The 71,732-nt window shown below is 48.6% G+C and overlaps 1 protein-coding gene, 1 long non-coding RNA gene and 2 pseudogenes across 3 annotated transcripts; 1 reads left to right on the plus strand and 3 right to left on the minus strand.

The window, feature by feature from the left end:
* Nucleotides 1-8,750: 8,750 nt before the first annotated feature.
* On the minus strand, nt 8,751-26,990 carry LOC139229775 (zinc-binding protein A33-like; annotated as a pseudogene).
* A 9,026-nt stretch (nt 26,991-36,016) lies between these two features.
* LOC139229780 (uncharacterized) lies at nt 36,017-53,396 on the plus strand. Its single transcript, XR_011587796.1, has 3 exons — nt 36,017-36,209; nt 52,473-52,587; nt 52,807-53,396. It is a non-coding gene; the product is annotated as an uncharacterized lncRNA (long non-coding RNA).
* Nucleotides 40,488-54,487, minus strand: LOC139229779 (zinc-binding protein A33-like). 2 transcript variants are annotated; one of them, XM_070861364.1, is made up of 7 exons: nt 54,265-54,487; nt 52,612-52,675; nt 52,428-52,523; nt 50,874-51,107; nt 49,693-49,715; nt 49,478-49,593; nt 40,488-42,127 (listed from the first exon to the last, which is right to left on the minus strand). In XM_070861364.1, the coding sequence occupies exons 1-7, from the start codon at nt 54,462-54,464 to the stop codon at nt 41,577-41,579; spliced, it is 1,284 nt and encodes a 427-aa protein (XP_070717465.1). In that variant the 5' UTR covers nt 54,465-54,487; the 3' UTR covers nt 40,488-41,576. The 2 variants fall into 2 exon arrangements, with proteins under 2 accessions (XP_070717465.1, XP_070717466.1); XM_070861365.1 differs by lacking the exon at nt 54,265-54,487 and having other exon boundaries at nt 52,612-53,768.
* Nucleotides 53,800-54,000, minus strand: LOC139230792 (U2 spliceosomal RNA; annotated as a pseudogene).
* Nucleotides 54,488-71,732: the final 17,245 nt, after the last annotated feature.

Raw genomic sequence — 71,732 nt, forward strand, 5'->3', positions numbered from 1 at the left:
AGTCAAACCATGCTTCTGCCTTGGCCCTGATCCATGGCAAGCTGTTGACCACCAGGGCCCTGAGCCAGTGATTCCTGGGCTCCCCTGGTAGCTGCTCTCGGTCTAAGGCCCCTTTTTGTACACAGGCCACAGCCTGTCTGTGAATGTCTGCGGTGCCTCGCCGGTCCGCTGTAATCTTCGTTCTTCTCGGGAGAACGGGCTACCCTGGGTATGCCCCATGGCCCTCAGGATCTCCTCCTTTAGCCCCGCTGTGGTACCTTGCCCCAGCTTGGTGGCTGTGGACAAGGTCTGATATAGTTTCCCGTCAAGGGAAAACAGCAGCAGCCTGTGAACCCCGCCCTCACTACACCCGTTGATACCCCCAACCTGCTCTACTTCCGTGAAGTGAACGGAGGGGTCCCCGTCCTTCTTTAGCCTGGGCACGCTCGCTACCATGGCCTGCAGTTGTGGGGTTGATAGAGGGAGCAGGTAATCGCTCTGCGGCGGGCCCTGGTCACCGTTTGGTGCAGGCGGGCCGTATTTCTGCTGCCTCAGAGGACACACTGGTCCCGGTGGTGCTTCCGGCACCGGTCGAGCTTCCCTGTCCTGATCCCAATCCCCAGCTTCCTGGCCCTCCTTGTCCCAGTCTACCCGAGCTTCCCCCGGTGGGGCTAAACAAACCAAACCTCTGGCTTTGGACAAAGCTTGGGTCAAACTTGGGATTGTTTCCTCGCAGGGCCCGTGATTTCAATCCTCATACCCCCGACTTCTGGCTACCCGCCAGGCCATTTTAATATCTTTTAGCTGAGCCTCCAAGCTGTCAGCCCTCCTGTTAATCACACGTTCTCCTCCCGCAGAGCCTGCTCATTGAGCTTGGCCTCTGTAACCTGGCACTGCAGCTATTCCCCAGTGTTACGGGAGGTTTCTTCCTGCCCACGTCTTTCCTGCCTTTCCTCGCACAATGCCTCTAGAAGCCTGCTCCCTGCTATTCCCGTGTGTCCGACCTGTGCTCAGACTCCTGGAGCTCATTCTGCAGCTTTTCAAGCTGCTCCCTGAGCAGGTGAACTTGCTTCTGCAGACACAAGAGCCAAATCGCTTTCTCTTTGGGCTTCTTGTGATCCTTGCTCCCTGTGCACTCTGTGGGCCCACATTTCCCCAGCCGCCTACAGCAGCGGAGTGAGGGGCGGCACGCCGACTTTTTGGGGCAAAAAAGCGCCAAAAATGTATCTCTAATTTGGCCGTTCCCTTATCGTCGGGTTCCATTGGCGCGGTGCTGCAGAGCCTGCGGGGGGGTCGGAGCTTCGGCCGCGCTTGCTCAGCACAGCCAGCAGGGGGCCGGGGCTTGGGCCCAGCATCTTGTGGAGTGCCGGCAGGGGGGCGCATGTCCGTTTGAGCATGCGCGCATGCGCAATTCAGCTTGCGCGCAAGCAGTGAAGCAGGAAGCTTGGCAATCGGCCAATTAAAGGGAGAGCGTCCTCAGTACAATTGGTAATGGACCATATATAAAGATAAGGTCTAAATAATGATTTTTGTGTGGCTGAGGGCGTGGAAAGTAGTGCTGGATAGGTGGAAGAAAGGTGAGAACTGTAGCTGAGTGTAAGTCCAATACACGAATGATGCAAGAGTGTGCAACAAGAACAAAGAATTTCCTCCATGAGGAAGTGGAGAAACTCGTGACTGTAATTGAGGAGAAATGGCTGGAGCTGGATATCAGCAAGTGTGGTCCCACAAAAGTTTCACCCAAGGAAATGAGAAGAAGATGGGACCTATTTACAGAAGAATACTCCGCAGGGGTGCATACCACAAGATCTGGAAGCCAGTGCAAAAAGAAATGGCAGGACGTTGGTCAAGCAGTGAGTGTAAGTAATATCTTCATCTTTAAATTGAATTGCAATTGAAAATGTGACCATCTGTATGTATCCCACCCATCAGAAGCGCACCATGTGTGAAAATTAATATTTTCATCTTTGTAGAATAAATTGGCCCACAACAAAAGTGAAAGACTTGAACAGGAGGAGGTCCGCCAAATCTGCACCAACTGTCACCCCTGGAACAGAGGGTTGCTGCCTTGCTGAGTCACACCGGCGGAAAAAGAATCAGCTCTGCACAAGCTGGACCCACACGCGAGGATAAGGGTGAGTCATTAAAATGCATAGTCGCCCTTCAAATCAACCTGCTGACTGGCCTGCTACGTGTCAGACTACTCATGCCAGCCATCCTGCCCCCTCCTGTGCTGCTAACCATTTGACTGTTCTGTTGTATTTTGCAGAAGAAGACACTCCTCAACATCCTGAAGATCCACCAGAAGATCCAGATGCATGCGCTCCAGACCAAGGCGGGTGGGGGGAGGAGGGGTCCATGGAAATGTTTTCACGGGAGGATGCAGACCGCGATATGGATCAGTCGATAGTACAGGGCATCACACTGCCAGAAACCTCCATGAGCTCCTCGGCGACATTCCATGGTTTCACACCCTCCGAGGTCGCGGGTCCCAGTGGCAGTGGTGAAATGCATGTTGGGACACCCAATGCCCCACCGTCCCAGCCTACGCCTCACACTGGAGGGGTGTCACTAGGCAGACCCACGGTGAGGGGAAGGAGAAGCCGACCAGTCTCTCCTGAGATGCAGCCCTCAGGAGAGGTTAATCAGGTTCTGTCATTGGGTGAGGAGACCAATGCCCTTTCAAGATCACTCGTGGCGGCCGTCACTGGGGTGCGTAATGAGGTAGTGACACTGTCGGGTGAAATTTCAGCACTGAGACGGGAAGTGAGGGCGGGCATTTCAGAGGGTGTGCAAACGATGGCAGATGCCATGAGGGAGCTAGCTTCTGCAATAAGGGCACAAAGGCCGGATACTTAAATGCCACTCCCAATACAATCCACGCACCAGCCACCGGTGAGACCCAAGCCGGGCCCCCAACACCGCCCCCCACCACTATCACCGACCCTATGAGGAAGTGCACTATCCCTGAGATGTGGGTGAGGGATGGGTGCAGCCTTTCTTTGCTGTTGTTGTTGTTGTCATTGAAGTGCACTGTAAAATATCCAATAAAAGATATTTTGCATTAAAACTGAATCATGTTCCATTAGGACCACACAACATTGAGGCACAACTGTAAAAAGTAAAAATCCCTCAACCCTGCAGTCATGCGTGCCTGCCACCCCGAGCCCTGGCGGGAGGGCTAGCCAGTGCGGTGTGCAGTCGGCAAGGTAGGACTGCTCTATTTTCTGTAGCTGATTTATCTCATTTATTTTTGATGATGTTGTGCAGCTGATGTTGTGAAGGTCTTTAGTGTTTTAGAATCCTCTAACTCATCTTCCCTGCGCCCCCCAATCCCCACCCTCCTATCTCTGGCTACCTGCACTCATTTCTATAATGTAGGTAAGGTTTTTCTGTGCCGACAAAAGTGGCCACATACACTGGCCTGTTAGTTTGGAGTAACTTTCAGCTGGCAAAATTTGCTTCTATGGCCAAAAGAGGCGCAAGTGGCTTGTCACACCCACTTTTGGAGAGCAAAAACTAAACTAGAAAAAAACCTAACTAACTGACTTACACTGGAGCAAGTTAAATGGGGAAATTTGCGATTTTTAAGTTACTCCAAAAAAAGCTACTTGCTCAAAAAAAAAACGGGTCAACTCCTGGAGAAATTGTCGTCCAGAGGCCCTAACCTAGGGAATCTCAGAGCGTAACATCTCCAGCACCCAGTGCCTAGACACATTAACTTTAGTAAACACGCAGGAGGAAATTCTCTCCCCCATTTTAGATCTCTTGCCCTCCAAACTGTCCGTAGCTAATCCCAACCTATCGTCCTGCCGCGGTCGCCAATATCTGTAAGTCGTTTGCTCGTGCATAACGAAACACACCTACTACAAGTTCTGGATGTTAGGGATTACTATGGACAGATCTGGCACAGACAACCTTTTTCAGGCTCAACCGTATAGTGTTTAATAAAGTTCAACTGCACCACTAGTAAAACAGTACACAGTGGTGTAATACAGTACAAAAGTACAACCCTGGTCTGTCCAACAAGCCCCTGCTGTGTCACGTTACCACGGCCTAACATATAATATACAGTACACAAGAAAAGAACCTTCTCAGACTAAACCCCTTTGGTTTGGCTGGGACATACAAAGCCCCTTCACACAGCTAAGTGGTCTTAAGGATATGTAGATGTGGACAATGCTCACCCCGATTGCCCGTGGACTTGCTTGCAGCTTCTTCCCGTACGACGTGGCTCCTGGTTCTGTACCGCCGATGCAGTATTCGAGCCCCAGTTTGAGTTGCGGTTAGTATTGGGGTGGAAGAGCAAGGCTCCGCTCTTTGTGATGTTCCGTCCTTCTGTCCCGTGGTGGATGCTCGTTTCTTGGTGAGGGCAATGAGGTGAGCGAAGTAGGAAGAGAGAGAACTCTCAAAACGCCTTCCTTTTATCCCCAAAAACCCTAGTCTCCTTTCACGGCTGGGCTGATCAATCCCTTGCCTTGGGCTCTGTTTGAGTGGCCTGCCCTTCGAGAGAATGTCCTTAATAGCAGGTGATGGGTTTTGATCTCCAAACTGATCTAGTTAACTGGCTCATTTCCATACAGACAATGGGCCAGCCATTCACCAGTTGGAAGTTGACTGCTCGGGACATTGTTTCCCAAAGAAGTCTGTTTAGACAGCAATCCCCCTTGATCGGCTGGAATCTTCTGTCCATCAAAGTTCACCTGGGCCACTCCCATCTTTACAAACAGGCTGCTGAACTTTCAGCAGAGATTTGTTCTTAAATCCAATATTTGTCATGAAAGTCCATGGGAACTGAACCGAATGTTACAATAATGAGGGGGCTCGACAAGGTGGATGCAGGGAGGATATTTCCATTCATAGGGGAAACTAAAACTCGGGGACATAGTCTTAGAATAAGGGGCCGCCCATTTAACACTGAGATGAGGAGAAATTTCTTCTCTGAGGGTTGTAAATCTATGGAATTCTCTGCCCCAGAGAGCTGTGGAGGCTGGGTCACTGAATATAATTTAGGCGAGAGAGACAGATTTTTGAGTGTTCAGGGAGGAAAGGGTTAGGGGGAGTGGGCAGGGAAGTGGAGCTGAGTCCATGATCTTATTGAATGGCAGAGCAGGCTTGAGGGACCAAATGGCCGACTCCTGCTCCTATTTCTTATGTAATACAACAGTGACGACACTTCAAACGTACTTCATTGGCTGTAAAGTGATTTGGGACATCCTGAGTTTGTGAAATGCGCTATAGAAATGCAAGTCTTTCTCTTTTTATTTCTTTCTTTCACTATTTCTTTAATTTTCTCTCTTTCGCGGAGCAACAATGAACCCTACCCCTTTCCCTTGACCATCCTTGTCATGTGTTCCCAGTGGGGTCCCGCTAGCTGACCACACAAAGTTCATCCCTACATTCCGGTACTTATCCCAGAAACTCTGTGTGGGGCTGGCTCCTGGCTGGGTTTCCCACACTGATACATGGAAATATCAGGCGGTTTCACATCACGAATGCGGTTTGGTTTCTGAGCCAAGTTTCGGAGCTGTGAAGACAAATCGCCCCAGCGCCACAAATTCAACCGGTTAAAATAAACTGAACTCAATTTTATCGATTTCTACAAAACAATTTTGTTTTCTTTCAACAGAAGGACCACTGATATATGTCCAAGTTGAGATGGTGTGTGACTTGGTGGGGAACTTGGGGGTGGTGTTGCTCCCCCATGCACCTGCTGCTCTTGTCCTTCTCGGTGGTGGGGGTCAGGGGTCAGGGAGGTTCTGTTAAAAGGCTTGGCAAGTTGCTGCCTGTGGTGGAGGGAGTGGGTGTTTAAGGTGGGGGAGGGAGTGGGTGTTTAAGGTGGGGGAGGGAGTGGGTGTTTAAGGTGGGGGAGGGAGTGGGTGTTTAAGGTGTTGAATGGGCTGCTGATCCAGCTGACTGCTTTGTCTTCTATGATGTTTGAATATTTATATACGTGTAAATTATATTTAAGATTCCTGTTCAAATAAAGTCACTTTTCAAACGCACCCATTGTCATTTGAGAACATATTATTCCTGTGACCATAAACGCTGTTGCCTCCAATTACAAGGGATAGAACTGGTGGTACTGTTGGTTACAGAGGAAACAATTATTTATTTAACTTAAGTGTATGAAATTTTGCTTTTCATTGTGTGATTGACACTTACAACTTGCAGCAATTGAAACCTCGTGTTCAGGGAGTTACAATATCTTTGGGAATGTTAAAGGACCCCACTTTTGACCCATCAGTGGATAACAGGACACCTTCATTGCGTATTACAGTAAATGGGACATTTTCACCAGTAGGTATTTTCTCAAAACATGACCAACAATATTGAAACAATGTAAAGGTGTGTGTGAACTTCCATGGTTGGAGATTGGGAAGCTGTGCAATAGCAGGTCAACATCTTGGCAGAACCACTCTGCCGGCTGGTGACCAAATGAGTCCCTTCAGCACCTGGTTATATCTGTGGAGACGACCAAAGACACCAATAATCAACACGGCACGCTGTCTGTCATCTGCTGGCAGCCTCTCACTTTACCGGGCTGACACACCCCTTAACCCATGCTTTTCTGTTTCTGTCCGTGCACATCGGGTACAATCTACAAGAACAATCTGATCAACAAATGTAACAAGATCTGGTTAGGATAAAAGTGCATAGGGACATCGGAACAGGAAGAGGACATACAGTCTCTCGAGCCTGTTCCATCATTCACTTTGACCATGGCTGATCTGTATCGTAACTCCATTTATCTGGTTTGGTTCCATATCCCTTCAGACCCTCACCTAACAAAAATCTGTCAAAGTCAGTTATGACATTTTCATTAACAACCAGACTCAACAGCTTTTTGGGGAAGAGAGTTCCATATTTCCACTACCCTCTGTGTGAAGAGGTGCTTCCTGACATCACCCCTGAACAGCCTGACTCTAATTTTAATGTTATGCCTCTTGTTCTGGAATCCCCCACCAGAGGAAATAATTTCACTCTTATCTACTGTATAAAATACTTTAATCATCTTAAACATCTCAATGATATCAGCCCTTAATCTTCTATACTCAGTGAAATACAAGCCAAGTCCATGCAACCTGTTCCCATTATTTAACCGTTTTAGCCCAAGTATAATTCTGGTCAATCTGTACTGCACCCTCTCCAAGGCCAACATATCCTTCCTGAGATGTGGGGCCCAGAACTGAGCGCAGTGCTCCAGATGTGGCCTGACCAGAGCCTTATACAACTGGACCATGACTTCACCTTTTAAGGCAAGTAACAGAAATAAATAAAGTACACTGCCCAAGAATTTCCGCTTTGAACGCAATCAGCAATCCGGGCCCAAATTGCGTCTGTTTTGAGAAGTTTTATTTCTCAAGTTCCCGCTAAAACTCATTTGCATATATTGGAACAAACCAGCGCAACAGACGGAAAGTCCAGGCCCCAAAATGGACAAAGGACGTAGAAAACTAAAGCAGCGAGAGCCTTGAGGCAAAGGGGTGAAAATGGCAGAGATGGGAAACAGGAAACATCCGGACAGAAAGGGTGAATTTAAAACACACTTTTAAACTAAAACACAAGTTGGTAAAGTACAGCGGAACAGAGAAGGGACAGAACAGGTGAAGAGGGAGGGCACAGCCTACCTCCCCCAGCACTGTGGTCTGACCAAGGATTCCCCCAACTCAAACACCAACCTGTCTCCCCCTTCCCTGGACACCGACAGAACCCGCTCCCCGCCCCTCTCCGAATATCTCGAGATATCTGGTCCCTGATCGATTTATACAGCTCTCTGACGGGCATTTTCCGTACTTTGCCCGTGGATCCCAAATACCAGTTTTGCTCTATTTATTGCCCCACCCAAGAACAAGGCCCAATTATTGGGAGACAGTAAATGAAAGTGCAGTTAAATGAAAGGTGTTGCACACAGTGATGAGTTGTGCGCCCAGCGTCATTCTGTCCAAAGTAAACTAACAAAGTGAGTGCGCTTGGTTGTTAGTGAACCATTAACCTTTTTCTCTCCACTTTCCATATTTGCATCTCAGCACTTTGTGAGCAGGAAGGAGTTGCCTACAGGCAGGAAGAACAAGAAATATACCACAAATAACAGCATTCCTCACCACCTCACACACTTCACCTTTTTTGTATTGGTTCACACCTTGAGCACAACATATTCCCAAGTGTACAGAGTCTGAGTGAGTATACAGAGAAAAACATAGAAGTTACAACATGGACACAGGCCATTTGATAAAACCGTCCATGTCAGCATTTACCCTCCACCAAAACCAGTAATTCTATTCACATTTAACTGTCCTGTTCCCATATCGCACTCGGTAACGATCGGAGGGTCGGGGGATCGAGGGGGAGGAGGGGAGTCGGTAACGATCGGAGGGTCGGGGGATCGACGGGGGTGGGGGGGGGGGGGGCGGTGTCAGTAACGATTGGAGGGTTGGAGGATCAAGGGTGGGGGGGGGTGGCGATAACGATCGGGGTGCGGAGGAGGAGATTGGGGTCGTGAATGATCGGGAGTCGGAGTTACGTATTGGGGGCTGGAAGAGCGGGTGGGCTGTGGTCAGGAATGACCGGGGACCAGAGGGGAAGCATGGCTCCGGAGCAGCAGATCGGGGGGCGGAGGAGCGGCTTGCGAGCAGGAGCGAGTGTTGGGGGGGGGGGATTTGGAATATCCAGGAGGAGCAGGAGGGCTGGGCGGAGGCAGGCGACATTGGAGGATGGGAGTAATCTGGGGAGGGGGATAGGAGGCCTCGAGTGGGGGGGGGGGGGGGGGGGGGGGGGGGAGTGTCTCCGATCGCGGGGAGGGGGAGGGGGTGAGGCAGGGACACTGGATCCAGGAGGTAAGTGTAAAGGTGCTTACCTCCTGGATCCAGCAGTACTCACCTTCCATTGGCTGGTGGGTTTCACCAGGCCTGAAAAACCCAACCAGCTGCAGTTAAATTTAAAATGGAGGTTAAATCTGAGGCACGCCAGCCTCATTATAATATTTAAATGATGACCCGCCTCCTGGGAGCGGGATTGGCTGCCCGGCCCCGTCCCGCCTCTGTTAATACCGGAAGTGTTGGAGGTGGGTTCTGGTCAGGATTCAGATTTTAACACTTTAACTTCCCACCCGACCACAACCCACCCGTTTTTGGGGTTAAAATTCCCCCCATCGTCACTCGGTTGTACCCGCCCTGACCTCAGGTGACATTGGGACCATCCGCACCACCTGTGACTGAGACCGACGACCATCAGTTTGCAGCTGGCAGGAGGCAGGTAGGTGGTATGAAATTATGGGATGGACAGGTTAGTGACCTTTGACTCCGCAGATTGTCAGTGGGGGGGAGTTTTTCCCGCTGTCACTCTGTCCTGGACAGAAGAAGGGAAAGAGTGTCTCAGTGAAAGTGTGGGTGAAGGTGTGGAGATGGGACATGTTGTCCGCATTGTAAAATGACACCTGTCCCCCCTCATAGTCCAGGAACACCCCGATCTTCCGGGGATCCCCACTCGGGGTGAGGTGGGTATCAGAGGGTGAGGTGAAGGCAACATAGCCAATTCCGGGATCCAGCCACACAGTCCAGTATCCGGCCTCAGGTCTCAGGCTGATTCCCCCTTTCCTGTCGACAGACTCTCGGGCCACTCCCACACCCCACCGTGTCTTGTTCCCCACCTCCACCTCCCAGTAGTGTCTCCCTGATGTGAATCCCTCCGATCCCAGGACAAAGGCCCAGCGATCAAATCTCTCCGGCGTGTCAGGGAGCTCCTGCCGTTTGTCTCCGTGTCTCACACTGGTCCGGTCCTCAGACACGATGAGCCAGGGATGGGCTGTGTTCGGATCCAGAGTCAAAGAGGCTGGAGCTGGGGGAAAGTTACAATAACACAGTGAGCGGTTTAGTTTGTTGCTGTGATTTATTCAAACACTTTCCCTTTTTAAAGTGACAATTCGGGGGATTCCCGGGAACTGCGGTGTGTTTAAAGGGCTCCAGGTTCTGTTATTGGAATCTGCTCTGACCCGGGGGTTTACACTCCTGGGGTCACTCTGACCTCTGCTGACCACTGCGATCTGACCAGGAACTCTGCGGCCCCCGGTCCCCTGCTGTTCTCATCGGCTGCAGAGTGACCCAGGGACCTTCAGAAACACACAGTGGATCGGCACCAGAGGCTACGGCGGGGCTTCCGAACGGAAGAGGGGGAAAGGTACAGGCACCGGAAGGGAAGAGAGAAGGGAAGGGGAAAAGGGGAAAAGAAGCAAAAGTGGGGGAACTGCTGCAGAGGGGAAGAGAGAACCCAGAGGAGGAGGGAAATTATATTAAAAAACAGCATCATTAAATCACAATAGACTCAACACACAATCCGGCAAAACTAAACTGATGGACATAAAAGGACAGGTGGAAGCGGCATTTCTACAGGAGACCCTCCTCTTCGCCCTCAGAACACACCACGTTTATGAGTGAGTGGGTGGGACAAATGCTGGCCACCTTCTCAGCCAAGAGCAGAGGACAGTCACACTAATCACCAGCAACCTCCCCATTACTCTGGAGATACACATTCCTGGAGAAGGAGGCCGCTCCATCCTAATGAAATTTGATGAACAGGAGAACCCAAAGTGATGCTTCAGTTCAGTGTCCCGAATGAGGAGTCCCCGCATCAGCATTCTTCACACTCGCCCCACCTATGGACAGCACAGGAACCAGGAGTGGAGACCCAAACTGTGCTCTTCACTCCAAACAGGACAAGCTCCCAGCGGACACAGGACACGAGGACCAGCAGCCGGAGCAATCCGAGATGAGTGTGGTGTCCTGGGCCTAGAGGATGTATGGTGGGCCCACACCCCAAAGAGAAGGAATTCACCTTCTTCTTGAACCCACACAAGACACACTCCAGGATCGGCTACTCCTCCCTGAAGCATCCCGTCTATCCCGCCTAACCTGTTGTGATAGGAGGTAAACAGGACTTGCACCAATTATCCTCCATTCAGTCCTCAGAGCCTCAAACCTTCCCTCCTACATGACTCAGAGTTCCTGCCTACCTCTAGGCGAAGCTCATCTCCTCACATATACCCTGAGGTGGAAAATGCAGACTGAACTATTGCACACGGTCACTCTGTGCCCTAATCTCAGACAGTGAGCTCTAACCTGGAAAATCCACACCAACTGTCAGCCACCCTACCAAGATTAACATCCCATAATCCCGGAGCTTTCTCCCCTCCGACTGAACCTCCCACACCCTGTACTGGAGACACAGAACCAGATACTCTGAAATTCATCACAATCATGTCAATACATAAGAAAAGTAAGGTTATCCCCACATGGTCACCATACACACTCCTTAATGCTGACTATAAAATATTGGCCAAGGTCCTGACCTCTAGACGAGACACGGACATCAGTGATCATTTAATCTGGGGTCTGGGAGCCGGTTTAGGCTCCTCTCATCTGGGTTTATAAATCAGGGAAAGGAATATAAGAGTTTTACCAGGGTTAATGGCGTCTATCATTTCTCTCCACGCTGTGTACTGTAAAGGGCCGTTGAACTTTCCGATCGACAGCTTGTCATCTGCTAATGATAGTTTATAATAATCCTCACCAGTCCTGTAAATATTAAACAGTTGATGTTATAAATTGACCATAAACACTTTGCTGAGTTATTTTACTAAATTGTGCAGAGTTTCAGTAAACAGTTTGTCCTACCTCCTCTTCTGACACGTTTCCTCCTGAAATCAATAAAACACAAATCTGAGTTGACGGAGATTGACCGTCTATATCCGGACAGCAGAAATTACACCCACATTGTTACAAGATGTTGATAATTCCCAATTCTCACTGCCGGGACCACACAGATAGAAAGACAATATATTTGAAAACTGGACAGCAGAAATTTCACCAAAAATTATTAAAATCATCTGGTAAAAAGAGGATGCAGTTGGTAAAAGTGATTTAGTTGTCAGGTTGTGGAGGTCGGGAGGTGTGTCGTTGAGTCGGGAGTCCGTGAGTTCGGCGAGAGGCCTATAAAGGCCGCGAGGTGCGTCACTGAGTCGAGAGTCCGTGAGTTCGACGAGAGGCCTATAAAGGCCGCTAGGTCGGGAGGTGCGTCACTGAGTCGGGAGTCCGGCGAGAGGCCATAAAGGCGGAGCTTGTGCAGCTACAGGGAGAAGGCAAAAAAGTAGAAGGAAATAGAAAGGTGACGTCACAGCCAAGGGGGTAAGTGATTGGTAAGTCGTTTTTCTTTTTTCTTTTCTTTCTCAGTGAGTAACTTTTAGCATTGTTGTTGCCAATTTAAGTGTATCTAAGGGTTAAGTCATTGCAGGAGAGCTCGGACACATGTTATGCTCCTCCTGTACTATGTGGGAAATCAGGAATGCCTCCGGTGTCCCTGACGACTACGTGTGCAGGAAGTGTATCCACCTCCTCCTGTACTATGTGGGAAATCAGGAATGCCTCCGGTGTCCCTGACGACTACGTGTGCAGGAAGTGTATCCACCACCAGCTCCTGACGAACCGCATTGCGGCACTGGAGCTGCGAGTGGATTCACTCTGGAGCATGCATGATGCTGAGAATGACGTGAGTAGCACGTTTAGTGAGTTGGTCTTCCTGCAGGTAAAGGGTACACAGCCAGATAGGGAACGGAAGACCAACAGTAAGAGCAGTGCAAGGAAGGTAGTGCAGGGGTCCCCTGTGGTCATCCCCCTGCAAAGCAGATACACCGCTTTGAGTACTGGTGAGGGGGATGACTCATCAGGGGGGAGCAGCAGCAGCCAAGTTCATGGAACCGTGGCTAGCTCTGCTGCACAGGAGGGCAGGAAAAAGAGTTGGAGAGCAATAGTGATCGGGGATTCAATTGTAAGGGGAACAGATAGGCGTTTCTGCGGCCGCAACTGAGACTCCAGGATGGTACGTTGCCTCCCTGGTGCAAGGTTCAAGGATGTCTCGGAGCAGGTGCAGGACATTCTGAAAAGCCAGTTGTCGTGGTGCATAAAGGTACCAATGACATAGGTAAAAAACGGGATGAGGTCCTGCGATGCGAGTTTAGGGAGCTTGGAGCTAAATTAAAAAGTAGGACCTCAAAAGTAGTAATCTCAGGATTGCTACCTGTGCCACGTGCTGGTCAGAGTAGGAATCGCAGGATAGCTCAGATGAATACGTGGCTTGAGGAGTAGTGCAGAAGGGAGGGATTCTAATTCCTGGGACATTGGAACCGGTTCTGGGGGAGGTGGGACCAGTACAAACCGGACAGTCTGCACCTGGGCAGGACCGGAACTAATATCCTAGGGGGAGTGTTTGCTAGTGCTGTTGGGGAGGAGTTAAACTAATATGGCAGGGGGATGGGAACCTATGCAGGGAGACAGAGGGAAATAAAAAGGAGGCAGAAGCAAAATATAGAAAGGAGAATAGTAAAAGTACAGGGCAGAGAAACCCAAAGCAAAAAACAAAAAGGGCCACATTACAGCAAACTTCTAAAGGGGCAAAGTGTGTTAAAAAAAACAAGCCTGAAGGCGAGGAGTATTCGGAATAAGGTGGATGAATTAACTGCGCAGATAGCAGCTAATGGATTCGATGTGATTGGCATCACGGAGACATGGCTCCAGGGTGACCAAGGCTGGGAACTCAACATCCAAGGCTATTCAGCATTTAGGAAGGATAGACAGAAAGGAAAAGGAGGCAGGGTGGCATTGCTGGTTAAAGAGGAAATCAATGCAATTGTAAGGAAGGACATTAGCCTGGATGATGTGGAATCGGTATGGGTGGAGCTGCGGAATTCCAAAGGGCAGAAAACACTAGTGGGTGTTGTGTATAGACCACCAAATAGTAGTAGTGAGGTTGGGGACAGCATCGAACAAGAAATAAGGGATGTGTGCAATAAAGGTACAGCAGTAATCATGGGCGACTTTTATCTACACATTGATTGGGCTACCTAACTGGTGGCAATGCGGTGGAGGAGGATTTCCTGGAGTGTATGAGGGATGGTTTTCTGGACCAATATGTCGAGGAACCAACCAGGGAGCCGGCCATACTAGACTGGGTATTGTGTAATGAGAAGGGACTAATAAGCAATCTTGTTGTGTGAGGCCCCTTGGGGAAAAATGACCATAATATGGTAGAATTCCTTATTAAGATGGAGAGTGACAAAGTTAATTCAGCGTGAATTGGCTAGAATAGATTGGCAAACGATACTCAAAGGGTTGATGGTGGATGAGCAATGGCAAATATTTAAAGATCACATGGATGAACTTCAGCAAATGTACATCCCTGTCTGGAGTAAAAATAAAACTGGGAAAGTGGCTCAACCATGGCCAACAAAGGAAATTAAGGACATTGTTAAAGCCAAGAAAGAGGTATATAAATTGGCTAGAAAAAGCAACAAACCTGAGAACTAGGAGAAATTTAGAATTCAACAGAGGAGGACTAAGGGTTTAATTAAGAGGGGGAAAATAGAGTACGAGAGGAAGCTTGCAGAGAATATAAAAACTGACTGCAAAAGCTTCTATAGATATGTGAAAAGAAAAAGATTGGTAAATACAAACGTAGGTCCCTTGCAGTCGGATTCAGGTGAAATTATAATGGGGAATAAAGAAATGGCAGACCAATTGAACCAATACTTTGGTTCTGTCTTCACGAAGGAAGATAGAAATAACCTTCTTAAGTTATTCGGGGACAGTAGGTCTAGTGAGAAGGAGGAACTGAAGGATATCCTTATTATGTGGGAAATTGTGTTCTGGAAATTGATGGGATTGAAGGCCGATAAATCCCCGGGGCCTGATAGTCTGCATCCCAGAGTGCTTAAGGAAGTGGCCCAAGAAATAGTGGATGCATTGGTGATCATTTTCCAACAGTCTATCGACTCTGGATCAGTTCCCATGGACTGGAGGGTAGCTAATGTAACACCACTTTTTTTAAAAAGGAGGGAGCGAGAAAACGGGTAATTATAGACCGGTTAGCTTGACATCAGTAGTGGGGAAAATGTTGGAATCAATCATGAAGGACGAAATAGCAGCGCATTTCGAAAGCAGTGACAGGATCGGACCAAGTCAGCATGGATTTATGAAAGGGAAATCAACTTGACGAATGTTCTGGAATTTTTTGAGGATGTAACTAGTAGAGTGGACAAGGGAGAACCAGTGGATGTGGTGTATTTGGACTTTCAGAAGGCTTTTGACAAGGTACCACACAAGAGATTGTTGTGCAAAATCAAAGCACATGGTATTCGGTGTAATATACTGACGTGGATAGGGAATTGGTTGGCAGACAGGAAGCAGAGAGTTGGGATAAACGGGTCCTTTTCAGAATGGCAGGCAGTTACTTGTGGAGTGCCGCAGGGCTCAGTGCTGGGACCCCAGCTCTTTACAATATACATTAACGATTTGGACGAAGGAATAGAGTGTAATATCTCCAAGTTTGCAGATGACACTAAGCTGGGTGGCGGTGTGAGCTGTGAGGACGCCGCTAAGAGGCTGCAGGGTGACTTGGACAGGTTTGGTGAGTGGGCAAATGCATGGCAGATGCCGTATAATTTGGATAAATGTGAGGTTATCCATTTTGGGGGCAAAAACACGAAGGCAAAATATTATCTGAATGGCGGCAGATTAGGAAAAGGGGAGGTGCAACGAACCTGGGTGTCATGGTTCATCAGTCACTGAAAGTGGGCACGCAGGTACAGCAGGCGATAAAGAAGGCAAATGGTATGTTGGCCTTCATAGCTAGGGGATTTGAATATAGAAGCAGGGAGGTCTTACTGCAGTTGTACAGGGCTTTCGTGAGGCCTCACTTGGAATAGTGTGTTCAGTTTTGGTCTCCTAGTCTGAGGAAGGACGTTCTTGCTATTGAGGTAGTGCAGCGAAGGTTCACCAGACTGATTCCAGGGATGGCTGGGCTGTCATATGGATCAACTGGGCTTTTATTCACTGGAGTTTAAAAGGATGAGAGGGGATCTCATAGAAACATATGAGATTCTGACGGGACTCGACAGGTTAGATTCGGGAAGAATGTTCCCGAAATTGGGGAAGTCCAGAACCACGGGACATAGTCTTTGGATAAGGGGTAAGCCATTTAGGACTGAGATGAGGAGAAACTTCTTCACTCAGAGAATTGTTAACCTGTGGAATTGCCTGCCGCAGAGAGTTGTTGATGCCAGTTCAGTGGATATATTCCAGAGGGAGTTAGATATGGCTCTTACGGTTAAGGGGATCAAGAGGTATGGAGAGAAAGCAGGAAAGGGGCAATGAAGGAATGATCAGCCATGATCTTATTGAATGGTGGTGCAGGCTCGAAGGGCTGAATGGCCTACTCCTGCACCTATTTTTCTATGTTTCTAACTGAACACCAGTCTCACTCAGAGACACAGTGACTCTCACAGCCACTGTACCAGACACACCCACACACTCACACAATGTAACTGGACCAGGAATGTAATGTGAGCTCCAGGAGAATATTACCCTCTTGGGGACACAGAAATAATTACAGGCGAAGTATAAGATCAGGGCAACTCGGAACCCGGATCCTGAAGACAGTGTGGGAGCTGGTTAGTTCAGTCACAATAGCAGATCCACCCCGGAATAGACAAAACAATCGGTTGAAATTAGTTTAGAATTTTTCAGCAAATGCTGCATTTATGTCAACACTGTCGGTTATTTTACAACTAACCCACAATATAATCCTCACCTTCAGAAATGTCAGCCCGTCTTGTTGCTCCATCTGTTTCTGCAACTTTGAAAGCTGCTCCTCAATAGAATTTAAATTCTCTTGAATTTCTCGAAGGTTTTTCTCCATTGTATCTACAATCCTCTCCTCTTCTCCCCTGAGATCTCTGATTAAACGCTGCTCTTTTTCAGTGAGAATCTGGTGCATTTTAGCGAACTCGGATGAGATGTGGGTCTGCAGACTGCTCGACTGTTCCTACCAAATGAAATGTGAAAAATAATCATGTATCGCGATAGAGGGAACAAAACTCACCGAGATCCCAGAAAATCAGCACAGGGAGACCTTACCCTAGCTTCGGAAATCTGCCGTTTCTGTTTCCGTTCCGTTTCTAGAACCGCCGATATCTTCTCTGTGAGAGATTTTAAAGAGGATTTCAGCTGATCCTGGGATTGGGAGAAAATCACAGAATGAAAGGGCCGGAGTGTGAAAATGTAATAAAATAATCAGGTAATAAAATCTGTTCCATTTTACCTTGTAGATTTCAACAGCTTCTTTAATCGACATGAAGCGGTGGTCTCTGTGTTTCCATGCATCTATGCAAGTGTAACAGATCAGTTTCTTGTCAGTTTCACAAAACAGCTTCAGTTCTTCCTGATGTTCCTCACAGTGAGGTTTATTTTCCTTCTCTCTCGGATTCAGGGTTAATTTTCAAGCTTTCTCCGACAGACTGGCTAAGGCCCGACTGGTCCGGAGGTTTATTTCCGGAAACTCCTCTCCACATTCCGGGCAGGAGTTTGTCTCCTTCTTTTCCCAACACCGTGTGATACAGGAGCGGCAGAAGTTGTGTCCACACTTCAGTGAAACCGGATCGGTGAAGAATTCAAGACAAATGGGACAAGATACCTCCTCAGTCCAACTCTCGGGCTGCTGCTTGGAAACCATGTTAACACTCAGCACTTCCTGATTCAACCCACTTTCAGTCTCAATATTGCTGAGCTCCAGCTGGATCCTGTCACTAGGTGGCGCTGCTGGACAATATTTCTCAACCAAGGATTTTTGTAGGATTGCTGAAAAAGATTTTGTTGCGGGAAAACCACACATTTGCTTTCTGTACAGTGAAGGGCCGTATTAAACAAACCGATTTACTCTGTGCATCAGTTTAATGTTGTATGGAGCCAGGAAACACGCTCTAAAGGTGTAGAAATAATTGCTCTAATCTCAAATGTTTTGCAGGTGATGTGAATATGTCAGAAACTGTGATAATTATCTTGGATTTGTTAAACTATTTAATTGCACCATCCTCCATACATTGATGTGCTTTTTATTACAGTTTATTGATTTAATGTGAGGTTTTGGGGGATGTGCCGTTATGTTGCTCCACATGTTGGCCCGGATTTGAAGTTTGGAGCCACCTCTGGTCATATTTCAGGCCCGGACAATCTGAAAGCACAGCAGGAGGTCATTCGGCCCAACATGTCGGTGTTGTGCTGTAGGAGATTCCAGGGCTAGGGACAGACAATAAATGCTGACCTTGTCAGTGATGCCCACATCGAAAGAATGGATAAAAAACAAATATCTGTGGTTAGAATTATTGTCTCGACTGGTAGACAAAATTCCTTAAAATGCATCCCTGTTACTCCTTACCCTCCCATCTGGAGCACGATGCTCAATTCTGGGCATCACCTCAGGAAGGATCTTTTGGCCCAGAAATCCCAGCCTCCCCAGGTCCGTAGGAGTGTGTACGGACCCGGGAAGGCATCGCAAAAGCCAGTTTTCAACGCACAATGCACTGAAAACTGCCTTTTCCGATCTGTCGAGCTCCAGCTTGTTCGATCCTCCGCATCTCGGGAGCGAGGACATTCGCATGGGCAAGATTGCGGTATGTGCACATATCTTGCCCAGCAAATGTCCTGAAAACTCTCACGCCTGATAAAAGCAGGAGCATAGCCTACTTTTACAGGTGTAAGAGTTTTAAAACACACAAAAACATAATAAAATTTAAAAAACACATTTTATTGTTAAAAACCCTGCCCACTATGATAAATTTATTTTAAACCATAATTAAAAAAACATTAGAAGATCAGAATTTTTCTTTCTAAGACATTTTTTAACTTTAATTTCAATTATTTTTAATTATGTGAGGTGTGTTTTTAATTTTTTTATTTTAGTATTTCGTGTTTGTTTTTTTTCTCATTAATAGCAATGAGAACTCGTCGATACGGAGTTCTCATTGCTATTAATGAGAAAGCTGTGGAATACTGTACCTGATTGGTTGAGCAGTGACACATGACTGCATCTTCTGTGTCCGAACCTCGAGGACGGGAGCGCACTTCGCAGTGTGGGAAGAGAAGGCCTCCCCAACGGAATCCCACGCTCCTCCGGGACCACCAGGTACTTTCGTAAAAATTCTCTGATCGGAGGCGTTCATCCGAAAGAAGCCTCCGACCGTAATTTCAGGGCCTAGATTTGGACGGGGTGCAGTGCAGATTTACCAGAATGATACCAGGGTTAAAAGGACTAAGTTATGAGGACAGGTTACACAGAAGGTCTTGTACTCCTTGAGTATAGAAGATTATGGGGTGAACTAATTGAGATGTTTAAGATGATTTAAGGATTTGATAGGGTCGATGGAGAGGAACTATTTCCTCTGGTGGGGGGCGGGGAGTCCAGAATAAATGGGAATAACCTTAAAATTAGAGCTAGGCTGTTCAGGGGTGATGTTAGGAAACACTTCTACATGTAAGGGTAGTGGAAATCTGGGACTTTCTCTCCCCAAAATACTATTGAGGCTGGGCACCAATTGAAAATATTCAAACTGAGATTGATAGATTTTTGTTGGGCAATGATATTAAGGGATATGGAACCACAGCCGGTAAATGGAGTTAAGGTACAGACCATCCAAGATCTAACTGAATGATGGAATAGGCTTGAATTACTGAATGGTCTCCTCCTGTTCCTATGTTACTAATTGGTGAATACCGTCTTCAACCCAAAATTGACTGATTGACGTAGCGTCTGTTTTTTATTTATACATTTATGGGATGTGGGCATTGCTGGCAAGCCAGCATTTATTGCACATCCCTAATTTCCCTAGAGAAGGTGCTAGTGAGCCACCTTCTTGAACTGCTGCAGTCCGTGTGGTGAAGGTGCTCCCACAGTGCTCCTGGGGAGGGAGTTCCAGGATTTTGACACAGCGATGATGAATGAATGGTGATATACTTCCAAGTCAGAATGGTGTGCGACTCTGATGGGAACTTGGAGGTGGTAGTGTTCCCATGCGCCTGCTGCCCTTGTCCTTTTCGGTGATAAAAGTCACGGGTTTGGGTGGTGCTGTCGGAAAAGCCTTGGCGAGTTGCTGCACTGCAACTTCTAGATGTTACACTTTGCAGGCACGGTGCACCAGTGGTGCAGGGTGTGAATGTTTAGGGTGGTGGATGGAGAGCCGATCAAACGGGCTGCTTTGTCCAGGATGGTTCTGGAGTGTTGTTGGAACTGCACTCATCCAGGCAAGTGGAGAGTATTCCATCAAACTCCTGACCTACCTGATAGACAGTGGAAAGGCTTTGGGGAGTCAGGAGGTGAGACACTCACCACAGAATCCCCAGCCTCTGACCTGCTCTCATAGGCTCATTATTTATGTGGCTGGTCCAGTTAGGTTTCTGGTCAATGGTGACCCCCAGGATGTTGATGGGGGCGGGGGGGATTTGATGATGGTAATGCCTTTCAATGTCCATCAGAGGTGTTTCGAATCGTTTGTTCGAGATAGACATTGCCTGGCACTTGTGTAATGCGAGTGTTACTTGCCACTTATCAGCCAAAGCCTGAATGCTGTCCAGATCTTGCTGCATATGGGCCCAGACTGCTTCATTATCTGAGCAGTTGCAAATGGAACTGAACACGGTGCAATCATCAGCAAAGATCACTACTGCTGAGAGATGGTCATTGATGAAGCAGCTGAAGATGTTCGAACCCAGGACACTGCCCTGAAGAATGCCTGCAGGGATGCTAATGTCACATATCAACGTCTGAATACTTTAGAATCTTTAGAGGAATATAGAAGGATAAGAGGTAAAATTAAAAAGGATATTAGGAATGCTAAGAGGGAGCACGAGAAATTCTTGGCCAGTAAAATTAAGGAAAACCCTAAGATGTTCTATAAATATATTAAGAGTAAGAGGGTAACTAAGGAAAGGGTAGGGCCTATGAGAGACCATGAGGGTAATCTTTGAGAGGAGGCGGAAGATATTGGTCGGGTTCCTAACGAATACTTTGCATCTGTTTTCATAAAGGAAAGCGGTAATGTAGATACTGCTATAGAGGAGGAGTGTGATATTCTGGATGAAATAAATATTGTGAGAGAGGAAGTATTAAGGGGTTTAGCAGCTTTGAAAGTAGATAAGTCCCCAGGCCCGGATGAAATGCATCCCAGGTTGTTGAGCGAAGTTAAAGAGGAAATAGCAGAGGCCTTGACCATCATTTTCCAGTCCTCTTTGGATCTGGACATCCGGAGGATTGGAGAACTGCTTAGGTAATACCCTTGTTTAAGAAGGGAAAAACGGATAGGCCAAGTAATTACAGGCCTGTCAGCCTAATGTCAGTGATGGGAAAGTTATTGCAAAAAATCCTGAAAGACAGGATAAATCTGCATTTGGATAGGCAAGAATTAATTAGGGACAGTCAGCACAGAGTGCTGGGTGTCATGTACATCAGCCATTGAAAGTGGGCATGCAGGTACAGCAGGCGATGAAGGCGGCAAATGGTATGTTGGCCTCCACAGCTAGGGGATTTGAGTATAGGAGCACGGATGTCTTACTGCAGTTGTACAGGGCCTCAGTGAGGCCTCACCTGGAATATTGTGTTCAGTTTTGGTCTCCTAATCTGAGGAAGGACGTTCTTGCTATTGAAGGAGTGCAGCGAAGGTTCACCAGACTGATTCCTGGGTTGGCAGGACTGACATATGAGGAGAGACTGGATCAACTGGGCCTTTATTCACTGGCGTTTAGAAGGATGAGAGGGGATCTCATAGAAACATATAAAATTCTGACGGGACTGGACAGGTTAGATGCAGGAAGAATGTTCCCGATGTTGGGGAAGTCGAGAACCAGGGGACATAGTCTAAGGATAAGGGGTAAGCTATTTAGGACTGAGATGAGGAGAAACTTCTTCACTCAGAGTTGTTAACCTGTGGAATTCCCTACCGCAGAGAGTTGTTGATGCCAGTTCATTGGATATATTCAAGAGGGAGTTAGATATGGCCCTTAAGGCTGAAGGGATCAAGGGGTATGGAGAGAAAGCAGGAAAGGAGTACTGAGGTGAATGATCAGCCATGATCTTATTGAATGGTGGTGCAGACTCGAAGGGCCAAATGGCCGACTCCTGCACCTATTTTCTATGTTTCTATTTGTTAAGGGAAGATCATGTTTGACTAACCTGATTGAATTTTTTGAGGAGGTAACCAAGAGGGTCGATGAGGGTCGTGCGTACTCTGTAGTATATATGGACTTTAGCAAGGCTTTTGATAAGGTCCCACATAGTAGACTGGTCATGAAGGTTAAAGCCCATGGTATCCAGGACAAACTGGCAAGTTGGATCCAAAATTGGCTTGGAGGGGGAAGCAAAGGGTAATGATTGATGGATGTTTTTGTGACTGGAAGGATGTTTCCAGTGGGGTTCCGCACAGCTCAGTTCTGGGTCCCTTGCTTTTTGTGGTATATATCAACGATTTAGATTTGAATATAGGGAATATGATTAAGAAGTTTGCAGGTGACACTAAAATTGGCTGTGTGGTTGATAGTGAAGAGGAAAGTCATGGGCTGCAGGAGAATATCAATCTACTGGTCAGGTGGGCAGAGCAGTGGCAAATGCAATTTAATTCTGGGAAGTGTGAGGTGATGCACTTTGGGAGGGCGAATAAGGAAAGAGTATACACATTAAGCGGTAGGCCATTTAATAGTGTAGATGAACAAAGGGACCTTGGAGTGCTTGTCCACAGATCGCTGAAAGTAGTAGGCCAGGTGAATAAGGTGGTTAAGAAGGCATACGGAATGCTTGCCTTTATTGGCCAAGGCATAGAATATAAGAGCAGGGAGGTTATGCTTCAATTGTATAATATTTTGGTTAGGCCACAGCTGGAGTACTGCGTGCAGTTCTGGTCGCCGTATTATAGGAAGGACGTGATTGCATTGGAGAGGTGCAGAGGAGATTTACTAGGATGCTGTCTGGAATGGAGAATCTTAGTTATGAGGACAGATTGGATAGGCTGGGTTTGTTCTCATTGGAACAGAGGAGATTGAGAGGAGACCTCATTGAGGTGTACAAAATATTGAGGGGCCTGAACATAGTGGATAGTAAGGGTCTATTTCCATTAGTGGAGGGGGCTATTACAATGGGGCATAGTTTTAAGGTGGTTGGTGGAAGGTTTAGCGGGGATTTGGGGGGTGGGGGCTTCTTTATGCAGAGGGTTGTGGGGATCTGGAACTCGCTGCCTGGAAGAGTGGTGGATGCAGAAACCCTCACCACTTTTAAGAGATGGTTGGATGGGCACTTACGGCACAGACACGATGGGCCGAAATGGCCTCCTTCAGCGCTGTAAATTTCTATGTTTCTATGATGTCCTGGGGCTGAGATGATTGACTTCCAACAACCACAACCATCTTCCATTGTGTGAGTATGATTCCAGCTAGTGGAGAGTTTACCTTGGGGTTCCCATTGACTTCAGTTTTACCTGGGCTCCTCGATAACACACTCAGTCAAATGCTGCCTTGACGCCAAGGGCTCTCTCACTTCCCCTCTGGGATTCTAGGTTTATATATTTAAGAACATCAGAAACAGGAGCAGGAGTAGGCCATTCGGCCCTTCGAGTCTGCTCCGCCATATAATAAGATCATGGTTGATCTTCTACCTCCATTCCACTTTCCCGCCCTATCGCCATGTCCTTTGGTTCCCTTATTGTCCAAAAATCTATCGATCTCAGTCTTGAATCTGGCCTGGGTAAACTGAAGCCAAAGACTGGCAGGCAGAAATGTAATGGAGCAATGGGCAGCCTTTAAAGTGGAGATGGTTCGAGTACAGTCTATATATAATCCCACAAGGGAAAGGAGGGTAACCAAAGCCGGTGCTCCCTGGATAACGAAGGAATTAAGAGATTAGGATGAAACATAAAAAGGGGGCGTATGACAGATGTCAGCTTGATAATAGAAGGGCAAATCAGGCTGTATCTAAAAAGTACAGAGAAGTGAAACAGGAAATAAGAGGGGCAAAGTGACAGTACGAGAATAGATTGGTGACTAACATAAAAGGGAATGTAAAGGTCTTCTGTCGGCATATTAACAGTAAAAGGGTTAGCAGAGGAGTGGTGGGGCTGATTAGGGACCAAAACAGAGATCTATTGGTGGAGGCAGAAGGCATGGCTGAGGTACTAAATGAGTACTTTGCATCAGTGTTCATCAAGGAAAAGGACTTTGCCCAATCTACTGTGAACAAGGAGGTTGGTGGGATTCTGGATCAGTTAAAAGTCAGTAAAGAGGAGGTACTAGGAAGGCTGGCAGTATTAAAGTGGATTAGTCTCCCGATCTGGATGGATGTATCCGGGGTTACTGAGGGAAGTAAGGGTAGAAATTACAAAGCTGCACATCTTTCAATTCTTCTTAGATACAGGGGTGGTGCCAAAGGACTGGAGGATTGCAAATGTTACACCGTGGTTCAAAAAAGGGGAGAAGACTAAACGTGGCAATTGCAGGCCAGTCAGTTTAATGTCGGTATAAAAGCAAAGTTCCCAGTTCTGTCGAAAGGCCATCGACCTGAAACATTAACTCTGTTTCTCTCTCCACAGATGCTGCCTGACCTGCTGAGTATTTCCAGCATTGTCTGTTTTTATTTCAGCTTAACGTTGGTGGTCAGGGAGCTTTACGAACCAACAATCTGAGGCAAATTGTGTTTGACTAACTTGATTGAGTTTTTTGATGAGATAACGGAGAGGGTGGATCAGGGCAGTGCAGTTGATGTGTGTATGGATTTTCAAAAGAAGTTTGATAAAGTACCACATATTAGATGTGTTAGAAAAATTGAAGCCCGTGGGTTACAAGGGGCAGTAACAGTGTGGATATAAAATTGCCTGAGGGATAGAAAACAGAGAGTTGTGGTGAATGGCTGTTTTTCGGACTGGATGGAGATATACAGTGGAGTTCCCCACGGTTCAGTACTGCACCACTGCTGTTCTTGATAGACATTAATGACTGATACTTGCGAGTACGGAGCACAATTTTGAAATGTGCAAATGACATAAAACTTGGAAATGTAGTAAAGTGAGGAAGATAGTAATAGACTTCAAAAGGACATTGACAGGTTGGTGGAATGGGGGGGACACATGGCAGATGAAATTCAACGGAGAAAAATGTGGTGATATATTTTTCTGGGAAGAATGAGGAGTGACAACGGCCCAGAAATCCCGGTTTCTCCTTCCCACGGGTGATCGACTGGATCCTAGAAAAAAGATGCGACTTACCAGAACCTGCTGCGCCCACGAGAGATCCCGGTCCTGAGGCCTCCACTGACTGCGTGTTGGAGCGCGTGCACGTCAGGACATGCGCAGGGCTGGAGCTGCAGTCACATGGCTCTGGGCAGCCAATCAAGGTAAAGTATGTTCTCATTCATAATAATGGGAACTCCGTAAGTTGGAGATTCCATTATTATGAATGAGAAACCCCCCAAACACACAAAACATTAATAAAAAAGAGAAAAAATACACTACATATTTAACATTAATTCAAAAAAACTTTTTTTAAATTCTGAAACATTATATAAATAGTTATTATTAAATTATGTAATTATTATTTAGGTATTAAGGTATTATTAAAAAAACTTTCAGAATTTAAAAAAGTTTTTCTAATTATGCTTTAAAATAAATTTACCGCACTTTAAAAAAATAAAATGAGTATTTTTAATCTTATTTTTTGTTTAAAGTGTGTTTTAAAACTCCTGTACCTGTAAAAGTAGGCTATGTGCCTGCTTTTATCAGGCACAAGAGTTTCCAGGACCACCACTGGACAAGATATGGGTAAATACCCCAATCTTGCCCTTGCCAATGTCCTGGATGTGGAGATGTGGAGGATCTGTCAGGCTCCAGCTCCAGCTTGACAGATCGGAAAAGCCGGTTTTCAGCACATGCGCATTGTGCGCTGAAAACCGGCTTTTGTGATGCCTTCCCCGGTCTGTACACACTCCGTACGGACCCGGGAAGCCGGGATCTCTGGGCCATTACATGCTAAATTGTACATTTGTAAAGGGGGTGCAAGGAGAGTGTGTCCTGGGGATGTTTGTGCACAAATCTTTGAAGGTGACACACCAGGTTATCTGAGAAGTTAATGAAGCACAGGTTGTACCTCCCTTGTCCGGGACTCCCTTATCCAGCACCACCCCTCGTCCGGCATGATTCTGGTGGCTGGGGGCACATGTACAGAACGCGGCCGACCTTCGCCCCGACTTTGGGGCCTGCCGACACTCAGCCCACCGACACTTCGGGCTCACACGGGGCACTGACCTCCTCCCCCCTCCCCTACCTCGGGCCGCCTCCCCCCACCTCCTCCGTCGGCGTGACCTCCCTTTATCCGGCAAAATCCCTTACACGGCACAGGCCAGGTCCCAAGGGAGCCGGATAAGGGAGGTTTAACCTGTATATGTGACCCCGGGTTTATAAATAGAGACATAGAATACACAAGCCAGGAAGTTATACGAAACCGATATAAAACACTAATTCTGCTCCAGCTGGAGAATTGTGTCCAATTCTGGGCACCACAATTTAGGAAAGAGGTGAAGACTTTGGAGAGGGTACAGAAGAGATTTACGAGAATGGTTCCCGGGATGAGGGATTACAGTTACACAGATAGACTAGAGAAGCTGGGGTTGTTCTCCTTAGAGCAGAGAAAGCTAAGAGGAGATTTGACGGAGGTGGTTAAATTTATGAAGGTTTAGATAGACCACTATCGCTTAACCCCCGATAACCAGGCTGGCCAGATACACCCAGGACCTCACATGTAGTGGTTGTCCGTGAAGTTCTCCTTGGTGGGGTTGGAGGGACGTCTCCGGGACCTCAGCTGCTGTCTCTCGTAGAGCTGCTGGCGGAGCTCGGAGATACGCTCTTCTTTCTGTGGGGCACGGAACCAGGAAAACAGGACGAGCGGTTAGAGCGAGATTGGGCGTGTGGTCAGTGCACGGGGACTTATTCCCACACGTTGGGCGAGTGGTTCAGGAAATCGCAGGCCCCGTGATTCTCCAGCCATTAAACTTCTGTCCTCCCCCGGGGATGTGAGCGGTTTGTGGAGCCGCCGAGCGGAGGAGCGCGGAGCCCCGCTGCAGAGAGACTGAAGGCGTCTGAAGGACGGTCTCGAGCGGAGCAGCAAAGACCAACGGCAAAAGCGCGAGAGAGAGCGGGAAAAGGGGAGGCTGTGATTGGCCCATCAGCTCGGGGGGCGGGGGAGAGGTGTGTGTCAAGGCTGTGATTGGAGGATGAGCGAGCGATGAGCGGGGCGGGGCGAGTGAAGGCGGTTGAGGAGCGCGCGTCATCTGAAAATCAAAGGCCAACGGCAAAATCGCGCGCGGCCGGAGGGAGGGAGCGCGCGCGGGGATCGGGAGGCTCTGATTGGAGGATCGGCGAGCGTCAGCGCTGGGCGGGGGAGAGAGAGCGGGAAAAGGGGAGTCTGTGATTGGCTGTTCACTCTGGCCCAGTGCAAGGTGCGGGTGAGGATGGTGTGAGGGAGGGAATTGTCCGGCATTTAGAGACAATATTCGCGGCCCGGGACTCCCACAGCTCAATATCCACTTTCACCCCCGTGTTGTTTGAAATAGATTAAATAACAAAGCCCTGCCTTTATATAGCGCCTTTCCCCCCTCAGGACATCCCAAAGCGCTTTACAGACAATGAGGTGCTTTTGAAGTGCAGTCACTGGGGAAGTGTATCCCAACACATTGTTTTATGGCAAACTCTTCTCTCAATGGAAAGACCCAGTGAAAGGAGCCGAGGACCAGTGTCTCGGGCACCGTGCGCTGAGGGTGGAAGCAATGGGAGAGAAGAGCTGGTAAATCTGGAAGTGGTGACTTGGTGATGCCAAGTTTGGATGGTGGGGCGAAGGGAAAACTGAGAGAGTTTAAGGTTTCCCCCAGTTTCAGGGTCCTGGGCGCAGGAACGAGTGTTGTTTGCAGACAGTGAGGAGGGAGAGGGCACCTCACGAACACTGGGGTAGGGTTTCTGCTTTGGGCCCAATCGGCAATCTGGGCACAAATTGCACTCAAACTGGTGCTCGGTACGGGTCTTTGAACTGTTTTTGCTTTGGACAGTATTTGGGGAAGAGCGGGATATATATGTGTGTCGTTAAGTTCTGTCCAATATCATGACACAACGGGGAGGATAATTCCAACACAGGTTCCTTAAGGGGCGGCACAAGGAATCTCCTGCTTAAAGGAGGAGTTAAACTAATATGGGAGGGGGATGGGAACCAATGCAGGGAGACAGAGGGAAACAAAATGGAGAAAAAAGCAAAAGACAGAAAGGAGATGAGGAAAAGTGGAGGGCAGAGAAACCCAAGGCAAAGAACAAAAAGGGCCACTGTACAGCAAAATTCTAAAAGGACAAAGGGTGTTAAAAAAACAAGCCTGAAGGCTTTGTGTCTTAATGCAAGGAGTATCCGTAATAAGGTGGATGAATTAACTGTGCACATAGATGTTAACAAATATGATGTGATTGGGATTACGGAGACGTGGCTCCAGGATGATCAGGGCTGGGAACTCAACATCCAGGGGTATTCAACATTCAGGAAGGATAGAATAAAAGGAAAAGGAGATGGGGTAGCATTGCTGGTTAAAGAGGAGATTAATGCAATAGTTAGGAAGAACATTAGCTTGGATGATGTGGAATCTATATCGGTAGAGCTGCAGAACACCAAAGGGCAAAAAACGTTAGTGGGAGTTGTGTACAGACCTCCAAACAGTAGTAGTGATGTTGGGGAGGGCATCAAACAGGAAATTAGGGGTGCATGCAATAAGGGTGCAGCAGTTATAATGGGTGACTTTAATATGCACATAGATTGGGCTAACCAAACTGGAAGCAATACAGTGGAGGAGGATTTCCTGGAGTGCATAAGGGATGGTTTTCTAGACCAATATGTCGAGGAACCAACTAGGGAGGAGGCCATCTTAGACTGGGTGTTGTGTAATGAGAGAGGATTAATTAGCAATCTCGTTGTGCGAGATTTGGAAAGGTGACATGATAAGTCCAAGTCAGCATGGATTTGTGAAAGGGAAATCATGCTTGACAAATCTTCTGGAATTTTTTGAGGATGTTTCCAGTAGAGTGGACAAGAACCAGTTGATGTGGTATATTTGGACTTTCAGAAGGCTTTCGACAAGGTCCCACACAAGAGATTAATGTGAAAAGTTAAAGCTCATGGGATTGGGGGTAGTGTGCTGACATGGATTGAGAACTGGTTGTTAGACAGGAGGCGCCTTGGGGAAGAGTGACCATAATATGGTGGAATTCTGCATTAGGATGGAGAATGAAATAGTTAATTCAGAGACCATGGTCCAGAACTTAAAGAAGGGTAACTTTGAAGGTATGAGGCGTGAATTGGCTAGGATAGATTGGCGAATGATACTTAAGGGGTTGACTGTGGATGGGCAATGGCAGACATTTAGAGACCGCATGGATGAACTACAACAATTGTACATTCCTGTCTGGTGTAAAAATAAAAAAGGGAAGGTGGCTCAACCGTGGCTATCAAGGGCAATCAGGGATAGTATTAAAGCCAAGGAAGTGGCATACAAATTGGCCAGAAATAGCAGCGAACCCGGAGACTGGGAGAAATTTAGAACTCAGCAGAGGAGGACAAAGGGTTTGATTAGGGCAGGGAAAATGGAGTACGAGAAGAAGCTTGCAGGGAACATTAAGACGGATTGCAAAAGTTTCTATAGATATGTAAAGAGAAAAAGGTTAGTAAAGACAAACGTAGGTCCCCTGCAGTCAGAATCAGGGAAGTCATAACGGGGAACAAAGAAATGGCGGACCAATTGAACAAGTACTTTGGTTCGGTATTCACTAAGGAGGACACTAACAACCTTCCGGATATAAAAGGGGTAATAAAAAATCCTTATTAGTCGGGAAATTGTGTTGGGGAAATTGATGGGATTGAAGGCCGATAAATCCCCAGGGCCTGATGGACTGCATCCCAGAGTACTTAAGGAGGTGGCCTTGGAAATAGCGGATGCATTGACAGTCATTTTCCAACATTCCATTGACTCTGGATCAGTTCCTATCGAGTGGAGGGTAGCCAATGCAACCCCACTTTTTAAAAAAGGAGGGAGAGAGAAAATAGGGAATTATAGACCGGTCAGCCTGACCTCGGTAGTGGGTAAGATGATGGAATCAATTATTAAGGATTTCATAGCAGCGCATTTGGAAAGAGGTGACATGATAGGTCCAAGTCAGCATGGATTTGTGAAAGGGAAATCATGCTTGACAAATCTTCTGGAATTTTTTGAGGATGTTTCCAATAGAGTGGACAAGGGAGAACCAGTTGATGTGGTATATTTGGACTTTCAGAAGGCTTTCGACAAGGTCCCACACATGAGATTAATGTGCAAAGTTAAAGCACATGGGATTGGGGGTAGTGTGCTGACATGGATTGAGAACTGGTTGTCAGACAGGAAGCAAAGAGTAGGAGTAAATGGGTACTTTTCAGAATGGCAGATGGTGACTAGTGGGGTACCACAAGGTTCTGTGCTGGGGCCCCAGCTGTTTACACTGTACATTAATGATTTAGACGAGGGGATTAAATGTAGTATCTCCAAATTTGCGGATGACACTAAGTTGGGTGGCAGTGTGAGCTGCGAGGAGAATGCTATGAGGCTGCAGAGCGACTTGGATAGGTTAGGTGAGAGGGCAAATGCATGGCAGATGAAGTATAATGTGGATAAATGTGAGGTTATCCACTTTGGTGGTAAAGAGAGACAGACTATTATCTGAATGGTGACAGATTAGGAAAAGGAGAGGTGCAACGAGACCTGGTACATTTTGGCCTGTATTTCGATCGTAATTGTCATGTATTTAACTGTCATTGTAACCCATGTATAAACTGACTAGTTGCACACTGTGAGAGCATTGACCATTAGGTGGTGAACTTGTGGGAGACACTCCTAACCTGGTCTTTCAGGTATAAAAGGGGAAGCTCCACCCACCTTCATCACTTCAGTGCTGGCGAATAAATGACTGGTCACAGAGTGACCTTCTCTCAAGCATGGGCCTTGTGTGCATTTATACTGTACAGTAAGGACTTATCATTGGCAACGAGAAACTGGGATTTAAACCACGCGAGCATGGCCACTAGCAGCACAAATGAGAGGTACTATGTTGGGGATGATTGGGACGATTTTATTGGGAGACTACAGCAAAGTTTCATCACTAAGGAATGCTTGGGACAGGAGTCGGCCGACAAACACCGGGCTCATCTCCTGATAGTTTGTGGATCCAGGACCTACTCCCTGATGAAGGATCTTCTAGTGCCAGAGAAGACGTTTGAAGAGCTCAGTAAGTTGATTGGGGAACACTTTACACCGGCGAGCAACATGCACATGGCGAGACACCGGTTTTATACGCACCGGCTACGAGAAGGGCAAAGCGTTCCAGACTTCATGGCAGATCTCCGGCGACTGGCGAGCCTATGTAAGTTTCCAGATGCATGCAGAGCGGCGATGTGAAACCTTTTCCTTGAGGGCATCGGGCACGCTGGGGTTTTCAGGAAGCTGATTGAGACCAAAGACTTGACCCTGGAAACGGCGGCAGCCTTGATGGCCCAGACTTTTATCTCCGGTGAGGAAGAGACCAGAATGATGTTTGACAAAAATCTGGGCTCAAATGAACAGGGAGTCAACATTGTTAAAGCGGCACACAGTTCTCCAGGCAGACAAGGGCAATTGGACATGCCCCAACATGTAGTCGAACCCAGAGGGGGAATTCAACAGAGACAATGGCTAGCTGAACGGCGATACACACCATCACAAGGGACAATGCGGCCAGTAACACCTGTTAATGGTGCACTTAAGGGCAGTCACAGAGACAGTCAGAGGAGGTCGACTGGTAATGGACCTTTTGTTTCCAACAACGGCTCATGTTGGAGGTGTGGAGGCAAACACCCAGCCAGAGTTTGCAGGTATCAGCAATATACCTGCAGAAATTGCAATGTCAGCGGTCACTTGACGCGTATGTGCAGGAAGCCTGCAGCCAGGCTGACATACGAGGAGGACGGGCCCGATGTAATCCTTACGAGGCCAAATGAACACTGGGGGAAATCAATGGAAGCTGAAGTTCAGCAAGTTCATGTGGAGCAAACATACAGTTCATACATCAGGACGACACCGATAATGATGAAAGTGCTCCTCAGTGACATCCCAGTATCAACGGAGCTAGACACGGGGGCCAGCCAGTCCCTGATGAGTATCAAACAGTTCGAAAAGTTGTGGGGCGTCCAAGGCCAGAAGGCCAAAATTATCGCCGATTGACGCACAGCTACGGACATACACAAAGGAGATCATTCCGGTGCTAGGTAGTCGTGACCCACAAAGATTCGGAGAACAGGCTGGATTGTCCCGAGGGACGGTCCCGCACTACTGGGGAGGAGTTGGTTTGCTGTCATGAACTGGAAATTGGGCGATGTCAATGCAATTTCTTCTGTGGAGCAAGTATCATGCTCACAGATCCTGGACAAATTTGACTCACAATTTCAACCCGGCATTGGCACTTTCATGGGGGCCAAGGTAGTGATTCACATAAACCCGGACGCCAGGCCAGTGCACCACAAGGCCAGAGCGGTGCCGTACGTGATGTGGGAAAAGATAGAAGGCAAATTGGACCGCCTGTTGAGGGAAGGCATCATCTCGCCAGTTGAATTTAGTGACTGGGCGAGCCCGATTGTGCCGGTGCTCAAGGCAGATGGGTCAGTCACGATATGTGGTGATTACAAGGCCATCATCAATCGGATGTCACTCCAGGACCAGTACCCGCTACCGAGAACAGAGAACCTCTTTGCGACGCTATCCGGTGGCAAACTTTCTTCAAAATTGGACCTGACCTCAGCTTACATGACCCAGGAGCTGGCGAGTGAGTTGAAGAAGCTGACCACCATCTTGAGTACAACAGCTGCCCATTCGGGATTCGTTCGGCCGCCGCGATCTTTCAACGAAATATGGAAAGCCTCCTCAAATCGATTCCAGGGACGTTGGTTTTTCAAGACAACATCCTCATCACGGGTCACGATACTGAAGAACACCTCCGTAACTTGGAGGAGGTTACTACGCAGACTGGACCAGGTAGGGCTGCGACTGAAAAAGGTGAAGTGCGTCTTCCTAGCTCCAGAGGTAGAATTCCTGGGGGTGAGGGTAGCAGCAGACGGGATCAGACCTATTGCCTCCAAGACGGAAGCGATCCGCAGAACACCCACACCCCATAACACGACGGAGCTGCGTTCGTTCCTGGGGTTCCTGAACTATTTTGATAACTTTCTTCCCAAATTGAGCACGCTGTTAGAGCCGCTACACATGCTCCTACGCAAAGGTCGTGAATGGGTCTGGGGGGACAGTCAGGAAAGGGCTTTTGATCGAGCACACAATTTGTTATGCTCCAACAATCTGTTAATGCTATATGACCCATGTAAGAAACTTGTTCTAACGTGCGATGCGTCGTCCTTTGGTGTCGGGTGTGTGGTGCAGCATGTTAATGCCAAGGGTCAGTTACAGCCGGTAGTTTATGCCTCCAGAAGTCTGTCCCAGGCAGAAAGGGGCTTCGGGATGGTAGAAAAGAAGGCGCTTGCATGTGTATATGCAGTAAAGAAAATGCACCAGTGCCTGTTTGGCACAAGCACTGAATTCCAGGACTTCATGGCAGGCAATGGAATTAACCATGTCAGAATGGCACCGTTCAAGCCGGCCTCAAACGGCCAGGCAGAACAAGCAGAGCAAATAATCAAACAGGGGATGCTCAGAATCCAAGGGGATTCCCTACAAATCCGCTTATCACGCCTCTTGTTTGCCTTCAGATCCTGACCACACTCGCTCACAGGGGTTCCACCCGCAGAGCTGCTAATGAAAAGGATGCTCAAAACCAGGTTATCCCTTATACACCCCATCATGAATGAAATTGTCGAGAGCAGGCGTCAGTCACAATGTGACTACCATGACAGGAATGCGAGGGCGCGAGGTATCGATGTCAATGACCCTGTCTTTGTCCTCAACTATGCTGCAGGGCCCAAATGGCTCGCAGGCACTGTGATTGCCAAAGAGGGGAATAGGATTCTGGTAGTTAAACTTACCAATGGACAAATCTGGCGCAAACACGTGGATCAAACAAAAAGGAGGTTCAGCAACCCCATAGAAGAAGCAGAGGAAGAACACGATGTAGAGTTCACTCCACCATAGGTGACCGAACACCGGAACCAAGTGGAGGAGAGCCCAGTCACTGTGGGCAGTCCGGACAGGCCTGAGGCACCGCAAACAGCAGACACTCAGGCCAGCGCCCAACAACCGGAGCCCCAACTCAGGCGCTCTACAAGGGAGCGTAAACCACCAGAGAGACTCAACCTGTGATCCCAATAAGACTTGGGGAGAGGTGATGTCATGTATTCAATTATCATTTTGTAATCCATGTATAAACTGACCTAAGTTGTACACCTTGAGAACATTGACCATAAGGGGGTGAACTTGTGGGAGACACTCATAACCTGGTCTTTCAGGTATAAAAGGGGAAGCTCCACCCACCTTCATCACTTCAGTGCTGGCGAATAAAGGACTGGTCACAGAGTGACCTTCTCTCAAGCATGTGTGCATTTATACTGTATAGTAAGGACTTATCAGTAATTATAATCATCTTCAACACAAAATGTATCTAGGATTTCACTAGGACCAGAGGAAATCATGAAGGGGTTTATGGTACTGCCACATTTCGACAAGCCCCCTTATTAGTATATTGTTGCCCTGGTCACCTTACAATAACTCTATCCAGCTGTTGCGTGTGGGCCTTTAACAACACACCCGTTATACGCCCGGCCCGATACTCAATTCCGTTGACGTCAATAGCACTCATTATTGGGCGTGTGGTATAACGGGCACCAAATTCAATTCCACCTGTTTTGTGTCCCCCCACAGTCCAATTTCATCCCTACGGTCTATTGAACAAAGGGTCAGAGCTGCAGCCGTCACAGTTCCGTTGCTCCTCTCTGCTTTCTTGGTCTGCACAGATCCGTTGTCTTATTATGGATAGCAACTCAACCCATTATCACCCGATTCATTTTTATTTCAGAATGTTATGACCGTCTTATCTGTGTCGTTCCGAAAGAGTCTTATTTGCTTCGAGTCCTACCGTACAAAGCACTACTTTAGAGCTCCGTAGTGGATTGGACGACCCGTATTGTTCTGTTATGTTGGAAAGTGAATGGTGATCATTTCTACCTTGTACATTGCACAAACCCATTAGGATTTGATATCTCAGGATGCATGAATGGCTTTAACACCCCGCTCACTATAATTGGTAAGTTCGTATTTATAATAAAATGTTTCTGTATATTCTGTTACACTACCCTGTAGTTTCTGCTGTAGTGATGTACTGATTAATAGCACACTGCTCGGCACGAGGGTTTGAATCGTGGGCGAAATAAAACGGGGCAGGATTTTCTCTGCCCACAATGTGTTAACGACGTTATAAACATCAGTGGAAAGATTTTCAACTGAAGTTGCAAAATGAGTGGTAGCCTCTCAGTGAAAAGGTCGTGGGTTCAAGTCCCACTCCAGGGACTTGAGCCCAATCTCTGGCCGACACTCCAGTACAGTACTGAGGGAGTGCTGCACTGTCGGAGGTGTCGTCTTTCAGCGTGAGACGTAAATCCGAGGCCCTGTCTGCCTCTCAGGTGGATGTAAAAGATTCCCGGTCTTTGATCGAACGGTCATCGACTTCAAATGATAACTTTGTTTCTCTCTCCACAGATGCTGCCTGACCTGCTGAGTATTTCCAATATTTTATCTTTTTTTCTTTCTTTCCTTCTCCCTTGCTCTCTCACTCTCTCTTTTTATGAACCCAACACCCTTTCCCTTGACCATCCTTGTCTTGTGTTCCCAGTGAGGTCCCGCCAGCTGACCACACAAAGTTCATCCCAATATTCCGGTACTTATCCCAGAAACTCTTTGTGTGGGGCTGGCTCCTGGCTCACCCTCCGGCAATGATACAGGACAATATCAGGCAGTTCTACCTCCAAATACGGTTTGGTATCTAAGCCAAGTTTCGGAGCTGTGAAGACAATTCGCTCGAACGCCACAAATTCAACCGGTTAAAATAAACAGAACCCAATTTTACTGGATTTGTACATTGTGTTATCCAGAAAGAACATTTCAGCATGTTGGTTTTAAATGTGTGTCCATCACTATTGGGAAACAATTTTACGTTTTCTTTTGAAGGAAGGAACACCGATGTATGTCCAAGTCGAGGTGGTGTGTGACTTGGAGGACGTGGTCTTCCCATGCACCTGCTGCTCTTGTCTTTCTCAGTAGTGGAGGTCGGGGGTCCAGAAGGTTCTGTTGAAGAAGCCTTGGTGAGTTGATGCCACCTGTGTGTGGGGTGGGATTGGGTGTCTAAGGTGGGGGAGGGAGTGGGTGTTTAAGGCGGGTGAGGGAGTGGGTGTTTAAGGTGGGGGAGGGAGTGGGTGTTTAAGGTGGGGGAGGGAGTGGGTCTTTAAGGGAGGGTAGTGGGTGTTTAAGGTGGAGGAGGGAGTGGGTGTTTAAGGGAAGCGAGTGGGTGTTTAAGGTGAGGGAGGGAGTGGGTGTTTAAGGTGAGGGAGGGAGTGGGTGTTTAAGGGAGGGGAGTGGGTGTTTAAGGGAGGGTAGTGGGTGTTTAAGGTGGAGGAGGGAGTGGGTGTTTAAGGGAAGCGAGTGGGTGTTTAAGGTGAGGGAGGGAGTGGGTGTTTAAGGGAGGGGAGTGGGTGTTTAAGGTGGGGGAGGGAGTGGGTGTTTAAGGTGGGTGAGGGAGTGGGTGTTTAAGGGAGGGTAGTGGGTGTTTAAGGTGGGGGAGGGAGTGGGAGTTTAAGGTGGGGGAGGGAGTGGGAGTTTAAGGTGGGGGAGGGAGTGGGTGTTTAAGGTGGGGGAGGGAGTGGGTGTTTAAGGTGGGGGAGGGAGTGGGTGTTTAAGGTGGGGGAGGGAGTGGGTGTTTAAGGTGTGGGAGGGACTGGGTGTTTAAGGTGGGGGAGGGAGTGGGTGTTTAAGGTGGGGGAGGGAGTGGGTGTTTAAGGTGGGGGGAGGGAGTGGGTGTTTAAGCTGTTGAATGGGCTGCTGATCAAGCGGACTGCTTTCTCTTCTATGGTGTTTGGATATTTATATATGTGTAAATTATAATAAAATTCCTGTCGAACTAAACTCACTTTTCAAACGCACCCATTGTCATTTGAGAACATATTCTTCCTGTGACCATAAATGCTGTTGCCTCCAATTACAAGGGATAGAACTGATGGTACTGTTGATTACAGAGGAATCAATTATTTAGTTAACCTAAGTGTATGAAATTTTGCTTTTCATTGTGTGATTGACACTTAGAACTCGCAGCAATTGAAACCTCGTGTTCAGGGAGTTACAATATCTTTGGGAATGTTAAAGGTCCCCCACTTTTGAGCTATCATTGGATATCAGGACACCTTCATTGCATATTACAGTAAATGGGACATTGTCACCAGTAGGTATTTTCTCAAAACATGACCACCAATGTTGAAACAATGTAAAGGTGTGTGTGAACTTCCATGGTTGGAGATTGTGAAGCTGTGCAATACCAGGTCAACATCTTGGAAGAACCACACTGCCGGCTGGTGACCAAATGAGTCCCTACAGCACCTGGTTATATCTGTGGAGACGACCAAAGACACCAATAGTCAACACGGCACGCTGTCTGTCATCTGCTGGCAGCCTCTCACTTTACCGGGCTGACACACCCCTTAACCCATGCTTTTCTGTTTCTGTCCATGCACATCGGGTACATAAGAACATAAGAATTAGGAACAGGAGTCGGCCATCTAGCCCCTCGAGCCTGCTCCGCCATTCAATAAGATCATGGCTGATCTGGTCGTGGACTCAGCTCCACTTACCCGCCCTCTCCCAGTAACCCTTAATTACCTTATTGGTTAAAAATCTATCTATCTTTGACTTGAAAACATTCAATGAGCTAGCCTCAACTGCTTCCTTGGGCAGAGAATTCCACAGATTCACAACCCTCTGGGAGAAGAAATTCTTTCTCAACTCGGTTTTAAATTGGCTCCTCCGTATTTTGAGGCTGTGCCCCCTAGTTCTAGTCTCCCCTACCAATGGAAACAACCTCTCTGCCTCTATCTTGTCTATCCCTTTCATGATTTTAAATGTTTCTAGAAGATGACCCCTCATCCTTCTGAACTCCAAGGAGTAAAGACCCAGTCTACTCAATCTATCCTCATAAGGTAACCCCCTCATTTCTGGAATCAGCCTAGTGAATCGTCTCTGTACCCCTTCCAAAGCTAGTATATCCTTCCTTAAGTAAGGTGACCAAAACTGCACGCAGTACTCCAGGTGCGGCCTCACCAATACCTTATACAGTTGCAGCAAGACCTCCCTGCTTTTGTACGCCATCCCTCTCCCAATGAAGGCCAACATTCCATTTGCCTTCCTGATTACCTGCTGCACCTGCAAACTAACCTTTTGGGATTCATGCACAAGGACCCCCAGGTCCCTCTGCACCACAGCATGTTGTAATTTCTCCCCATTCAAATAATATTCCCTTTTACTGTTTTTTTTCCCAAGGTGGATGACCTCACACTTTCCGACATTGTATTCCATCTGCCAAACCTTAGCCCATTCGCTTAACCCATCCAAATCTCCTTGCAGCCTCCGAGTCCTCTACACAACCCGCTTTCCCACTAATCTTAGTGTCATCTGCAAATTTTGTTGCACAACACTCTGTCCCCTCTTCGAGGTCATCTATGTATTTGTAAACAGTTGTGGTCCCAGCACTGATCCTTGTGGCACACCACTAACCACTGATTTCCAACCGGAAAAGGACCCATTTATCCCGACTCTCTGCTTTCTGTTCGCCAGCCAATTCTCTATCCATGCTAATACATTTCCTCTGACTCCGCGTAACTTTATCTTCTGCAGTAACCTTTTGTGTGGCACCTTATCGAATGCCTTTTGGAAATCTAAATACACCACATCCATCGGTCCACCTCTATCCACCATGCTCGTTATATCCTCAAAGAATTCCAGTAAGTTAGTTAAACATGATTTCCCTTTCATGAATCCATGCTGCGTCTGCTTGATTCCACTATTCCTATCGAGATGTACAATCTACAAGAACAATCTGATCAACAAATGTAACAAGATCAGGTTAGGATAAAAGTGCATCGGGACATAGGAACAGGAAGAGGACATACAGTGTCTCGAGCCTGTTCCATCATTCACTTTGACCATGGCTGATCTGTATCGTAACTCCATTTATCTGATTTGGTTCCATATCCCTTCAGACCCTCACCTAACAAAAATCTGTCAAAGTCAGTTATGACATTTTCAAACAACAACCAGACACAACAGCTTTTTGGGGAAGAGAGTTCCATATTTCCACTACCTTCTCTGTGAAGAGCTGCTTCCTGACATCACCCCTGAACAGCCTGGCTCTAATTTTAATTTTATGCCCCTGGTTCTGGAATCCCCTACCAGAGGAAATAATTTCACTCTTATCTACTGTATCAAATACTTTAATCATCTTAAACATCTCAATGATATCAGCCCTTAATCTTCTATACTCAGCGGAATACAAGCCAAGTCTATGCAACCTGTTCCCATTGTTTAACCCTTTTAGCCCAAGTATCATTCTGGTCAATCTGTGCTGCACCCTCTCCAAGGCCAACATATCCTTCCTGAGATGTGGGACCCAGAACTGAGCGCAGTGCTCCAGATGTGGTCTGACCAGAGCCTTATACAACTGGACCATTACTTCACCTTTTTAGGCAAGTAACAGAAATAAATAAATTACATTGCCCAAGAATTTCCGCTTTGAACGCAATCAGCAATCCGGGCCCAAATTGTGTCTGTTTTGAGAAGTTTTATTTCTCGAGTTCCCGCTCAAACTCATTTGCATATATTGGAACAAACCAGCGCAACAGACGGAAAGTCCAGGCCCCAAAATGGACAAAGGACGTAGAAAACTAAAGCAGCGAGAGCCCTGAGGCAAAGGGGAGAAAATGGCAGAGATGGGAAACAGGAAACATCCGGACAGAAAGGGTGAATTTAAAACACACTTTTAAACTAAAACACAAGTTGGTAAAGTACAGCGGACCAGAGAAGGGACAGAACAGGTGAAGAGGGAGGGCACAGCCTACCTCCCCCAGCACTGTGGTCTGACCAAGGATTCCCCCAACCCAAACACCAACCTGTCTCCCCCTTCCCTGGGCACCGACAGAACCCGCTCCCCGCCCCTCCCCGAATATCTCTGGAGATATCTGGTCCCTGATCGATTTATACAGCTCTCTGACGGGCATTTTCCGTACTTTGCCCGTGGATCCCAAATACCAGTTTTGCTCTATTTATTTCCCCACCCAAGAACAAGGCCCAATTATTGGGAGACAGTAAATGAAAGTGCAGTTAAATGAAAGGTGTTGCACACAGTGATGAGTTTTGCGCCCAGCTTCATTCTGTCCAAAGTAAACCAACAAAGTGAGTGCGCTGGGTTGTTAGTGAACCGTTAACTTTTTTCTCTCCACTTTCCATATTTGCATCTCAGCACTTTGTGAGCAGGAAGGAGTTGCCTATCGGCAGGAAGAACAAGAAATGTACCACAAATAACAGCATTCCTCACCACCTCACACACTTCACCTTTTTTGTATTGGTTCACACCTTGAGCACAACCTATTCCCAAATGTACAGAGTCTGAGTGAATATACAGAGAAAAACATAGAAGTTACAACATGGACACAGGCCATTTGACCAAACCGTCCATTTCAGCATTTACCGTCCACCAAAACCAGTAATTCTATTCACATTTAACCGTCCTGTTCCCATATCGCACTCGGTAACGATCGGAGGGTCGGGGGATCGAGGGGGAGGAGGGGTGTCGGTAACGATCGGAGGGTCGGGGGATTGAGGGGGAGGTGGCGATAACGATCAGGGTGCGGAGGAGGAGATTGGGGTCGTGAATGATCGGGAGTCGGAGTCACGAATTGGGGGCTCGAAGAGTGGGTGGGCTGTGGTCAGGAATAACCGGGGAGCAGAGGAGAAGCAGGGGTCGGGAGCAGCAGATCGGGGGCAGGAGGCAGTGTGGCGGGGGGGGGGGTAGGATTTGGAATATCCGGGAGGAGTGGGAGATGGGGGCGCTGGGGGCGGGGTGGGTGGAGGAGGCAGGCGACATCGGAGGATGGGAGGAACATGGGGAGGGGGATCGGAGGCCTCGGGGCTTGTCCGATCGTGGGGAGGGGGTGAGGCAGGGACACTGGATCCAGGAGGTAAGTGTAAATGTGCTTACCTCCTGGATCCAGCAGTACTCACCTTCCATTAGCTGGCGGCTTTCACCAGGCCTGAAAAACCCAACCAGCTGCAGTTACATTTAAAATGGAGGTTAAATCTGAGGCACGCCAGCCTCATTATAATATTTAAATGTTGACCCGCCTCCTGGGAGCGGATTGGCTGCCCGGCCCCGTCCCGCCTCCGTTAATACCGGAAGTGGGCGGGTTGGAGGCGGGTTCTGGTCAGGATTCAGATTTTAACACTTTAACTTCCCACCCGACCACAACCCACCCGTTTTTGGGTTAAAATTCCCCCCATTGTCACTCGGTTGTACCCGCCCTGACCTCAGGTGACATTGGGACCATCCGCACCACCTGTGACTGAGACCGACGACCATCAGTTTGCAGCTGGCAGGAGGCAGGTAGGTGGTGTGAAATTATGGGATGGACAGGTTAGTGACCTTTGACCCCACAGATTGTCAGTGGGGCGGAGTTTTTCCCGCCATCACTTAGTCCCGGACAGAAGAAGGGAAAGAGTGTCTCAGTGAAAGTGTGGGTGAAGGTGTGGAGATGGGACATGTTGTCCACATTGTAAAATGTCACCTGTCCCTCCTCATAGTCCAGGAACACCCCGATCTGCCGGGGATCTCCACTCGGGGTGAGGGGGGTATCAGAGGGGGAGCTGGGAGCAAAATAGCCAATCCCGGGTTCCAGCCACACTATCCAGTATCCGGCCTCAGGTGTCGGGTATATTTCCCCTTTCGTGTTGACAGACTCTCGGGCCACTCCCACACCCCACCATGTCTTGTTCCCCATCTCCACCTCCCAGTAGTGTCTCCCTGATGTGAATCCCTCCGATCCCAGAACATAGGCATGGCGATCAAACCGCTCCGGGGTGTCAGGCAGCTCCTGCTCTTTGTCTCCGAGTCTCACACTGGTCCGGTCCTCAGACACGATGAGCCGGGGATGGGCTGTGTTCGGATCCAGAGTCAGAGAGGCTGGAGCTGGGGGAAAAGTTACAAAAACACAGTGAGCGGTTTAGTTTGTTGCTGTGATTTATTCAAACACTTTCCCTTTTTAAAGTGGCCATTCGGGGGATTCCCGGGAACTGCGGTGTGTTTAAAGGGCTCCAGGTTCTGTTATTGGAATCTGCTCGGACCCGGGGGTTTACACTCCTGGGGTCACTCTGACCTCTGCTGACCACTGCGATCTGACCAGGAACTCTGCGGCCCCCGGTCCCCTGCTGTTCTCAGCGGCTGCACAGTGACCCAGGGACCTTCAGAAACACACAGGGAATCGGCACCAGAGGCTACGGCGGGGCTTCCGAACGGAAGAGGGGCAAAGGTACAGGCACCGGAAGGGAAGAGAGAAGGGAAGGGGAAAAGGGAAAAGAAGCAAAAGTGGGAGAACTGCTGCAGAGGGGAAGAGAGAACCCAGAGGAGGAGGGAAAATAACTTTATATAAAAATACTCAGCAGAGGCAGAGAAAGAGGAGATTGGACAGAGGAAGGGAGGAGAGGAGCTGCCGCAGGGGGAAAGGGAAAGAGCGAGATAAAGAATTCAAGGAGAGAAAACGAGAAAAGTAGATGCAAGAGAAGAGAGAATTGGACAGAGAGGCTACGGCCCACAACTCGATCTGTCCAACAACCTGACCAGGAAGACAAGAAACACTGCAACAACCGGGTAATCCCAGATTCAGAGACACAACATGAAACAAGCAGCCTGGACACAGCACCCTCAGAACACACCAGGTTTATGAGTGAATGGGTGGGACAAATGCTGGCCACCTTCTCCTCAGCCAAGAGCAGAGGACAGTCACACTAATTGTTAAGTTCAGAATAACTCCACGAGACTGTGTTGTGAGCTCAATCCATTGTGACCTTGGTCTCTTTCATATAACTCCAAAGTGAGGCAGCAACATGGTGGCCTGCCTTTTATACCTGCTTGCACCAGGGTACACAGGTGACCCATAGGTCTCCCACAGGTGTGCCCTCTAGTGGCAAGTCTTACACACAGGTGAGGTTCACATACATAACATCACTTCCCCCCAAAGTTTTGAGTACAAGTTGTTTACAGGTTGAGGCGATCTGGCGGTCTGCGTTCCCTGGTCGATCGCCTGAGTTGACATCTGGCATGGGTATGTTGGTCGGGTCATCGCTGCACGGAAGCTGGGTTGGTCTGGTCGGACTGTCGGGCAAGGTGGGTTCATTCTCGTGGTTGACAGCGAGGTCAATTGCTGGTTGGGTGTGTGTCGGTGGATCATAGATGGTCGGGTCTTCCTCAAACTGGTCTTGGTCGTCCGTGAATCGCAGTTTGGTCTGATCCAGGTGCTTTCTGCACGTTTGCCCATTCAACAATTTCACAACAAACACTCGATTCCCCTCCTAGGCTAAGACAGTGCCAGCAATCCACTTGGGACCGTGACCATAATTTAGAACAAACACCGGGTCATTGACTTCAATGTCACGTGAAGCCGCCGCGCGATCATGGTACACATTATATCTGTGCCCCCGGGTTTCTACGTGATCATTGAGGTCCGGGTGGACTGAGGAGAGCCTGGATTTCAGTGCTCTCTTCATTAACAATTCTGCAGGGGGAACCCCGGTGAGCGAGTGGGTACACGTCCGGTAGCTGAGCAGCTCGATAACCGGGTCTGCAAGGAGCCGTCCGTTACACGTCTCAAGCATTGGATGCGGGCTTAAATGGGACAGACCTGACATGCTTGATGCCATTGTAGGTCATGAACTCATTGAATTCCGAGCTGGTGAACCATGGTCCATTGTCACTGACAAGGAGGTCGGGCAACCCATGGGTGGCGGACATGGCCCTGAGGCTTTCAATGGTGGCAGTGGACGTATGTGATGTCATTATTATACATTCAATCCATTTTGAGTAAGCATCCACTGCTACTAGAAATATCTTCCCTAGAAAGGGGCCAGCGAAATCTACGTGGACCCTGGACCATGGTTTGGAGGGCCATGACCACAGTGGGGCCTCCCTGGGTGCGTTGCTGAGCTGTGAGCAAGTGTTACATTGGTGTACACATGACTCTAATTTGGAGTCAATGCCGGACCACCAGACTTGCGACCTGGCGATAGCCTTTATCATGTCTATGGCTGGATGGGTACTGTGTAGGTCGCGTATAAACGTTTCCCTGCCCTTTTTGGGCAAAATCACGCGATTCCCCCATAGGAGGCAATCCGACTGGACTGACAGTTCATCCTTGCGTCAGTGAAAAGGCTTGATTTCCTCTTGCATTTCCGCGGGAACCCCTGACCAGCTCCCACTGAAGATGTATCTTTTTACTGGTGATAACAGGGGGTCTTGGCTGGTCCAGGACCTGATCTGGCGAGCCGTGACGGGTTATCCTTCGCTCTCAAAAGCATCCATTACCAGAAGCAAGTCTGCGGGTTGTACCATTTCCACCCCGGTAATGGGCAATGGTAGCATCCATTACCAGAAGCAAGTCTGCGGGTTGTGCTATTTCCACCCCGGTGATGGGCAATGGTAGCATCCATTACCAGAAGCAAGTCTGCGGGTTGTGCTCTTTCCACCCCGGTGATGGACAATGGTAGCATCCATTACTAGAAGCAAGTGTGCGGGTTGTGCTAATTCCACCCCGGTGATGGGCAATGGTAGCATCCATTACCAGAAGCAAGTCTGCGGGTTGTGCTAATTCCACCCCGGTGATGGGCAATGGTAGCATCCATTACCAGAAGCAAGTCTGCGGGTTGTGCTATTTCCACCCCGGTGATGGGCAATGGTAGCCGACTGAGGGTGTCAGCGCAGTTCCCTGTGCTTGGTCTGTGGCACATTACATAGTCGTATGCAGACAATGATAGTGCCCATCTTTGGATGCAGGGTGAAGCATTGGTGTTACAGAGAAACATAGAAAATAGGTGCAGGAGTAGGCCATTCGGCCCTTCGAGCCTGCACCACAATTCAATAAGATCATGGCTGATCATTCACCTCAGTACCTCTTTCCTGCCTTCTATCCATACCCCTTGATCCTTTTAGCCTTAAGGGCCAGATCTAACTTCCTCTTAAATATATCCAATGAACTGGCATCAACAACTCTCTGCGGTAGGGAATTCCACAGATTAACAACTCTCTGACTGAAGAAGTTTCTCCTCATCTCAGTCCTAAATGGCTTACCCCTTATCCTTAGACTGTGTCCTCTGGTTCTGGACTTCCCCAATTTCAGGAACATTCTTCCTGCATCTAACCTGTCCAGTCCCGTCAGAATGTTATATGTTTCTATGAGATCCCCTCTCATCCTTCTAAACTCCAGTGAATACAGGCCCAGTCGATCCAGTCTCTCCTCATTTGTCAGTCCTGCCATCCCGGGAATCAGTCTGGTGAACCTTCGCTGCACACCCTCAATAGCAAAAACGTCCTTCCTCAGATTAGGAGACCAAAACTGAACACAATATTCCAGGTGAGGCCTCACCAGGGCCCTGTACAACTGCAGTAAGACCTCCCTGCTCCTCTACTCAAATCCCCTAGCTATGAAGGCCAACATACCATTTGCCTTGTTCACTGCCTGCTGTACCTGCATGCCAACTTTCAATGACTGATGTACCATGACACCCAGGTCTCGTTGCACCTTCCCTTTTCCTAATCTGCCGCCATTCAGATAATATTCTGCCTTCGTGTTTTTGCCCCCAAAGTGGATACCGTTGCTTTCTGAGAGCAGTGATGTGAGTGGTTTGTGGTCGGTTTCGAGCTCGAACCGGAGACCGAATAGATATTGGTGCATTTTCTTAGCACCGTGTACACAAGCCAACGCTTCTTTCTCAACCAGCCTTGGATAAACTTCTGGACGCATATGCAACCAGTTGCAGTTTGCCTGACCCCGTACGACAACGCATCACATGCTAGGACTAAATGTTTACATGGGTCATACAACACAAGTAATTTGTTAGATCATAGCAGGTTTCTGGCCTTGTTAAAGGCTGTTTCTTGAGATTTACCCCAAACCCAGGCGTCATCCTTGTGTAGCAGCAAATGCAAGGGTTCCAGCAAAGTGCTCAACCCCAGTAGAAAGTTACCAAAGTAGTTGAGGAGTCCCAGGAACGAACGCAGTTCCATCACGTTCTGTGGCCTGGGTGCATTCTTGATGGACTCCGTCTTGGAGTCTGTGGGTCTGATGTCGTCCGCCGCAATCTTTCTCCCCAGAAACTCGACATCTGGCGCCAGGAAAACACACTTTGAGTGTTTCAGCCTGAGTCCCACTCTGTCCAGTCGCTTTAGAACCTCTTCCAGGTTGTGCAAGTGTTCGGTGGTGTTTCGACCAGTGATCAAGTTGTCGTCCTGGAACACCAGTGTACATGGAACCGATTTCAGCAGACTCTCCATGTTCCTCTTCCGCCGCCGAGCAAATCCCAAAGGGGCAATCTGTGGTACAAGAACAGTCCTTTGTGTGTGCTGATGCACGTCAACTTCTTTGCCGGTTCAGCCAGCTGCTGGGTCATGTACGCGGAGGTTAGGTCTAGCTTGGTGAACGACTGTCCCCCTGCTAGCGTTGGGAATAAGTCCTCCACTTTGGGTAGCAGGTACTGGTCCTGTAGCACGACTCGGTTGATCGTCACCTTGTAGTCCCCGCAGATTCTGACCGTCCCATCGCTCTTTAATACCGGCACGATTGGACTGGCCCACTCGTTGAACTCGACTGGCGATATGAGTCCCTCTCATTGAAGTCTGTCAGCTTGATTTCGACTTTCTCTCGCATCATATATGGGACTGCTCGGGCCTTGTGATGAACGAGCCGTGCCCCAGGAACAAGGGGGATCTGCACTTTGGTGCCTGTGAAGTTGCTGATGCCTGGCTCAAATAACGCTGGGAATTTGTTTAGCACCGGGGCGTACGGATCGTCATCCACCGAGGACAGTGCTTTGATGTCGTCCCAGATCCACCGGATCATGTCTAGCCAGCTCCTGCCGAGCAGCATTGGGCCATCGCCTGGTACAATCCATAGTGGTAAGTTATACACCATTCCCTCTTACAATACTTTCACTGTCGCACTGTTGATTATAGGTATGAGTTCTTTGGTGTAAGTGCGTAGTATAGTGTGAATCGGGCTCAATTTTGGCCTCTGTGCCTTGTTACTCCACAGTTTCTCAAAGGCCTTCTGACTCATAATCGATTGACTTGCCACTGTGTCCAATTCCATGGAGACTGGAATGCCATTAAGTTTGACTTTTAACATTATCGGAGGGCTTTTGGTGGTGAAGGTGTGTACACCATACACTTCCTTCTCTTCCTCTGGTTGAGTTGCCTCTCCTGCTCATTCAGCGTAATCCACGCTGGATCTGTCGCTCTCTGCTGACTTTGCCACGTGGGGAGTCTGAGGTCGCTTGCACATTCGCTGGAGGTGCCCCATTGTTCCACAGCCCCTGCACACTTAGTGCTTGAATCGACATTGATGGGCTCTGTGACTGCCCTCACAGCGCCAGCATGGTGTTAATGGATTCAAATTAACACTCCCCAGCAGCCTCTGAGTCACACTGGGCCTGGCCTCTGTGGCCGTGTGGGCCCTACCATGTACAGCCCTGCCTGCTGAAGGCATTATTTTAAGCACAGTACTTGCCGGTGTGCTTCGGTTCTGTGAAGATATCTGTTTCGTGTTGTCGCTCGTGGATGTGAAGACTTGGGCTATTGTGATGGCCCTGCTCAGATCCAGGGATTCGGCAGACAGCAGTTTGCAAAGGATGCCCTTGTCGCCAATTCCCAGCCGAAATAGTCCCGCAACATTTCCCCCAAGGATCCTGCAAAGTCGCACTGTCCCGCAAGGCGTCTTAGGTCGGCAATGAAACTCGCCACGTTCTGGCCTTCGGAGCGACCATGCGTGTAAAAGCGGTACCTGGCCATCAGGATGCTCTCCTTTGGCTTGAGGTGCTCCTTAGCCAGAGTGCACAGCTCTGCGTACCATTTCTCCGTTAGTTTGATCGGTGCCAGCAAATTCTTAAGGAGGCCAAATACCTATGACCCACATACGGTGAGGAGAATCGTCCTGCGCTTGATCTCTGTTTCAGCAGGGTCCACTTCGTTGGCCACAAAGTACTGGTTGAGGCGCTCAATGAAGGTTTCCCAATTATCACCCTCAACAAATCTTTCAAGAATACCAACGGCAGCCATTTCTGCATGAAGCTTCGGGATCTGTAACTCGTCACCAGTTGTTAAGTTCAGAATAACTCCACGAGACTGTGTTGTAAGCTCAAACCATTGTGACCTTGGTCTCTTTAATATAACTTCAAAGTGAGACAGCAACATGGTGGCCTGCCTTTTATACCTGCTTGCACCAGGGTACACAGGTGACCCATAGGTCTCCCACAGGTGTGCCCTCTAGTGGCAAGTCTTACACACAGGTGAGGTTCACATACATAACATTAATCACCTGCAACCTCCCCATTACTCTGGAGATACACATTCCTGGAGAAGGAGGCCGCTCCATCCGAATGAAAGTTGATGAACAGGAGAACCCAAAGTGATGCTTCAGTTCAGTGTCCCGAATGAGGAGTCCCCACATCAGCATTCCTCACACTCGCCCACCTATGGACAGCACAGGAACCAGGAGTGGAGACCCAAACTGTGCTCTTCACTCCAAATAGGACAAGCTCCCAGCGGACACAGGACACGAGGACCAGCAGCCGGAGCAATCCGAGATCAGTGTGGTGTCCTGGACCTAGAGGATGTATGGTGGGCCCACACCCCAAAGAGAAGGAATTCACCTTCTACTTGAACCCACACAAGACACACTCCAGGATCGGCTACTCCTCCCTGAAGCATCCCGTCTATCCCGCCTAACCTGTTGTGATAGGAGGTAAACAGGACTTGCACCAATTATCCTCCATTCAGTCCTCGGAGCCTCAAACCTTCCCTCCGACATGACTCAGAGTTCCTGCCTACCTCTGGGCAAAGCTCATCTCCTCACATATACCCTGAGGTGGAAAATGCAGGACTGAACTATTGCACACGGTCACTCTGTGCCCTAATCTCAGACAGTGAGCCCTAACCTGGAAAATTCACACCAACTGTCACCCACCCTACCAAGGTTAACATCCCATAATCCCAGAGCTTTCTCCCCTCCGACTGAACCTCCCACACCCTGTACTGGAGACACAGAACCAGATACTCTGAAATTCATCAGAATCATGTTAATACATAAGAAAAGTAAGGTTATCCCCACATGGTCACCATACACACTCCTTAATGCTGCCCATAAAATATTGGCCAAGGTCCTGACCTCCAGACTAGACACGGACATCAGTGATCATTTAATCTGGGGTCTGGGAGCCTGTTTAGGCTCCTCTCATCTGGGTTTATAAATCAGGGAAAGGAATATAAGAGTTTTACCGGGGTTAATGGTGTCTATCATTTCTCTCCACGCTGTGTACTGTAAAGGGCCGTTGAACTTTCCGATCGACAGCTTGTCATCTGCCAATGATAGTTTATAATAATCCTCACCAGTCCTGTAAATATTAAACAGTTGATGTTATAAATTGACCATAAACACTTTGCTGAGTTATTTTACTAAATTGTGCAGAGTTTCAGTAAACAGTTTGTCCTACCTTCTCTTCTGACACGTTTCCTCCTGAAATCAATAAAACACAAATCTGAGTTGACAGAGACTGACCGTCTATATCCGGACAGCAGAAATTACACCCACATTGTTACAAGATGCTGATAATTCCCAATTCTCACACAGATAGAAAGAGGATATATTTGAAAATCAGACAGCAGAAATTTCAGCAAAAATTATTAAAATCATTTGGGAGAAAGAGGTTGCAGTTGGAAAATGTGATTTGTGTTGTCAGGTTGTGGAAATGAACACCAGTCTCACTCAGAGACACAGTGACTCTCACACCACCGTACCAGACACACCCACACACTCACACAATGTAACTGGACCAGGAATGTAATTCGGGATCCAGGAGGGGTTACTGAGCCCGATCGTGTAACATCAGTACAGATACAGTCAGGAACCATTATCCTCGGCAGTTCCTCGGAATCGAGGAAGATTTGCTTCCACTCTAAAAGTGAGTTCTTAGATAACTGAACAGTCCAATACTGGAATTACAGTCTCTGTCACAGGTGGGACAAGAGGTAGAAGGAAAGGGTGGTTGGGACTGGTTTGCCGCACGCTCCTTCCGTTGCCTGCGTTTGATTTCTGCATGCTCTCGGCAATGAGACTCGAGGTGCTCAGCGCCCTCCCGGATGCACTTCCTCCACTTAGGGTGGTTTTTGGCCAGGGACTCCCAGGTGTCGGTGGGGATGTTGCATTTTATCAAGGAGGCTTTGAGGGTGTCCTTGAAATGTTTCCTCTGCCCACCTTGGGCACACTTGCCGTGTAGGAGTTCCGAGTAGAGTGCTTGTTCTGGGAGTCTTGTGTCAGGCATGCGAACAATGTGGCCCGCCCAGTGGAGCTGGTTGAGTGTGGTCAGTGCTTCGATGCTGGGGATGTTGGCCTGGTCGAGAACGCTAACATTGGTGCGTCTGTCCTCCCAGGGGATTTGCAGGATCTAACCTCTTGGGGAACACAGAAATAATTACAAGCTAAGTATAAGATGAGGGCAACTCATTCCCGGATCCTGCAGACAGTGTGGGAGACGGTTAGTTCAGTCACAATAGAAGATCCACCCCGGAATAGATAAAACAATCGGTTTAAATCAGTTTAGAATTTTTCAGCAAATGCTGCATTTATTTCGACATTGTCAGTTATTTTACAACTAACCCACAATATAATCCTCACCTTCAGAAATGTCAGCCCGTCTTGTTGCTTCATCCGTTTCTGCAACTTTGAAAGCTGCTCCTCAATAGAATTTAAATTCTCTTGAATTTCTCGAAGGTTTTTCTCCATTGTATCGACAATCCTCTCCTCTTCTCCCCTGAGATCTCTGATTAAACGCTGCTCTTTCTCAGTGAGAATCTGGTGCATTTTAGCGAACTCGGATGTGATGTGGGTCTGCAGACTGCTCGACTGTTCCTACCAAATAAAAGGTGAAAAATAATCATGTCCTGCGATCAAGTCACAAATGACATCCTTTGTGACTGTGACAAAGGTAAACTAGCCCTCCTCGTCCTTCTCGACCTGTCTGCAGCCTTTGACACGGTTAACCACTCCATCCTCCCCCAATGCCTCTCCACCATCGTCCAGCTGGGTGGGACTGCACTCGCCTGATTCCATTCTTATCTATCTAATCGTAGCCAGAGAATCGCTTGCAATCGCTTCTCTTCCCACTCTCGCATTTGTGGTCACCCAAGGATTTATCCTTAGTCCCCTCCTATTTCTCATCTATATACTGCCCCTTGGCGACATCATCAGAAAACACGAGGTCAGTTTCCACATGTACACTGATGACACCCAGCTCCACCTCACCACCACTTCTCTCGACCCATCCATGGTCTCCTTGTCTGACATCCAAATCTGGAGGAACAGAAATGTTCTCCAATTTAATATTGGGAAGACCAAAGGCATTGTTTTCGGTTCCCGCCACAAACTCCGTTCCCGAGCCACTGACTCCATCCCTCTCCCCAACTTCTGTCTGAGGCTGAACCTCGCTGTTCACAACCTCGGTGTTATATTCACCCTGAAATGAACTTCTGACCACATATCCGCATCATAACTAAGACCACCTATTTCCAACTACTTAACATCACCCGTCTCCGCCCCTGCCTCAGCTCATCTGCTGCTGATGTCCTCATCCATGCGTTTGTAACCTTTAGACGTGACAAATCCAACGCATTCCTGGCTGGCCTCCCACATTCTACCCTACGTAAACAAGAGGTGATCCAAATCTCGGCTGCCCATGTCCTAACTCACACCAAGTCCCATTCACCCATCAGCCCTGTGCTCGCTGACCTACATTGGCTTCCGGTTGAGCAACACCTCGATTTCAAATTTCTCATTGTTATTTTCAAATCTCTCCATGTCCTCGCCCCTCCCTATCTCTGTAATCTCCTCCAGACTCACAACCCTCCAAGATGTCTGCGCTCCTCTAATTCTGCCCTTGAGCATCCCTGATTATAATCTCTCAACCATTGGTGGCCGTGCCTTCTGTCGCCTAGGCCCCAAGCTCTGGAACTCCCTGCCTAAACCTCTCCGCCTCTCTACCTCTCTTTCCTCCTTCATGACACTCTTTGACCCAGCTTTTGGTCACCTGCGCTAATTTCTACTTAAGCGGTTCGGTGTCAAATGTTTATCTCATACTACTCCCGTGAAACGCTGTGTAATACAAGTTGTTGTTGTTGTTAGAGGGAACAAAACTAACCGAGATCTCAGAAAATCAGCACAGGGAGACCTTACCCTAACTTCGGAAATCTGCCGTTTCTGTTTCCGTTCCGTTTCTAGAACCGCCGATTTCTTCTCTGTGAGAGATTCTAAAGAGGATTTCAGCTGATCCTGGGATTGGGAGAAAATTACAGAATGAAAGGGCCGGACTATGAAAATGTGATAAAATAATCAGGTGATAAAATCTGTTCCATTTTACCTTGTAGATTTCAACAGCTTCTTTAATCGGCATGAAGCGGTGGTCTCTGTGTTCCCGTGCATCTCTACAAATCAAACAGATCAGTTTCTTGTCAGTTTCACAAAACAGCTTCAGTTTTTCTTGATGTTCCTCACAGTGAGGTATATTTTCCTTCTCTCTCGGATTTAGGGTTAATTTTCGAGCTTTCTCCGACAGACTGGCTAAGGCCCGACTGGTCCTGAGGTTTATTTCCGGAAACTCCTCTCTACATTCCGGGCAGGAGTTTGTCTCCTTCTTTTCCCAACACCGTGTGATACAGGAGCGGCAGAAGTTGTGTCCACACTCCAGTGAAACCGGATCGGTGAAGTATTCAAGACAAATGGGACAAGTTACCTCCTCAGTCCAACTCTCGGGCTGCTGCTTGGAAACCATGTTCGCACTCAGCACTTCCTGATTCAAGCACTTCCTGATTCAACCCACTTTCAGTCTCAATGTTGCTGACCTCCAGCTGGATCCTGTCACTGGGTGGCGCTGCTGGACAATATTTCTCAAGCAAGGATTTTTGTAAGTTTCCTGAAAAAGATTTTGTTGCGGGAAAACCACACATTTGATTTCTGTGCAGTGAAGGGCCGTATTAAACAAACCGATTTACTCCGTGCATCAGTTTAATGCTGGCATTACTCACAGGCGGTCCCTCGAACGAGGATGTCTTACTTCCACAAGAGTTGACAGATGTTTCAATGAAGGACCTGATGTTCCAGTCCTGAACTCCAGTTGAGGGGGTGGAAGATGTCTGTGCGTGGATTTTTTTAATACATGGTGACCGTTCCACATCAGCCACCACACGGGCTTGACAGAGCTCAGCCTTTATCCAGTGGCAAGGGTTAACCAGGATGACTGGAGACCTGCTCTGCTGCAGGGACTGAGTGCACACACATATCGCAGTGTGGGCAGGCCCGTGCTGCCCCTGGGCCCTCGACTCTTCTGGGCCCTGTACCTTCATTCACCCACAATGTCCCAGGGCCTGGCTCTCCAGCTCTATTTATAGCCCCGACCTGCGGTGGTGTTTTTTTTTAATGTTTTATTCGTTGCCAATCTTTCCAATTCTTTGTCAGATCAACTTGTCAGATCATAAACGCCAAAGGTCACCTTGAGCCCATTCAAGGATCACTCTGCGCCAATGTTTTTGCTCTTAGCCAAAAGGCCGAGAGCCAAAGCACCGTTCCTGGAAGTACTGCAATACCAGGTTCGTGCCATGGAGGTGGACAGGTCAAGCCTCCCACCCACCTCCTATTTACAAAAAGCATAGGAGAACCACCTTCCTGATCCAGGGAGAACCACTTTCTGGTCATGGTTACTCCCCTGTCAGGTCAGGTACGCATGATCTTAGCCAAAAGGCCGAGAAGCGGTCCCCAGGGCCTGGTGATTAATTAGAGAAGGGGAAGGGATGCTGGTCAGATCACTGCCTTTAATTAACATGGTGGGTCGGGGCGGGGGGTACAAGGTGCTGGGGTATGGTCTGACCAGCATTTTAACCAACCATCGCAAGTCTGTGATTCCTCGCCTGGGAAATCCGGGCTTCAAATTGCACATTTCAGGAGATAAAATAGTGATTATGAAGATGTGTTAAATAAAACGGAGAAGGGCGTTTAAAAAAAAAGGAAATGTACAAACGATGGCAGCGGTTGAAATCCGCGCGCTGGGCTCTCAACGTTCCATCGGTGCCCCTTCTCTGGGGCAGACGTTCGTTTATCCCGCAAACCTCGCGGGCTGTCGCCGCACACACACACACACACACACATATACATATACACACACACACACACACATATACATATACACACATACATACACACACATACACACACACACATATACACACACACATACGCACACACACACATATATACACTTACACACACACATATACACACACATACACACATATACACACACATACACACACACACATATACACACACATACATACACACACACACATACATATACACACATACATACACACACACACATATACACACACACACGCACACACACACATATATACACTTACACACACACATATATACACACACACACATTATACGCACACACACACATATATACACTTACACACACACATACACACACACACATATACACACACATACATACACACACACACATATACACACATATACACACATACACATATACACACACACACATACACATACACACACACACATATATACACTTACACACACACATATACACACACATACACATATACACACATACACACACACGCATACACACACACACACACATTCACACACACGCATACACACGCACGCACATTCGCACACACGCACACACATACACACACGCACGCACATTCTCACACACGCGCACACACACATACACGCATGCACGCGATTGGACAGGTTTTTGTACGGCAGGGGAAGTTCGAGGATTGTGGGGAGCGGGCGGGAGCGGGGGGATGGTGAGGGGGGAAGTGGAGGCCACGATCGGATCAGATCGGCCGTGATCCCATCGAGTAGCGGAGCGAGGCTGGAGAGGCAACGCTTCTTGCTCCTGCCTCTCACGTTATTAATCTTGTCTGGAGCCAGGAAACAGGCTCTAAAGGTGTAGAAATAATTGCTCTAATCTCAAATGTTTTGCAGGTGATGTGAATATGTCAGAAACTGATAATTATCCTGGATTTGTTAAACTATTTAATTGCACCACCCTCCATACATTGATGTGCTTTTTATTACAGTTTATTGATTTAATGTGAGGTTTTGGGGATGTGCCGTTATGTTGCTCCACATGTTGGCCCAGATTTGAAGTTTGGAGCCACCTCTGGTCATATTTCAGGCCCGGGCAATCTGAAAGTGAGAGGTGGGCGGACTGGGCGGAGTCTTGCTGAATTCCCGGGGAGTGGGGTACATCGGGTGGGGGGAAGAAGGCAGCCTCCTAACTGCTGGAAACACATTCTTGTGCTCAATTCTCACTGCAGCTGGTGGTGTCCGGGCACGGCCGTGCTACAGGAGCGCTTGTACAGACCTGGAACTATCGAATCCCTAAAGCCCCTCTCTTTATCCGTGCAGATGTTGCTCTGAGCAGCCACCGTTATCCGTGCAGATGTTGGTGTGTGCTTCCTACAGCTGGTGACTGCCCCCATTAAACCCCGAATGACTGTATCCCCCTCTCTCCAATTGTGCAGGTCCCGGTGTGTGTCCCTTACAACCGGATCCTCCACAATTACCTGCCAAGTGCATTGTGGAACAACCCACTCTGCAGGGACCGAGCGAGACCCAGTGTGAGCGGATGTTTGGGGCGGTTTTCTCCTTCGTTCTTAGCCGCAGGGCCATGGGTCTGTTCAGCTCAGGGGAGTCTCTCAATCTGATTTTGAAATGCACAACAGTCCCAGAACAAACTCTCTCCCCCTCCCCACACCAGCTTCCCCCCCACCCCTCCCCCAACACCGGCTCATTCACCCGCTCCCCAACACAAGATCTCCCCCCAACACAAGATCTCCCCCCCCACCCCCAACACAAGATCTCCCCCCAACACAAGATCTCCCCTCCCCCCAACACAAGATCTCCCCTCCCCAACACAAGATCTCCAGATCTCCCCTCCTCTCCAACACAAGATCTCCCCTCCCCCCAACACAAGATCTCCCCCCCACAATAAAAGATCTCTCCCCCCTTCCCCTCAACACCTGCTCCCCCCCCCCCCCACCCCACCCGCCGAGGAGCGGGGTGCACCTGCGACATCATGGGGCTGCACCGTTTGTAATAAAGTAAAGTAGGAGCGTGCCATGACTGGCACTGACCTCAAGGGGTGCCAGAGCAAGGCGCACACGTGATATTGTGACCCCAACACCTGAACACGTTCGATCGGCCCGAGTGTGGGTTTGAATCAGAGAGTGCAGAGCCCATCAATTGCACCATGGAGGTGATGGCCCAGAGCCCGTTCCACCCCAGGTAGCAGACACAGGCAATGGGACGTACTGCGTCACGACAAGCGTGGACCAGCAGCGGGTACACACCGACACTTGGTGCCCGGTCACTGATATGACTTTCTGCTTCAAACCCCACACAGAGCTTCAGGTGGTGCAAAAGGTCATCATTCCCATTTCAGAGCCCACCATGGTACACCTCGCGGTGAACAACACATTACAGGACCTACACCAGTACATAACACGGTTCGGGAATGAAATTCCTCCTCTGCCCCAACACCTCACAAAGCGAATAAAAGCAGTTGAACTATCGCAAAAAGACGTTTATATACTCCAACAGCGGAACCGGGACACAGGGGGGGAAGTTAAAGGGATGATCTCCCCGCCCTGGTGGCACATCGGTTTGAATGTCGAGGTCCCTCCGTGGATTCGTATATTTTCACATGCTCTCGTGATTGTTCAAAGGCTAGTGGTATTTTATTTGTTGCGGCTGGCCTGTAGAAAACGAAGTAAAGCACTCCGAAGTCATTGGGAGGCCCTGATTAAACTATAACCAGGAATTTTCACTTAAATATGTTTTAAGTGAGTGTTTGTATAAAGAACAGAACCTGGGGGTTAAAATGTAATGTACGGTTTGGTTGGGAGCACAATGTATCTCCACAGCAGAAGACGAAGAAGGTGCGTGATATTGCAGTGGGGACTTTGAAATATCAATGTGGGACTGTAGCATTTGGCTCAGTTCCCATGGACTTTAATGACAGATATTGGTATAAGGACATATCTCTGCTGAAAGTTCAGCAGCCTGTTTGTAAAGATGGGAGTGGCCCGGGTGAACTGTGATCGACAGAAGATTCCAACCGATCAAGGGGGATTGCTGTACAAACAGACTGCTTTGGGAAACAATGTCCCGAGCAGTCGACTCCCAACTGATGAATGGCAGGCGATGTCTGGCCCATTGTCTGTGTGGAAATGAGCCAGGTAACTAGATCGGTTTGGTGATCAAAACCCTTCACCTGCTATTAAAGACACTGGGCCTGAAATTCACGGTCCCCGAAGGGACAGCGACCGCGGAGTTTGGGCGGGCGACCGATAAAATCGATGGGCTGCCGCGGTCGGGTGATTTTCCCTCTGTAGTGTATGTAGCACACAAATCACTGACTCCACACGGTCTGGTGTAAATCTAACTGCTGTGACCTTCGTCCTTTATTGTTCAGCTCCAGAGTGCCCCTCAAGCGTGGTGGTCAACCTTAGATAGTGCCTGTTGCAGGTACGTCCAGGTCTCCCACCACAGCGCCCTCTGTGGTGTAGCATCGTGCTTACATTACATTTAAGGTACCAGGACGATACACACATCAATACATAACATCACCTTCCCCCCCACCACCAGGACACAGGACGATACACACATCAATATATAACATCACCTTCCCCCCCACCACCAGGACACAGGACGATACACACATCAATACATAACACCCTCCCCGAGCCATATTCAGCTCGGGGGAGGGGGGGGATTTGAGCGCTGTGCACTTCCGCCGGGAATGGCGCAGTGAAGCTGCTGTAAAGGAGACTTTCCTGCGGAGAGGGAAGCAGCGTGTGGGCTGCTGGAAAGCGGGAAGGACAGAGATTTTCAGCTGCAAAATGGTGCACCTTTTCCCAGCAGTGTCCCCGTGAGGTATTCGAGTCGGTGCTCGAACGGGACACCGCTGGAGTGTTGTCGCGATCGGGGACCTTTGGTACGGATATTGTTTTATTAATGTTAGTATTTTTATTTAAGATTACAGCATCCACTGTATTTATCTTTTAATAGTTTTATTAATGTTAGTATTTTTATTTAAGATTACAGCATCCACTGTATTTATCTTTTAATAGTTTTATTAATGTTAGTATTTTTATTTAAGATTATAGCATCCACTGTATTTAATAGTTTTATTAAGTGTTTTGGCTCCATTTAACCTGCTGTGTGCTGCTCAGAGGTTTGCACAGACTTTTGTACAACTTTCAGGTCTGACTCTTTAGTGGAGGCCTGTGGGCTGCAGAGACCTGCTTGGCAGGTTCACCCTGAGGATGGGAGGAGTGTTGGGAGGGTGACACCTGGTTCACCGGCTCAGAAGCAGGGCGGCACACAGGAGAAGGCATCACCATCAGCACCGTGCAGACAGGCAGTGGGCAAGGGAGGCAGCAGCCATGATTCGTTCATTCTGCACCAGACCAGTGTGTCCACCATCTTCACCGACCCACATCAGGATTGTGATTGGCTGCCTGGGGTCAAGGGATATCCCCTGTCCACTTGGCAGCTCACTCCACTGCGGAACCCCAGGACAGCGCCAGAGCATGCGTACAGGTGCATCATCGAGCAGTGCATCGGCATCCTCAAGCAAAGGTTCCGGTGCCTGGACCGCTCTGGTGGCACCTTGTAGTACTCTCCTCAATGGGTCTCCATCATCGTCGTGGTCTGTTGCTTGCTGCACAACCTGGCCATCGTGAGGGGACAGCCGCTGGAGGTCAAGCCAGCAGTACCACCTGAGGAGGAGGGGGTGGAGGAGGAGGAGGAGGGGGTGTAGGAGGTGTAGGTGTAGGTGTAGGAGGAGGAGGTGGAGGAGGAGGAGGTGCAGGAGGAGGAGGTGTAGGAGGAGGTGCAGGTGGAGGTGCAGGAGGAGGTGCAGACGGAGGAGGTGCAGGAGGAGGAGGGGGTGTAGGAGGAGGGGGTGTAGGAGATGGAAGAGAAGGAGGAGGGAGTGTAGGAGGAGGGGGTGTAGGAGAAGGAGGTGTAGGAGGAGGAGGAGGTGCAGGAGGAGGAGGTATAGGAGGAGAGGGTGTAGGTGGAGGAGGAGGTGTAGGAGAAGGGGGTGTAGGAGGAGGAGGTGTAGGAGGAGGAGGTGTAGGAGGAGGAGGTGTAGGAGGAGGAGGTGTAGGAGGAGGGGGTGTAGGAGGAGGAGGTGTAGGAAGAGGTGGTGTAGGAGGAGGTGTAGGAGGAGGAGGTGTAGGAGGAGGGGGTGCAGGAGGAGGAGGTGTAGGAGGAGGGGTGTAGGAGGAGGAGGAGGTGCAGGAGGAGGAGGTGTAGGAGGAGGGGGTATAGGAGGAAGAGGTGCAGGAGGAGGACGTGCAGGAGGAGGGGGTGTAGGAGGAGGGGGTGTAGGAGGAGAGGGTGTAGGAGGAGGAGGTGCAGGAGGAGGAGGGGGTGTAGGAGGAGGAGGGGGTGTAGGAGGAGGAGGAGGTGTAGGAGGAGGAGGTGTAGGAGGAGGGGGTGCAGGAGGAGGAGGTGTAGGAGGAGGAGGTGTAGGAGGAGGACGTGCAGGAGGAGGGGGTGTAGGAGGAGGGGGTGTAGGAGGAGGAGGTGTAGGAGGAGGGGGTGTAGGAGGAGGGGGTGCAGGAGGAGGAGGTGTAGGAGGAGGAGGGGGTGTAGGAGGAGGAGGAGGTGTAGGAGAAGGAGGGGGTGTAGGAGGAGGGGGTGCAGGAGGAGGAGGTGTAGGAGGAGGGGGTGTAGGAGGAGGGGTGTAGCAGGAGGAGGGGGTGTAGGAGGAGGAGGAGGTGTAGGAGGAGGTGTGTAGGAGGAGGAGGTGTAGGAGAAGGAGGGGGTGTAGGAGGAGGGGGTGCAGGAGGAGGAGGTGTAGGAGGAGGGGGTGTAGGAGGAGGGGTGTAGGAGGAGCGGTTGCAGGAGGAGGAGGTGTAGAGGAGGGAGTGTAGGAGGAGGAGGTGTAGAGGAGGGGTGTAGGAGGAGGTGTAGGAGGAGGGGTTGTAGGAGGAGGGGGTGTAGGAGGAGGAGGTGTAGAGGAGGGAGTGTAGGAGGAGGAGGTTTAGGAGGAGGAGGAGGTGCAGGAGGAGGGGGTGTAGGAGGAGGGGGTGTAGGAGCAGGGGGTGTAGGAGGAGGAGGTGTAGGAGAAGGACGTGGTGTAGGAGGAGGATGTGTAGGAGGAGAAGGTGTAGGAGGAGGGGGTGTAGGAGGAGGAGGTGTAGGAGGAGGAGGGGGTGTAGGAGGAGGGGGTGTAGGAGAAGGTTTAGGAGGAGGTGCAGGAGGAGGGGGTGTAGGAGGAGGAGGTGTAGGAGGAGGAGGTGCAGGAGGAGGGGGTATAGGAGGAGGAGGTGCAGGAGGAGGGGGTTTAGGAGGAGGGTGTGTAGGAGGAGGGGTTGTAGGATGAGGAGGTGCAGGAGGAGAAGGAGGAGGGTGTGTAGGAGGTATAGGAGTTGGAGATGCAGGAGGAGGGGCAGTAGGAGGAGGGGGTGTAGGAGGAGGAGGGGTAGGAGGGGGTGTAGGAGGAGGGGTGCAGGAGGAGGAGGTGCAGGAGGAGGAGGTGTAGGAGAAGGGGTGTAGCAGGAGGAGGTGCAGGAGAAGGGGGTGTAGGAGGAAGGGGTGTAGGAGGAGGGGGTGTAGGAGGAGGAGGAGGTGCAGGAGTAAGAGGTGCAGGAGGAGGGGGTGTAGGAGGAGGTGCAGGAGGAGGAGGTGCAGGAGTAAGAGGTGCAGGAGGAGGGGATGTAGGAGGAGGGGTGTAGGAGGAGGAGGTGCAGGAGAAGGGGGTGTAGGAGGAAGGGGTGTAGGAGGAGGGGGTGCAGGAGGAGGAGGTGTAGGAGGAGGGGTGTAGGAGGAGGAGGTGCAGGAGAAGGGGATGTAGGAGGAAGGGGTGTGGGAGGAGGGGGTGCAGGAGGAAGGGGTGTAGGAGGAGGGGTGTAGGAGGAGGAGGTGCAGGAGAAGGGGGTGTAGGAGGAAGGGGTGTAGGAGGAGGGGGTGTAGGAGGAGGAGGAGGTGCAGGAGGAGGAGGTGCAGGAGTAAGAGGTGCAGGAGGAGGGGGTGTAGGAGGAAGGGGTGTGGGAGGAGGGGGTGCAGGAGGAAGGGGTGTAGGAGGAGGGGTGTAGGAGGAGGAGGTGCAGGAGAAGGGGGTGTAGGAGGAAGGGGTGTAGGAGGAGGGGGTGTAGGAGGAGGAGGAGGTGCAGGAGGAGGAGGTGCAGGAGTAAGAGGTGCAGGAGGAGGGGGTGTCGGAGGAGGAGGTGCAGGAGGAGGGGGTGTAGGAGGAGGAGGAGGTGCAGGAGGAGGAGGTGCAGGAGTAAGAGGTGCAGGAGGAGGGGATGTAGGAGGAGGGGTGTAGGAGGAGGAGGTGCAGGAGAAGGGGGTGTCGGAGGAAGGGGTGTAGGAGGAGGGGGTGCAGGAGGAGGAGTTGTAGGAGGAGGGTTGTAGGAGGAGGAGGTGCAGGAGAAGGGGGTGTAGGAGGAAGGGATGTAGGAGGAGGGGGTGCAGGAGGAAGGGATGTAGGAGGAGGGGTGTAGGAGGAGGAGGTGCAGGAGAATGGGGTATAGGAGGAAGGGGTGTAGGAGGAGGGGGTGCAGGAGGAGGGGGTGTAGGAGGAGGAGGTAGAGGAGGAGAAGGAGGCAGCACAGAAGGAGGAGGATCCCTGTCGCCCCAGAGCGAGGAGGCATCGACCTATCGCCACCCTGGACGGGCAGGGTGCAGACTTGCCAGCACCCTCCTGGGAGGGTGCGTCCTCACATATATCGAGGTGCTTGACATCCCCCCTGCAATCTGCCTCCATGCATTATGTACTGGTGGTCTGCCAGGTCTCCCCACATCAGGAAACAGTATTGTTCTTGTCCTCCACACCGTCCATCAGTGTCTCCAGTTCCATATCAGTGAACCTGTTGGCTCTCCCTGCACCTCTTACACCAGCCATCCTTCCAACCTCCTTCCCCTGTCAGGGCCTTGCTGCAAACTCTGCCCTTTAAAAAGGCCCGGGAGCAGCTAGCCCATTAGAAACCCTTACCTGCATGCTGAATTTCTCAGTGGTGATAACACTCAAATTAAGATAGCCACACTGCTGAAAAATCCACTTTGGAAGGGTTCATTAGTGCTGGAACCCATTTGTTCATTTTTGGAGCTGAATATGGGGTGGCCCAGCCACGAAAACATTTCAGTGCTAATGGACACAAAAAGGTGGGGGAGCACCAGCGTTCCAGCAGTACTGAATTTCAGGGCCATTGTATCAACATGGGCAAGCCCTGACAAGCGGAAAACCACATAAAGGGGAGCCACTCAATCCAAGATGGGCTGGAAGCGAAACCCATTTACAGGACATTCTCTAGAAGGGCAGGCCATTCAAACACAGCCCAAGGCAAGGGATTGATCAGCCCAGCCGCGAAAGGAGACGAGGGTTTTTGGGGGATAAAAGGAAGCCGTTTTGAGAGTTCTCTCTCTTGCTACTTCAGTCGTCTCATCGCCCTCACCAAGAAACATAGAAACATAGAAAATAGGTACAGGAGTAGGCCATTCAGCCCTTCGAGTCCACACCACCATTCAATAATATCATGGCTGATTATTCACCTCAGTACCCCTTTCCCGCTTTCTCTCCATACCCCTTGATTCCTTTTGCGGTAAGGGCCACATCTAACTCCCTCTTGAATATATCTAACAAACTGGCATCAACAAGTCTCTGCGGTAGAGAATTTCACAGGTTAACAACTCTCTGAGTCAAGAAGTTTCTCCTCATCTCGGTCCTAAATGGCCTACCACTTATCCTAAGACTGTGTCCCCTGGTTCTGGACTTCCCCAACATTGGGAACATTCTTCCTGCATCTAACCTGTCCAGTCCCGTCAGAATTTTATATATTTCTATGAGATCCCCTCTCATCCTTCTAAACTCCAGTGAATACAGGCCCAGTTGATCCAGTCTTTTCTCATATGTCAGTCCTGCCATCCCTGGAATCAGTCTGGTGAACCTTCGCTGCACTCCCTCAATAGCAAGATCGTCCATCCTCAGACTAGGAGACCAAAACTGAACACAATATTCCAAGTGAGGCCTCACTAAGGCCCTGTACAACTGCAGTAAGACCTCCCTGCTCCTATACTCAAATCCCCTAGCTATGAAGGCCAACATACCATTTGCCTTCTTCACCGCCTGCTGTACCTGTATGCCAACTTTCAATGACTGATGTACCATGACACCCAGGTCTCGTTGTACCTCCCCTTTTCCTAATCTGCCGCCATTCAGATAATATTCTGCCTTTGTGTTTTTGCCACCAAAGTGGATAACCTCATATTTATCTACATTATACTGCATCTGCCATGCATTTGCCCACTCGCCTAACCTATCCAAGTCACCCTGCAGCCTCTTAGCCTCCTCCTCACAGCTCACACCGCCACCCAGCTTAGTGTCATCTGCAAACTTGGAGATATTACACTCAATTCCTTCATCTAAATCATTAATGGATATTGTAAATAGCTAGGGTCCCAGCACTGAGCCCTGCGGCACCCCACTAATCACTGCCTGCCATTGTGAAAAGGACCTGTTTATCCCGACACTCTGCTTCCTGTCTGCCAACCAGTTGTCTATCCACGTCAGTACATTACCACCAATACCATGTGCTTTAATTTAGCACACCAATCTCTTGTGTGGGACCTGGTCAAAAGCCCTTTGAAAGTCCAAATACACCACATCCACTGGTACTCCGTTGTCCACTCTACCAGTTACATCCTCAAAAAATTCTATAAGATTTGTCAAGCATGATTTCCCTTTCATAAATCCATGCTGGCTTGGACCGATCCTGTCACTGCTTTCTGTGGAAATGTATTTTTTTAAGTTGCATTATACTGTTTTTTGTACCCTTTTTACCATAAAACAAAATGGAGTCCAGGACCTGCTAGAAACTTCTGCAACAGACAGTCTGTTTACATAAACATGCTAACCCTGACTGAAACTGCTGACAGCTGATTAATAGCCACCAGACAACATTAAGACTGTCTTGCTAAGATAAGTACCACCCATTGTGCTCCCCTGTATTATCAATTCACCCCCTAAGAGATATTCAAATTACCAGCTATTATCTCTTGTACAGAAATCATCCATAATATGCAAGAAGCCAAGTACCCAATCAACCACTATGGAAATCATGGGCCCAAATAACTGGCCAGGAAACTGGACAATCCTAAAACAATGAAAAGCCAGTAATAGCACATTATCACACCCTAATCGAATCATTGCTGTCTGGTCACTAAAATCACTTACAAAAGAGACATTTGAGAAAAATGTAAAGACAAGGATGTGGTAATCATTAACTCTTTATCTGTTTTTGCTGACTGCAAAGTCTGAACCAATACACAGGATGGAACCATAACTTGTTTTTTACTGTATAAATACTTTGTTGGAAGTCGTCGCTTAGCCTTTGACTGAGTGAGACTCTTCCTTGCTGCAAGTAAAAATTAAAGGAACGTCTACCGGAGCCGATTGTGTTAGAGTCTTATATTGAGAGTCGAGATTTCGACATTTCCAAATGCACTGTTATTTCATCTTTAATAATTGATTCCAACATTTTCCCCACTACTGATGTCAGGCTAACCGGTCTATAATTACTCGATTCCTCTCTCCCTCCTTTCTTAAAAAGTGGTGTTACATTAGCTACCCTCCAGTCCATAGGAACTGATCCAGAGTCGATAGACTGTTGGAAAATGATCACCAATGCATCCACTATTTCTGGGGCCATTTCCTTAAGTACTCTGGGATGCAGACTATCATGTCCCGGGAACTTATTGGCCTTCAATCCCAGCAATTTCCCTAACACAATTTCCCGCCTAATAAGGATATCCTTCAGTTCCTCCTTCTCATTAGACCCTCGGTCCCCTAGTATTTCCAGAATGTTATTTGTGCCTTCCTTCGTGAAGACAGAACCAAAGTATTTGTTTAACTGGTCCGCTATTTCTTTGTTCCCCATTATAAATTCATCTGAATCTGACTACAAGGGACCTACGTTTGTCTTCACTAATCTTTTTCTCTTCACATATTTATTGAAGCTTTTGCAGTCAGTTTTTATGTTCCCAGCAAGCTTCCTCTCATACTCTATTTTCCCCCTCCTAATTAAACCCTTTGACCTCCTCTGCTGAATTATAAAATTCTCCCAGTCCTCAGGTTTGCTGCTTTTTCTGGCCAATTTATATGCCTCTTCCTTGAATTTAACACTATCCTTAATTTCCCTTGTTAGCCACGGTTGAGGCACCTTCCCCGTTTTATTTTTTACTCCAGACAGGGATGTACAATTGTTGAAGTTCATCCATGTGATCTTTAAATGTTTGCCATTGCCTATCCACTATCAACCCTTTAAGTATCACTCGCCAGTTATTCTAGCCAATTCACGTCTCATACCATTGAAGTTACCTTTTCTTAAGTTCAGGACCCGAGTCTCTGAATTAACTCTGTCACTCTCCATCTTAATAAAGAATTCTACCATAGTATGGTCACTCTTCGCCAAGGGGCCTCCCACAACAAGATCGCTAATTAGTCCTTTCTCATTACACATCACCCAGTCTAGGATGGCCAGTCCTCTACTTGGTTCCTCGACATATTGGTCTAGAAAACCATCCCTAATGCACTCCAGGAAATCCTCCTCCACCAGTTTGGTTAGCCCAGTCAATATGTAGATTAAAGTCACCCATGATAACTGCTGTACCTTTATTGCACGCATCCCTAATTACTTGTTTGATGCTGTCCCCAACCTCACTACTACTGTTTGGTGGTCTGTACACAACTCCCACAAGCATTTTCTGCCCTTTGGTATTCCGTAGCTCCACCCATACCGATTCCACATCATCCAAGCTAATGTCCTTCCTTACTATTGCATTAATTTCCTCTTTAACGAGCAACGCCACACCACCTCCATTTCCTTTCTGTCTATCCTTCCTGAATGTTGAATACCCCTGGATGTTGAGTTCCCAGCCTTGATCACCCTGAAGCCATGTCTCCGTGATGCCAATTACATCATATCCGTTAACAGCTATCTGCGCAGTTAATTCGTCCACCTTATTACGAATACTCCTCGCATTGAGGCACAGAGTCTTTAGGCTTGTCTTTTTAGCACACTTTGCCCCTTTAGAATTTGGCTGTAATGTGGCTATTTTGTTTTTTGCCTTGGGTTTCTCTGCCCTCCAATTTTACTTGTCTTCTTTCTATCTTTTGCTTCTGCCCCCCTTCTACTTCCCTCTGTCTCCCTGCATTGGTTCCCCTCCCCCTGCCATATTAGTTGAAACCGCCCCTCCCCCGCAACAGCACTAGCAAACACTCCCCCTAGGACATTGGTTCCAGTCCTGCCCAGGTGCAGACCGTCCGGTTTGTACTGGTCCCACCTCCCCCAGAACCAGTTCCAATGTCCCAGGAATTTGAATCCCTCCGTTCTGCACCACTCCTCAAGCCACGTATTCATCTGCGCTATCCTACGATTCCTACTCTGACTAATATGTGGCACTGGTAGCAATCCTGAGATTACTACTTTTGAGGTCCTACTTTTTAAATTCAGCTTCTAGCTCCCTAAATTCGTCTTGTAGGACCTCATCCTGTTTTTTACCTATATCGTTGGTACCTATATGCACCACAACAACTGGCTGTTCACCCTACCCCTCCAAACTGTCCTGCAGCCACTCCGAGACATCCTTGACCCTTGCACCAGGGAGGCAACATACCATCCTGGAGTCTCGATTGCGGCCGCAGAAATGTCTATCTATTCCCCTTACAATAGAATCCCCTACCACTATAGCTCTCCCACTCTTTTTCCTGCCCTCCTGTGCAGCAGAGCCATGAAATTGGCTGCTGCTGCTCTCCGCTGATAAGTCATCCTCCTCAACAATACCAAAAGTGGTGTATCTGTTTTGCAGGGGGATGACCACAGGGGACCCCTGCACTACCTTCCTTCCACCGCTCTTCCTGTTGGTCACCCATCCCCTATCTGGCTGTGTACTCTTTGCCTGCGGTGTGGCCAACTCACTAAACATGCTATTCACGACATCCTCAGCATCGCGGATGCTCCAGAGTAAATCCACCCACAGCTCCAGTGCTGCAATGCGGTCTGTCAGGTGCTACAGCCGGATACACTTCCCGCCTATATAGTCATCAGGGACACCGGAAGCGTCCCTGACTTCCCACATAGCACAGGAGGAGCATGACACATGTTCGAGCTCTCCTGCCATGACTTAACCCTTAGATTAACTTAATTTGGCAACAACAATGCTAAAGGTTACCTACTGATAAAGGAAAAGAAAAACTACTCACCAATCACCAGCCAATCACTTACCTCCTTGGCTGTGACATCACCCTTCGATTTCTTTCTACTTTTTTGCACTCCACCACGGGACGGAAGGACAGAACATCACAAAGAGCTGAGCCTTGCTCTTCCACCCCAATATGGACCGCAACTCAAACTGGGTCTCGAATACTGCAGCGGCGATACAGAACCAGGAGTCACGTGGTACGGGAAGAAGCTGCAAGCAAGTCCACGGGCAATCGGGGTGAGCATTGTCCACACCTACACATCCTTAAGACCACTTAGCTGTGTGAAGGGGTGATGTATGTCCTAGACAAACCATAGGGGTTTAGTCTGGGAAGCTTCTTTTCTTGTGTACTGTATATTATATGTTAGGCCGTGGTAACGTGACACGGCAGGGGCTTGTTGGACAGACCAGGGTTGTACTTTTGTACTGTATTACACCACTGTGTACTGTTTTACTAGAGGTGCAGTTGAACTTTATTAAACACTATACGGTTGAGCCCGAAAAACACTGTCTGTGCCAGATCTGTCCATCGTAATCCCTATCATCCAGAACTTGTAGTAGGAGGTGTGTTTTGGTACGCCCGAGCAAACCACTTACACAACCACATCCTTCAAGTGAGCGAACGCAATATGAGCGCAGGGAGACCACAGGGCCCGGGAAAGGCCTCTGTGTTCCGTCTGACCGGTCCCGAGAATGAATACACCCCACTATCGCCCACTCCCTCAGAACTGGAGCAAAAACACCAGCCAATCCCCCAGTGAAACAATCTACTACTTGGATGTGTCCCCATATTTGTTTTGAGCCCCATGTGATGGCAGAGTTGATTTATTCAGACAGTAAATGTGCAGGATTCCCTCTGGTGGTTAATTTTTAGTGAGAGGGTGAGTATGTACCTTTAAAATGCTTTCATGTTTTGTTCAAAATGGTAACTATGGAGAAATATTTCCCTGTATTTATGGTGTAATAAATCCAACCCAACTAAATGTGCCCTCCCACCTTCACTTGTTGTGATTCTGTTCTCCACCCACGTCCATCAACAAAGAATTAATTTTGGAGGCGATTACTCAGAAACTATTTCGTAAATAATACAGGCCGTGGACAAGAGCAGAGCTGGAGCAATTGGCTTTGTAACTGAGACAGAAAATCTCTCGCCTCAGTTACAAAGCCAATTGTTCCAACTCTGTTGAGTGTTGTAGCTCCTTGACATTGATGTTAATTTACGACAATAGAGGGATTTAGAAGTTCGCTCGATTGTTGCTGGTCTTCATCCAGTTTCAGCCCCAACTTCTCCATTGATATCTGGGAAGGGGAGGGAGGGGTGGCCATTGCCCTGTCATCACATCATAAATGGCCCACGGAAGATACATTTTAGCCTGTATTTCGATCATAATTATAATCATCTTCAACGCAAAATATATTTAGGATTTCACTAGGACCAGAGGAAATCATGAAGAGGTTTATGATATTGCCACACTTAGACAATCCTCCCTCTCCGCCCCCTTATTGGTATATTGTTGCCTTGGTCACCTTACAATAACTTGAGTGTTTCAGCCCAGACAGACGAAGGTTCGAGATCCTACGGCTGGCCTGATGTGTGTATTGTCCTTCTCCACAACGCTTCTGTGCCAAGTCTTCCAGCAGTTAAGGACCGACTGTTCAGTGGAATTTTATTAATGGACCTGACGTCAAAGGTGACCCAGCTGGAGGAAGGACCATCCAATAAAAATGTTAACGTGCAGAGAGAATCCATTGTTAATGCCATGTGGGTTTAAGAACTGAGGAGATTTTATTTAAACCCCTTGCACTACATCCAGCTGTTGTGTGGGGCCTTTTCCAACATGGACTGGGGCGTAAAACAGGCGATATCGTATCAGTCACCCGTTATACACCTGGCCCGATATTCAGTTCCGTTGATGTCAATAGCACTCAGTATTGGCCATGTGGTATAACGGGCACCAAATGCAATTCCACCTGTTTTGTGTCCCCCCACCTAAGTCCAATTCCACCCCTACGATCTATTGAACAAAGGGTCAGAGCTGCAGCCGTCACAGTTCCGTTGCTCCTCTCTGCTTTCTTGGTCTGCACAGACCCGTTGTCTTATTACGGATGGCAACTCAACCCATTATTACCCGATTCATTTTTATTTCAGAATGTTATGACCGTCTTATCTGTATTGTGCCGAAAGAGTCTTATTGGCTTCTTGAGTCCTGCCGTGTCAGATTGTACAAACCGCTACTTTAGAGCGTCGCAGTGGATTGGACGACCCGTATTGTTCTGTTATGTTGGAAAGTGAATGGTGATCATTTCTACCTTGTACATTGCACAAACCCATTAGGATTTGATATCTCAAGATGCATGGATGGCTTTAACACCCCGCTCACTATAATTGGTAAGGACGTATTTATAATAAAATGTTTCTGTATATTCTGTTACACTACCTTGTAGTTTCTGCTGTAGTGATGTACTGATTAATAGCACACTGCTCGGCACGAGGGTCTGAATCGTGGGCTAAATAATACAGGGCAGGACTTTCTCTGGTCACAATGCGTTAGCGACATTATAAATAAGTGGAAAGATTTTCTAGTGAAGTTGCAAAATCAGAAGGTCGGGGTTCAAGCCCCACTCCAGGGACTTGAGCCCAATCTCTAGGCTGGCACTTCGTGCAGTACTGTGGGAGTGCTGCACAGTCTGAGGTGCCATCTTTCAGGATGAGGCGTTAATCCGAGGCCCTATCTACCCTCTCAGGTGGATGTAAAAGATTCCATGTCTTTGACCGAAGAGTCATCGACTTGAAACAGTAACTTTGTTTCTCTCTCCACAGACCCGACCTGCTGAGTATTAAAAATGTTTATCTTTTTCTTTCTTTCCCTTTCCTGTTTAAGGGCAATGATGAACCCAACACCTTCCCCTTGACCATCCTTGTCTTGTGGTCCCAGGTGGCCACGTTGCCTTGTACTTGTCACTCTGATGGAACAAGATGACAAGGTCATGTTCTAGGCATTTTGTCAGGAGCAGGGTATCGCTGGAGTTGGTTTTCCCGACCCCCTCTTTGCCGATCACGCCTCCCCCCAGGTCTGTGTCATAACCGACTCTAGCGTTGATGTCGCCGAGGTGGATCAGTTTGTCGGCCTTAGGAACTCGGGACAGGGTTTGTTCGAGGCTGGAGTAGAATTCCTCTTTGGTCTCATTTGTTGCGTCGAGTGTTGGGGCGTACGCGCTGAAGACTGTGGTGCACTGGTTCCGGGCTAGGGTGAGCCGGAGAGTCATGAGATGTTTGCTTATCCCGCAGGGTGAGTCTCTGAGCCGGCCCACCAGCCCATTCTTGATGGCGAAGCCAACTGCATGGAGGCGGTGTTCTTCTGGTTTGTGCAGATTGTAATTTGCGCTTAAATTCCATGATCTTTTACCCGGGTTACGCCGATTTCGGGCAAATTCTACCGAAAAGATCAGCGCAACTGAGCAGTAACTCCAGGTCACAAAATGGACACAGAACGGAGGAAATCTGAAGCAGCGAGAGCCCTGAGGCAAAGGGGAGAAAATGGCAGAGATGGGAAACAGGAAACAACCGGACAGAAAGGGTGAATTTAAAACACACTTTTAAACTAAAACACAAGTTGGTAAAGTACAGCAGACCAGAGAAGGGACAGAACAGGTGAAGAGGGAGGGCACAGCCTACCTCCCCCAGCACTGTGGTCTGACCAAGGATTCCCCCAACCCAAACACCAACCTGTCTCCCCCTTCCCTGGGCACCGACAGAACCCGCTCCCCGCCCCTCCCCGAATATCTCTGGAGATATCTGGTCCCTGATCGATTTATACAGCTCTCTGACGGGCATTTTCCGTACTTTGCCCGTGGATTCCAAATACTAGCTTTGCTCTATTTATTTCCCCACCCAAGAACAAGGCCCAATTATTGGGAGACAGTAAATGAAAGTGCAGTTAAATGAAAGGTGTTGCACACAGTGATGAGTTGTGCGCCCAGCGTCATTCTGTCCAAAGTAAACCAACAAAGTGAGTGCGCTGGGTTGTTAGTGAACCGTTAACCTTTTTCTCTCCACTTTCCATATTTGCATCTCAGCACTTTGTGAGCAGGAAGGAGTTGCCTATAGGCAGGAAGAACAAGAAATGTACCACAAATAACAGCATTCCTCACCACCTCACA

Source organism: Pristiophorus japonicus, chromosome 19 (genome assembly GCF_044704955.1).
Source record: "Pristiophorus japonicus isolate sPriJap1 chromosome 19, sPriJap1.hap1, whole genome shotgun sequence".
Lineage (NCBI taxonomy): Eukaryota > Metazoa > Chordata > Chondrichthyes > Pristiophoridae > Pristiophorus > Pristiophorus japonicus.

Excerpts from the sequence above, each read along its gene's own strand:
- LOC139229779 (XM_070861365.1), bottom strand. The coding sequence starts at position 53,022 with ATGGTTTCCAAGCAGCAGCCCGAGAGTTGGACTGAGGAGGTAACTTGT. Across the intron at positions 52,524-52,611 it reads AAGCTGTTGAAATCTACAAG|GATCAGCTGAAATCCTCTTT; the intron begins GTAAAATGGAAC and ends TCCCAATCCCAG. Across the intron at positions 51,108-52,427 it reads GGCAGATTTCCGAAGTTAGG|GAACAGTCGAGCAGTCTGCA; the intron begins GTAAGGTCTCCC and ends TTTATTTGGTAG.